Genomic DNA, 60948 nt, shown 5'->3' on the forward strand with positions numbered 1-60948 from the left:
GATGAGCGTTTTTTTGTTTGCTTATGGCAATGTACAGCTCATTGAATGTGGTCTTAGTGCCAGCATCGGTTTGTGGTGGTAAATAGACAGCTTCGAAGAATATAGATGAAAACTCAATTGGTAAATAGTGTTGTCTACAGCTTATCATGAGATACTCTACCTCAGGCGAGCAAAATCCTGAGACTTCTCTACTATTAGATTTCTTGCACCAGCTGCTGTTTAGAAATATACACAGACCGCCATCCCTTGTGTTAAATAAAAAATATTTTTGCAGTACGGGTGAGTAATCGCTGTCCTGATTTCAAGGAGCTCTTTTCGGTTATAAGTATGAATAGTTCTCACTTTAGAGGTTTATAAGGACATGTATTAAACATCTTATTAATTATCTTATAAATCATTATTAAATACTATATAATATAATACTACTATAATATTAAACAACAATAGTTGTTTATATATGTTTAAAAGACTAGCTTTAAAAAATTAATCTGGGAGTAATGAAAAATGAATGATGAATGAACTATTTACTAATCCATTATAAATTGTTTATTACAAAGTGTTATTATAAAGTGTTACCAATCTCTATTTTCATTTAGAGAAAACAGCATCTGAGAGCTGCTCTGGTGTGACCCCTGGCCTGGCAGCAGTGATGTAGTGAGATTAGTGGTAGTGTTCATAACCAGTATGTTGAGGTTGAAGTGTCTACTGTGTCTGCAACGGTCTGGGTTGTACCACAGTGAATTGCTCCAAGAAGTACAGCCTGTCTTTGCTGTTCTCAGTCCTGCCTTCAATAGCATGTTCAAAGGCAATTACAAATAACATGTAGTCTAGTGGGTCCCCCTTAATCACTGGAACACTAAGAGGTAGTAATGGGGGCAACTTTTTCTGCCTTACCAGAATTTCAGTAATATTATTTTGGTGTTGCATGATGTTGACAATACTGTCCATGTTTTCAGCTTCACCATGTATGTCTGGGTGGATAGGCCTTCCTCCCCCAGTATTAGTTGCAGCAGACTATCTTTCGGTCTTAAAACAGGCTCTGCCCATGTGTTAGTTGACCTTCGATGAACAGAGTGGTATGTCGTGGTAGCACTTTGTTGTAATATATTCCTTTGACCCTGTCCCTGTGCAGTATGAGCAGATATCGTGAACAATAGGGATCCAAGTTCAGCCATGGTGTGTGGTTGTGTGCTATGGATTCATTGGACAGTCTGCATATTCGTCGCGGACGAACTGGCTCCAGGTCATCTATAAGTCTTTGCTAGGTAAAGCTCTGCCTTATCTCAGCTCACTGGTCACCATAAAAACACCCACCCATAGCACGTGCTCCAGCAGTTATATCTCTCTGGTCACCCCCTAAGCCAACACCTTTGGCCACCTTTCCTTACAGTTCTCTGCTGCCAATGACTGGAACGAATTGCAAAAATTGCTGAAGTTAGAGACTTAAATATCCCTCACTAACTTCAAATAAAGGTGAAATAAAAAATAAAACATTTTAAAATTAAAAAGGACACACTCGTTGATGCTTATTTATAAAACCCTCTTAGGGCTCACTCCCCCCTATCTGAGATATTTGCTGCAGCCCTCATCCTCCATATACAACACCCATTCTGCCAGTCACATTCTGTTAAAGGTCCCCAAAGCACACACATCCCTAGGTCGCTCGTCTTTTCAGTTCGCTGCAGCTAGCGACTGGAACGAGCTGTAATAAACACTCAAACTGGACTGTTTTATCTCTTCATTCAAAGACTCAATCACGGACACTCTTTCTGACATTTGTGGCTGCTTCGCGTGAAGTATTGTTTTCTCTACCTTCTTGCCGTTTGTGCTGTTGCCTGTGCCCAATAATGTTTGTACCATGTTTTGTGCTGCTACTATGTTGTGCTGCTGCCATGTTGTGTTGCCGCCATGTTGTGTAGCTACCATGTTGTTGTCATGTTGTGTTTCTACCATGCTGTGTTGTCATGTGTTGCTGTCAAGCTATGCTGTTGTCTTAGGTCTCTCTTTATGTAGTGTTGTCTCTCTTGTCGTGATGTGTTTTGTTCTATATACAGTGGGGAGAACAAGTATTTGATACACTGCCAATTTTGCAGGTTTTCCTACTTACCAAGCATGTAGATGCCTGTATTTTTTTAATCATAGGTACACTTCAACTTTGAGAGATGGAATCTAAAACAAAATTCCAAAAATTATTGCATGACATAAGTAGTTGACATGACATAAGTAGTTGATACATCAGAAAAGCAGAACTTAATATTTGGTACAGAAACCTTTGTTTGCAATTACAGAGATCATACGTTTCCTGTAGTTCTTGACCAGGTTTTCACACACTGCAGCAGGGATTTTGGCCCACTCCTCCATGCAGACCTTCTCCAGATCCTTCAGGTTTCGGGGCTGTCACTGGGCAATACGGACATTCAGCTCCCTCCAAAGATTTTCTATTTTTGTTCAGGTCTGGAGACTGGCTAGGCCACTCCAGGACCTTGACATGCTTCTTACGGAGCCACTCCTTAGTTGCCCTGGCTGTGTGTTTCGGGTTGTTGTCATGCTGGAAGACCCAGCCACGACCCATCTTCAATGCTCTTACTGAGGGAAGGAGGTTGTTGGCCAATATCTCGCGATACATGGCCCCATCCATCCTCCCCTCAATACGATGCAGTCATCCTGTCCCCTTTGCATCCCCAAAGAATGATGTTTCCACCTCCATGCTTCACGGTTGGGATGGTGTTCTTGGGATTGTACTCATCCTTCTTCTTCCTCCAAACATGGTGAGTGGAGTTTAGACCAAAAAGCTCTACTTTTGTCTCATCAGACCACATGACCTTCTCCCATTCCTCCTCTGGATCATCCAGATGGTCATTGGCAAAATTCAGACGGGCCTGGACATGCGCTGGCTTGAGCAGGGGGACCTTGCGTGCGCTGCAGGATTTTAATCCATGACGGCGTAGTGTGTTACTAATGGTTTTCTTTGAGACTGTGGTCCCAGCTCTCTTCAGGTCGTTGACCAGGTCCTGCCGTGTAGTTCTGGGCTGATCCCTCACCTTCCTCATGATCATTGATGCCCCACGAGGTGAGATCTTGCATGGAGCCCCAGACCGAGGGTGATTGACCGTCATCTTGAACTTCTTCCATTTTCTAACTATTGCGCCAACAGTTGTTGCCTTCTCACCAAGCTGCTTGCCTATTGTCCTGTAGCCCATCCCAGCCTTGGGCAGGTCTACAATTTTATCCCTTACACCCTCTCTGGTCTTGGCCATTGTGGAGAGGTTGTAGTCTGTTTGATTGAGTGTGTGAACAGGTGTCTTTTATACAGGTAACGAGTTCAAACAGGTGCAGTTAATACAGGTAATGAGTGGAGAACATGAGGGCTTCTTAAAGAAAAACTAACAGGTCTGTGAGAGCCGGAATTCTAACTGGTTGTTAGGTGATCAAATACTTATGTCATGCAATAAAATGCAAATTAATTACTTAAAAATCATACAATGTGATTTTCTGGATTTTTGTTTTAGATTCCATCTCTCACAGTTGAAGTATACCTATGATACAAATGACAGACCTCTACATGCTTTGTAAGTAGGAAAACCTGCAAAATCGGCAGTGTGTCAAATACTTGTTCTCCCCACTGTATTTATATATACATATATATTTATATTATTATTATTTTTATTCCAACCCTTGTACCCGCAGGAGGCCTTTGACCTTTTGGTAGGCCGTCATTGTAAATAAGAATTTGGTCTTATTAACACAGTGTCCAAGGAAGGGCCAGATGTATACAGAGTAGTGTCGTCTGTGTCACGTTCTGACCTCTATTTCCTTTTGTTTTGTATTTATTTAGTATGGTCAGGGCGTGAGTTGGGTGGGCAGTCTATGTTTGTTTTTCTATGTTTTGGGGCAGTTCTATGTTTTCGGCCTAGTATGGTTCTCAATCAGAGGCAGGTGTCATTAGTTGTCTCTGATTGAGAATCATACTTAGGTAGCCTGGGTTTCACTATGTGTTTGTGGGTGATTGTTCCTGTCTTTGTGTAGTGTTCACCAGATAGGCTGTATTAGGTTTTGAGTTCTCACGTTTCTTGTTTTTTCGTTAGTTTGTTCATGTATAGTGTCGTAAATAAAATACAATGAACAACCACCACGCTGCGCTTTGGTCCGCCTCTACTTCACAAGAGGAGAATCGTTACAGAATCACCCACCACAACAGGACCAAGCGGTGTGGTAATGGGCAAAGGAAAAAGCAGCAGCAGGAGCAGCGCGAGGAGGTATGGACATGGGAGGACGAATTAGACGGTAAAGGACCTTGGGCTCAGCCAGGAGAATATCGCCGCCCCAAGGAAGAACGGGAGGCGGCGAAAGCGGAGAGGCGCTGGTATGAGGAGGCAGCGCGGCGTCGTGGATGGAAGCTCGGGAGTCAGCCCCAAAAATTTCTTGGGGGGGGGCTAACAGGGAGTATGGCTACGCCAGGTAGGAGACCTGAGCCAACTTCCTGTGGTTACCGGGGGGCTAGAGAGACCGGGCAGGCACCGTGTTATGCTGTGGAGCGCACGGTCCCCAGTGCGGGTGCACAGCCCGGTGCGGTACATTCCAGCTCCGCGTATCGGCCGGGCTAGAGTGGGCATCGAGCCAAGTGCCATGAAGCCGGCTCTACGCATCTGGTCTCCAGTGCGTCTCCTTGGGCCGGCTTACATGGCACCAGCCTTGCGCACGGTGTCCCCGGTTCGCCTGCATAGCCCAGTGCGGGCTATTCCACCTCGCCGCACTGGCAGGGCGACCGGGACCATTCAACCGGGTAAGGTTGGGCAGGCTCGGTGCTCAAGAGCTCCAGTGCGCCTGCACGGCCCGGTCTATCCGTCACCACCTCCACACCCCAGCCCTCCGGTGGCAGCTCCCCGTACCAGGCTGTCTCTCCGGCCCATCCGTCCAGAGCCTTCCTCCTCTCCAGCGCTGCCGGAGTCTCCCGCCTCTCCGGCGCTACCAGAGCCTTCCTCCTCTCCAGCGCTGCCGGAGTCTCCCGTCTGTCCGGCGCCTCTGCCGGAGCCTCCCGCCTGTCCGGCGCCGCTGCCGGAGCCTCCCGCCTGTCCGGCGCCTCCATCGGAGCTTCCCGTCTGCCCAACGCCGCCAGGGCCGCCCGTCAGCCAGGAGCCGCCAGTGCCGCCCGTCAGCCAGGGGCCGCCAGTGCCGCCAGTCAGCCAGGGGCCGCCAGTGCCGCCAGTCAGCCAGGGGCCGCCAGTGCCGCCAGTCAACCAGGGGCCGCCAGTGCCGCCAGTCAGCCCAGCGCCAGCGCCGCCAGTCAACCAGGGGCCGCCAGTGCCGCCAGTCAGCCAGGGGCCGCCAGTCAGCCAGGGGCCGCCAGTGCCGCCAGTCAGCCAGGGGCCGCCAGTGCCGCCAGTCAGCCAGGGGCCGCCAGTGCCGCCAGTCAACCAGGGGCCGCCAGTGCCGCCAGTCAGCCCAGCGCCAGCGCCGCCAGTCAACCAGGGGCCGCCAGCGCCGCCAGTCAGCCAGGGGCCGCCAGTCAGCCAGGGGCCGCCGGGGCCGCCAGTCAGCCAGGGGCCGCCAGTGCCGCCAGTCAGCCAGGGGCCGCTAGAGCCCCTCCGCCCGGAGCAGCTGTCCCTCTGTCCCGAGCAGCTGTCCCTCTGTCCCGAGCAGCTGTCCCTCGGTCCCAAGCAGCTGTCCCTCTGTCCCGAGCAGCTGTCCCTCTGTCCCGAGCAGCTGTCCCTCTGTCCCGAGAAGCTGCCCCTCTGTCCCAAGCAGCCCCTCTGTCCAGTGGGGTCATTGAGAGGGGTGGGCATGGTGAGTAAGCCACGGAGGCGGACAATAAGGCGGACTGAGACAATGGCGAAGTGGGGTCCGCGTCCCGCGCCAGAGCCGCCACCGCGGACAGACGCCCACCCAGACCCTCCCCTATAGGTCAAGGTTTTGCGGCCGGAGTCCGCACCTTTGGGGGGGGGGTACTGTCACGTTCTGACCTCTATTTCCTTTTGTTTTGTATTCATTTAGTATGGTCAGGGCGTGAGTTGGGTGGGCAGTCTATGTTTGTTTTTCTATGTTTTGGGGCAGTTCTATGTTTTCGGCCTAGTATGGTTCTCAATCAGAGGCAGGTGTCATTAGTTGTCTCTGATTGAGAATCATACTTAGGTAGCCTGGGTTTCACTATGTGTTTGTGGGTGATTTTTCCTGTCTTTGTGTAGTGTTCACCAGATAGGCTGTATTAGGTTTTGAGTTCTCACGTTTCTTGTTTTTTCGTTAGTTTGTTCATGTATAGTGTCGTAAATAAAATACAATGAACAACCACCACGCTGCGCTTTGGTCCGCCTCTACTTCACAAGAGGAGAATCGTTACAGTCTGCGTAGAGGTGGATCAGGGAATCACCCGCAGCAAGAGCGACATCGTTGATATGTATAGAGAAAAGGGTCGGCCCGAGAATTGAAACCTATATATCTAAACATATAACTTAACTGAACATTATATTTAAAGGGTTACCACCTCTAATACACTACAAGTGAAGTTGTCCAAATACTTATGACTTCTTCAGATGGGGGGGCTAGATACATAAGGTGTTTTCATTTCTAAACGGTAAAACAGATACGTATGAATGTAACAAACTTGTCAATCTATAAATCTGTAACATCTATAAATCTGAGTTTGTTTAGCATGGTCCGGTGCCCAGTGTGAACAGAGTATTTGGATTTTAGACCAATGGTCCTTAAGTGAAATATCCACCCACCCGGGGACTCTAGGCCATGCAAAAAGAACTCCCCCATTTATTAAGGCCATGCAAAAGGAACTCTGTTGTGATGATGTCATGTGTTGGGCTCATTCATTAAGCCATTTGAAAATGTAATCATAGTTGCAATTCACTGGAATTTAATGGGATTTGATGTTCAGTGTTGTTACCAGCATTTACAGTGGATCCAATGGAAAGTTTGCAAAAATTGAAAGGACCTAGAAGTGCTAAGTTGGTCATCCCTAGCGTCTCTCATCTGACGGACTGTCTAAACACACATGGTTCGTTTGTAAAGGATGTCTGAGTGTTGGAATCTGCCCCTGGCTGTCCATAAATAATAATTAAAAAAGGTTCCTTATGTTTAATATAAAGAATTTGAAATGATTTATACTTTTAATTTTCATACTTAAATATATTTTAGCAATTACATTTACTTTTGATACATAACTATATTTAAAACCAAATACTTCTACTGAAGAAGTATTTTACTGAGTAACCGTTTATTTTACTTTTACTCAAGTATAACAATTGGGTTCTATCTTACTATCCAGGTCTGTACCAAAACAATTTGAGCTTCTACTTCTAAAAATTCACCTTTCCAGAAACAAGTCTCTCACAGTTACCACTTTCTATAGACCACCCTCTGTCCCCAGCTGTGCCCTGGACACCATATGTGAATTGATTCCCCCCCATCTATCTTCTGAGCTCGTGCTGTTAGGTGACCTAAACTGGGACATGCTTAATTAATAACAACCTGGCAATCGTACAGTCTAAGAAGGATGCCCTAAATCTCAAACAAATTATCATTGAACTTACCAGGTACCACCCCAAATCCGTAAACACGGGCACCCTCATAGATATCATCCTAACTAATTCGCCCTCCAAATACACCTCTGCTGTTTTCAATCAAGATCTCATCGATCACCGCCTCATTGCCTGCATCCGTAATGGTTCTGCAATCAAACGACCACCCCTCATCACTGTCAAAAGCTCCCTAAAACACTTCAGCGAGCAGGCCTTTCTAATTGACCTGGCCGGGGTATCCTGGAAGGACATTGACCTCATCCTGTCAGTAGAGGATGCCTGGTTAGTCTTTTAAAGTGCCTTCCTCACCATCTTAAATAAGCATGCTCTGTTCAAAAAATGTAGAACTAGGAATAGATATTGCCCTTGGTTCACTCCAGACCTGTCTACCATTGACCAGCACAAAAACATCCTGTGGCGTTCTGCATTAGCATCAAATAGCCCCCGTGATGTGCAACTTTTCAGGGAAGTTAGGAACAAATATACACAGGCAGTTAGGAAAGCTAATGTTAGCTTTTTCAAACAGAAATGTGCATCCTGTAGTACTAACTCGAAAAAGTTATGGGACACTGTAAAGTCCATGGAGGCTAGGAAACAATAATTGAGATATTCAATAAGCATTTTTCTATGGCTGGCCATGCTTTCCACCTGGCTACCCCTACCCCTCCTACAAATCAGCCGGGCGAGATCTTCGTAGGGGAGATCTTCGTAGGCTATACTCGGCCTTGTCTCAGAGTAGTTACACCCTCTACAACCACTGTGATTATTATTATTTGACCCTGCTGGTCATCTATAAATGTTTGAACATCTTGGCCATGTACTGTTATAATCTCCACTCGGCACAGCCAGAAGAGGACTGGCCACTCCTCAGAGCCTGGTTCCTCTATAGGTTTCTTCCTAGGTTCCTTCCTTTCTAGGGAGTTTTTTCTAGCCACTGTGCTCCTACACCTGCATTGTTTGCTGTTTGGGGTTTTAGGGAGGGTTTCTGTATAGCACTTTGTGACATTGGCTGATGTAAAAAGGGCTTTATAAATATATTTGATTGATTGTACATAACATTTCTCTCAAAACCTGCCTGAAAACTAGCCTAATATAACTTTCTTTTTTTAACCTTTATTTAACTAGGTGTCACACCCTGAGCAGAGAGATCCATTGTTTCTCTCTGGTGTAGTAGGTCAGGGCGTGACTAGGGGGTGATCTAGTATGCCTATGTTGTGTTCTAGTTTCTTTTTCTAATTTGGTGTTTTGTATGATTCCCAATTAGAGGCAGCTGGTAATCGTTGTCTCTAATTGGGGATCATATTTAAGTAGTTATTTTTCCCGCCTGGGGTTTGTGGGATCTTGTTTATGTGTACTTGCCTGTGAGCTTGCCATTGTCTTCACCTTTAATTCATTCTTTATTGTTTTTGTGTGTTTCAGTTAATAAACATGTGGAAACCATATCCATGAACATCTTGGCCATGTTCTGTTATAATCTCCACCCGGCATAGCCAGAAGAGGACTGGCCACCCCTCATAGCCTGGTTGCTCTCTAGGTTTCTTCCTAGGTTTTGGCCTTTCTAGGGAGTTTTTCCTAGCCACCGTGCTTAAACACCTGCATTGCTTGCTGTTTTGGTTTTTAGGCTGGGTTTCTGTACATCACTTTGAGATATCAGCTGATGGACGAAGGGCTATGTAAATACTTTTGATTTGATTTGATATTTTCTCTTCATACATTTTGCTTCTTAGTGTACATCGATATTCCTTCCTAATTCTCTCAATAACTTTTTGGAAAAATGGATTGGAAATAGGTGTCTCCATAATGACAATCTAAATAGCCTACCTACAACTGGTAAAAAGATGACACCACGTGTGTGCATGATGCTCTGTCACCATGACTCAGCTTCAGTGTGCTCTCAACACACACACCCCCCCCCCATGCTGTGTTGTCATGTGTTGCTGTCAAGCTATGCTGTTGTCTTAGGTCTCTCTTTATGTAGTGTTGTCTCTCTTGTCGTGATGTGTTTTGTTCTATATACAGTGGGGAGAACAAGTATTTGATACACTGCCAATTTTGCAGGTTTTCCTACTTACCAAGCATGTAGATGCCTGTATTTTTTTAATCATAGGTACACTTCAACTTTGAGAGATGGAATCTAAAACAAAATTCCAAAAATTATTGCATGACATAAGTAGTTGACATGACATAAGTAGTTGATACATCAGAAAAGCAGAACTTAATATTTGGTACAGAAACCTTTGTTTGCAATTACAGAGATCATACGTTTCCTGTAGTTCTTGACCAGGTTTTCACACACTGCAGCAGGGATTTTGGCCCACTCCTCCATGCAGACCTTCTCCAGATCCTTCAGGTTTCGGGGCTGTCACTGGGCAATACGGACATTCAGCTCCCTCCAAAGATTTTCTATTTTTGTTCAGGTCTGGAGACTGGCTAGGCCACTCCAGGACCTTGACATGCTTCTTACGGAGCCACTCCTTAGTTGCCCTGGCTGTGTGTTTCGGGTTGTTGTCATGCTGGAAGACCCAGCCACGACCCATCTTCAATGCTCTTACTGAGGGAAGGAGGTTGTTGGCCAATATCTCGCGATACATGGCCCCATCCATCCTCCCCTCAATACGATGCAGTCATCCTGTCCCCTTTGCATCCCCAAAGAATGATGTTTCCACCTCCATGCTTCACGGTTGGGATGGTGTTCTTGGGATTGTACTCATCCTTCTTCTTCCTCCAAACATGGTGAGTGGAGTTTAGACCAAAAAGCTCTACTTTTGTCTCATCAGACCACATGACCTTCTCCCATTCCTCCTCTGGATCATCCAGATGGTCATTGGCAAAATTCAGACGGGCCTGGACATGCGCTGGCTTGAGCAGGGGGACCTTGCGTGCGCTGCAGGATTTTAATCCATGACGGCGTAGTGTGTTACTAATGGTTTTCTTTGAGACTGTGGTCCCAGCTCTCTTCAGGTCGTTGACCAGGTCCTGCCGTGTAGTTCTGGGCTGATCCCTCACCTTCCTCATGATCATTGATGCCCCACGAGGTGAGATCTTGCATGGAGCCCCAGACCGAGGGTGATTGACCGTCATCTTGAACTTCTTCCATTTTCTAACTATTGCGCCAACAGTTGTTGCCTTCTCACCAAGCTGCTTGCCTATTGTCCTGTAGCCCATCCCAGCCTTGGGCAGGTCTACAATTTTATCCCTTACACCCTCTCTGGTCTTGGCCATTGTGGAGAGGTTGTAGTCTGTTTGATTGAGTGTGTGAACAGGTGTCTTTTATACAGGTAACGAGTTCAAACAGGTGCAGTTAATACAGGTAATGAGTGGAGAACATGAGGGCTTCTTAAAGAAAAACTAACAGGTCTGTGAGAGCCGGAATTCTAACTGGTTGTTAGGTGATCAAATACTTATGTCATGCAATAAAATGCAAATTAATTACTTAAAAATCATACAATGTGATTTTCTGGATTTTTGTTTTAGATTCCATCTCTCACAGTTGAAGTATACCTATGATACAAATGACAGACCTCTACATGCTTTGTAAGTAGGAAAACCTGCAAAATCGGCAGTGTGTCAAATACTTGTTCTCCCCACTGTATTTATATATACATATATATTTATATTATTATTATTTTTATTCCAACCCTTGTACCCGCAGGAGGCCTTTGACCTTTTGGTAGGCCGTCATTGTAAATAAGAATTTGGTCTTATTAACACGTTGTTCTGTCACGTTCTGACCTCTATTTCCTTTTGTTTTGTATTTATTTAGTATGGTCAGGGCGTGAGTTGGGTGGGCAGTCTATGTTTGTTTTTCTATGTTTTGGGGCAGTTCTATGTTTTCGGCCTAGTATGGTTCTCAATCAGAGGCAGGTGTCATTAGTTGTCTCTGATTGAGAATCATACTTAGGTAGCCTGGGTTTCACTATGTGTTTGTGGGTGATTGTTCCTGTCTTTGTGTAGTGTTCACCAGATAGGCTGTATTAGGTTTTGAGTTCTCACGTTTCTTGTTTTTTCGTTAGTTTGTTCATGTATAGTGTCGTAAATAAAATACAATGAACAACCACCACGCTGCGCTTTGGTCCGCCTCTACTTCACAAGAGGAGAATCGTTACAGAATCACCCACCACAACAGGACCAAGCGGTGTGGTAATGGGCAAAGGAAAAAGCAGCAGCAGGAGCAGCGCGAGGAGGTATGGACATGGGAGGACGAATTAGACGGTAAAGGACCTTGGGCTCAGCCAGGAGAATATCGCCGCCCCAAGGAAGAACGGGAGGCGGCGAAAGCGGAGAGGCGCTGGTATGAGGAGGCAGCGCGGCGTCGTGGATGGAAGCTCGGGAGTCAGCCCCAAAAATTTCTTGGGGGGGGGCTAACAGGGAGTATGGCTACGCCAGGTAGGAGACCTGAGCCAACTTCCTGTGGTTACCGGGGGGCTAGAGAGACCGGGCAGGCACCGTGTTATGCTGTGGAGCGCACGGTCCCCAGTGCGGGTGCACAGCCCGGTGCGGTACATTCCAGCTCCGCGTATCGGCCGGGCTAGAGTGGGCATCGAGCCAAGTGCCATGAAGCCGGCTCTACGCATCTGGTCTCCAGTGCGTCTCCTTGGGCCGGCTTACATGGCACCAGCCTTGCGCACGGTGTCCCCGGTTCGCCTGCATAGCCCAGTGCGGGCTATTCCACCTCGCCGCACTGGCAGGGCGACCGGGACCATTCAACCGGGTAAGGTTGGGCAGGCTCGGTGCTCAAGAGCTCCAGTGCGCCTGCACGGCCCGGTCTATCCGTCACCACCTCCACACCCCAGCCCTCCGGTGGCAGCTCCCCGTACCAGGCTGTCTCTCCGGCCCATCCGTCCAGAGCCTTCCTCCTCTCCAGCGCTGCCGGAGTCTCCCGCCTCTCCGGCGCTACCAGAGCCTTCCTCCTCTCCAGCGCTGCCGGAGTCTCCCGTCTGTCCGGCGCCTCTGCCGGAGCCTCCCGCCTGTCCGGCGCCGCTGCCGGAGCCTCCCGCCTGTCCGGCGCCTCCATCGGAGCTTCCCGTCTGCCCAACGCCGCCAGGGCCGCCCGTCAGCCAGGAGCCGCCAGTGCCGCCCGTCAGCCAGGGGCCGCCAGTGCCGCCAGTCAGCCAGGGGCCGCCAGTGCCGCCAGTCAGCCAGGGGCCGCCAGTGCCGCCAGTCAACCAGGGGCCGCCAGTGCCGCCAGTCAGCCCAGCGCCAGCGCCGCCAGTCAACCAGGGGCCGCCAGTGCCGCCAGTCAGCCAGGGGCCGCCAGTCAGCCAGGGGCCGCCAGTGCCGCCAGTCAGCCAGGGGCCGCCAGTGCCGCCAGTCAGCCAGGGGCCGCCAGTGCCGCCAGTCAACCAGGGGCCGCCAGTGCCGCCAGTCAGCCCAGCGCCAGCGCCGCCAGTCAACCAGGGGCCGCCAGCGCCGCCAGTCAGCCAGGGGCCGCCAGTCAGCCAGGGGCCGCCGGGGCCGCCAGTCAGCCAGGGGCCGCCAGTGCCGCCAGTCAGCCAGGGGCCGCTAGAGCCCCTCCGCCCGGAGCAGCTGTCCCTCTGTCCCGAGCAGCTGTCCCTCTGTCCCGAGCAGCTGTCCCTCGGTCCCAAGCAGCTGTCCCTCTGTCCCGAGCAGCTGTCCCTCTGTCCCGAGCAGCTGTCCCTCTGTCCCGAGAAGCTGCCCCTCTGTCCCAAGCAGCCCCTCTGTCCAGTGGGGTCATTGAGAGGGGTGGGCATGGTGAGTAAGCCACGGAGGCGGACAATAAGGCGGACTGAGACAATGGCGAAGTGGGGTCCGCGTCCCGCGCCAGAGCCGCCACCGCGGACAGACGCCCACCCAGACCCTCCCCTATAGGTCAAGGTTTTGCGGCCGGAGTCCGCACCTTTGGGGGGGGGGTACTGTCACGTTCTGACCTCTATTTCCTTTTGTTTTGTATTCATTTAGTATGGTCAGGGCGTGAGTTGGGTGGGCAGTCTATGTTTGTTTTTCTATGTTTTGGGGCAGTTCTATGTTTTCGGCCTAGTATGGTTCTCAATCAGAGGCAGGTGTCATTAGTTGTCTCTGATTGAGAATCATACTTAGGTAGCCTGGGTTTCACTATGTGTTTGTGGGTGATTTTTCCTGTCTTTGTGTAGTGTTCACCAGATAGGCTGTATTAGGTTTTGAGTTCTCACGTTTCTTGTTTTTTCGTTAGTTTGTTCATGTATAGTGTCGTAAATAAAATACAATGAACAACCACCACGCTGCGCTTTGGTCCGCCTCTACTTCACAAGAGGAGAATCGTTACAGTCTGCGTAGAGGTGGATCAGGGAATCACCCGCAGCAAGAGCGACATCGTTGATATGTATAGAGAAAAGGGTCGGCCCGAGAATTGAAACCTATATATCTAAACATATAACTTAACTGAACATTATATTTAAAGGGTTACCACCTCTAATACACTACAAGTGAAGTTGTCCAAATACTTATGACTTCTTCAGATGGGGGGGCTAGATACATAAGGTGTTTTCATTTCTAAACGGTAAAACAGATACGTATGAATGTAACAAACTTGTCAATCTATAAATCTGTAACATCTATAAATCTGAGTTTGTTTAGCATGGTCCGGTGCCCAGTGTGAACAGAGTATTTGGATTTTAGACCAATGGTCCTTAAGTGAAATATCCACCCACCCGGGGACTCTAGGCCATGCAAAAAGAACTCCCCCATTTATTAAGGCCATGCAAAAGGAACTCTGTTGTGATGATGTCATGTGTTGGGCTCATTCATTAAGCCATTTGAAAATGTAATCATAGTTGCAATTCACTGGAATTTAATGGGATTTGATGTTCAGTGTTGTTACCAGCATTTACAGTGGATCCAATGGAAAGTTTGCAAAAATTGAAAGGACCTAGAAGTGCTAAGTTGGTCATCCCTAGCGTCTCTCATCTGACGGACTGTCTAAACACACATGGTTCGTTTGTAAAGGATGTCTGAGTGTTGGAATCTGCCCCTGGCTGTCCATAAATAATAATTAAAAAAGGTTCCTTATGTTTAATATAAAGAATTTGAAATGATTTATACTTTTAATTTTCATACTTAAATATATTTTAGCAATTACATTTACTTTTGATACATAACTATATTTAAAACCAAATACTTCTACTGAAGAAGTATTTTACTGAGTAACCGTTTATTTTACTTTTACTCAAGTATAACAATTGGGTTCTATCTTACTATCCAGGTCTGTACCAAAACAATTTGAGCTTCTACTTCTAAAAATTCACCTTTCCAGAAACAAGTCTCTCACAGTTACCACTTTCTATAGACCACCCTCTGTCCCCAGCTGTGCCCTGGACACCATATGTGAATTGATTCCCCCCCATCTATCTTCTGAGCTCGTGCTGTTAGGTGACCTAAACTGGGACATGCTTAATTAATAACAACCTGGCAATCGTACAGTCTAAGAAGGATGCCCTAAATCTCAAACAAATTATCATTGAACTTACCAGGTACCACCCCAAATCCGTAAACACGGGCACCCTCATAGATATCATCCTAACTAATTCGCCCTCCAAATACACCTCTGCTGTTTTCAATCAAGATCTCATCGATCACCGCCTCATTGCCTGCATCCGTAATGGTTCTGCAATCAAACGACCACCCCTCATCACTGTCAAAAGCTCCCTAAAACACTTCAGCGAGCAGGCCTTTCTAATTGACCTGGCCGGGGTATCCTGGAAGGACATTGACCTCATCCTGTCAGTAGAGGATGCCTGGTTAGTCTTTTAAAGTGCCTTCCTCACCATCTTAAATAAGCATGCTCTGTTCAAAAAATGTAGAACTAGGAATAGATATTGCCCTTGGTTCACTCCAGACCTGTCTACCATTGACCAGCACAAAAACATCCTGTGGCGTTCTGCATTAGCATCAAATAGCCCCCGTGATGTGCAACTTTTCAGGGAAGTTAGGAACAAATATACACAGGCAGTTAGGAAAGCTAATGTTAGCTTTTTCAAACAGAAATGTGCATCCTGTAGTACTAACTCGAAAAAGTTATGGGACACTGTAAAGTCCATGGAGGCTAGGAAACAATAATTGAGATATTCAATAAGCATTTTTCTATGGCTGGCCATGCTTTCCACCTGGCTACCCCTACCCCTCCTACAAATCAGCCGGGCGAGATCTTCGTAGGGGAGATCTTCGTAGGCTATACTCGGCCTTGTCTCAGAGTAGTTACACCCTCTACAACCACTGTGATTATTATTATTTGACCCTGCTGGTCATCTATAAATGTTTGAACATCTTGGCCATGTACTGTTATAATCTCCACTCGGCACAGCCAGAAGAGGACTGGCCACTCCTCAGAGCCTGGTTCCTCTATAGGTTTCTTCCTAGGTTCCTTCCTTTCTAGGGAGTTTTTTCTAGCCACTGTGCTCCTACACCTGCATTGTTTGCTGTTTGGGGTTTTAGGGAGGGTTTCTGTATAGCACTTTGTGACATTGGCTGATGTAAAAAGGGCTTTATAAATATATTTGATTGATTGTACATAACATTTCTCTCAAAACCTGCCTGAAAACTAGCCTAATATAACTTTCTTTTTTTAACCTTTATTTAACTAGGTGTCACACCCTGAGCAGAGAGATCCATTGTTTCTCTCTGGTGTAGTAGGTCAGGGCGTGACTAGGGGGTGATCTAGTATGCCTATGTTGTGTTCTAGTTTCTTTTTCTAATTTGGTGTTTTGTATGATTCCCAATTAGAGGCAGCTGGTAATCGTTGTCTCTAATTGGGGATCATATTTAAGTAGTTATTTTTCCCGCCTGGGGTTTGTGGGATCTTGTTTATGTGTACTTGCCTGTGAGCTTGCCATTGTCTTCACCTTTAATTCATTCTTTATTGTTTTTGTGTGTTTCAGTTAATAAACATGTGGAAACCATATCCATGAACATCTTGGCCATGTTCTGTTATAATCTCCACCCGGCATAGCCAGAAGAGGACTGGCCACCCCTCATAGCCTGGTTGCTCTCTAGGTTTCTTCCTAGGTTTTGGCCTTTCTAGGGAGTTTTTCCTAGCCACCGTGCTTAAACACCTGCATTGCTTGCTGTTTTGGTTTTTAGGCTGGGTTTCTGTACATCACTTTGAGATATCAGCTGATGGACGAAGGGCTATGTAAATACTTTTGATTTGATTTGATATTTTCTCTTCATACATTTTGCTTCTTAGTGTACATCGATATTCCTTCCTAATTCTCTCAATAACTTTTTGGAAAAATGGATTGGAAATAGGTGTCTCCATAATGACAATCTAAATAGCCTACCTACAACTGGTAAAAAGATGACACCACGTGTGTGCATGATGCTCTGTCACCATGACTCAGCTTCAGTGTGCTCTCAACACACACACCCCCCCCCCCCCTCCGGCCCTCCCCACTCAGTAACACCCTGCACACTGCTTGATAGTCAAAAGCTACAGGTCACAGTGAAATATATATTTTTTTAAACATATAAAAAATATGTATAAAGACAAATGTCATGGCGGCCGCAATATTTATTTAAATTGACAATTCTCAAAATGATCTAGAACATATCAATGGTTAAAGCATAAACACAAAACAACACAGATGAGGTTAAATTAAAAAATGTATTCTGAAACAGTCACACTGTAGTGTGCTGAAGGAAGTCATGTGTTTATGGTCTGCAAAATGACTTTAATAATGATTAGTCAATGGTTTATAATTACATTTATTAAACATCTTATGAACGTATGAATCATTACTACAAACTATAACAGTTGTTTGTAAATGTGTGAATAACTAGCTCACTAAAACACATCTGGGAGTAATGAAAAATGAATGATGAATGAACTATTTACTAATCCATTATAAATTGTTTATTACAAAGTGTTATTATGAAGTGTTACTAATCTCTAAATTCATTCAGAGTAAACAGCATCTGAGAGCTGCTCTGGTGTGACCCCTGGCCTGGAAACATTTATGTAGTGAGAGTAGTGGTAGTGAGAGGAGCGGTATTGAGAGTAGTGGTAGTGAGAGTAGTGTTAGTAAGAGTAGTGGTACTGTTCATACCCAGTATGTTGAAATTGAAGTGTCTGCTGTGGTCTCCTGTACTGTTGTGTTTAATAATTAATACAAATAGTAGTCATTTATAAACATGAGAAAAACCTAGCTGGCTAACATTTAACACATGTGGGAGTAATGAGTAATTTGGTGAACAAACTGTAAATGCCTGATTACTGAATGTCGTTAAAAATTGCATTTTGACCGTGAACTATTACAATACACCATTGAGTGAGACCTGGAAGTTATGTGATATCATCTAGGATCATGCAACTTTTCTACACTTGTTAAAGGCATTGTGTCCCAATTATGCCACAAGAGGGTGATGTTAAACAACATACATCCTCAAAATGTACTTTTAGAATTATTACGTACAGTTTATCCTTAAATAACATTGAACAACCACAGACGTTGGTATTTGGAATATACAACACAAAATGACTACAATGTCTTTTATAAAACAAGTTTAATCCTTCTAATGCCTTCTCCAAGTCACTCCAAACCAATCCAGCCAAATCATTCTGTATCAACACCACATGTATCTATGACGAGAACGTGCAGCGAAGTAAGGTCAATATATTGTTACATGAAAGAAGCAATAACAACAACAAATAGTATAACATAACTATGTCAAACTAGGGAATAAAAACATAGGAACTATGAACACCTTAACTTCACCCTAGTTAAAATACGCTTAGCTGTCACTTTGAACCATGGATAAAATAAAGCATAAATTATTGGATTAATTGCGGAATTAACAAGTGGAAAAAGCTGATAATGAATGATGAAACATTAACTATTTAAATAAAATTAAATAACATTTAATTGGAATCCAACAAATGAGATAGTTGGGGACAACAATTGCTACAGTTTTTGGTGCTTTTCTCTCAGACTCATTTGCCTGTAGAGTTTGAGACACATTGGCAGCCTCTTTTGAAAACACCTTTCTAGCCTGTGATCTGGCCACCACAAAGATGTTCATATAAAGTTGTATAATAACAGAGCACGGGACAACCATTGTAATTACAAGGTCAATTATATTCAAACAGGTCCTGGGTACCTGTACAGTTACAAATATGTTTTATAATAGCAGCATCATTATGCCACAAGAGGTCACAAGATGTCTCTTCACAGTCCCCAAGTCCAGAACAGACTATGGGAGGCACACAGTACTACATAGAGCCATGACCACATGGAACTCTATTCCACATCAAGTAACTGATGCAAAGCAGTAGAATTACATTTAAAAAAAACAGATTAACAAAAGCACCTTATGGAACAGCAACACAAACATTGGCACAGACACATGCATACACACACACACATACGATAACATACGCACTATACATACACATGGATTTAGTACTGTAGATATGTGGTGGTGGTGGAGTAGGGGCCTGAGGGGGCACAGTGCGTTATGAAATCTGTGAATGTATTGTTATGTTTGAAATTGGATAAACTGTCTTAATTTTGCTGGACCCCGGAAAGAGTGCAGCATCTAATGGGGATCCATAATAAACACAAATACAAACATATGGTACAATAACACCAGGTAATGGATATACAACACATCATTCTTGTTATTGTTATTTTAGAGTGGTACAATAACACCAGGTAATGGATATACAACACATCATTCTTGTTATTGTTATTTTAGAGTGGTACAATAACACCAGGTAATGGATATACAACACATCATTCTTGTTATTGTTATTTTAGAGTGGTACAATAAACACCAGGTAATGGATATACAACACGTCATTCTTGTTATTGTTATTTTAGAGTGGTACAATAACACCAGGTAATGGATATACAACACATCATTCTTGTTATTGTTATTTTAGAGTGGTACAATAACACCAGGTAATGGATATACAACACATCATTCTTGTTATTGTTATTTTAGAGTGGTACAATAACACCAGGTAATGGATATACAACACATCATTCTTGTTATTGTTATTTTAGAGTGGTACAATAAGGGATCACACACAGCAACATAGCGGTCAATAGATATCAAGACCAAACTGCCCAGAGATAAAGAAGTACACAAACTAGTGATGTAGAAATAAAATATATTTCCCAAAATCTCCAGCATGATTCCATTAATGCTATAGTCGTTACTGGTATCACAATCAGTCCCACCAGGAGATCTGACACAACCAGAGAGAGGATGAGCAGGTTGGTTTGAGTGTGGAGCTGCTTGAAGTGAGAAATGGAGATGATCACCAGTATGTTAAAAAATACTACTGAAATCAATAAGAAGAAGATGTAAAGCCATATCAATTAAGCACATGTTATAACAATGTGGCACACAACGATTGGTTGATGCATGCAACGTCTGAGAAATGGAACGTGACCTATCTCTCCAGTCACCAAGTGTTGGTTGACCAATGCATATGAGAAGTATAGAGAGCAGACCAGACTGTGAATACGTCTATGAGTTTGGCTATCACAGAAGCGATAAATGGCAAATATCAGACGTGCGCCTTCTAACCATTTCTATGGACAGCAACTGACATTACATTCTCCAAATAGCCTTTCTCCGCTCGCTTGAGAACTAAATACTGAAACAAGTCGAGATCGGATCATGGAAACACTGCGCCCGTTGGGGAAATATTTTCAGAAAAGTAGTGCATATTTTACTTGAAAGATAACTTTAAAACACTGCCTTGCAAAAGTATTCATCCACCGTGGCGTTTTTCCTATTTTGGTGCATTACAACCTGTAATTTACATTTATTTTAATTTGGATTTCATGTAATAGACATACACAAAATAGTCCAAATTGGTGAAGTGAAATTTAGAAAATAACTTGTTTCAAAAAATTCCCCTAAATAAGATCTGGTGCAACCATTTACCTTTAGAAGTCCACTTGTGTGCAATTTCTAAGTGTCACATGATCTCAGTATATATACACACCTGTTCTGAAATGTCCCAGAGTCTGCAACACCGCTAAGCAAGAGGCGCCATGAAGACCAAGGAGCTCTCCAAACAGGTCAGGGACAAAGTTGTGGAGAAGTACAGATCAGGGTTGGGTTATAAAAAAAATATACAAAACTTTGAACATCCCACGGAGCACCATTAAATCCATTATTAAAAAAATGTAAAGAACATGGCACCACAACAAACCTGCCAAAAGAGGGCCGCCCACCAAAACTCAAGGACCAGGCAAGGAAGGCATTAATCAGGAGGGCAACAAGAAGACCAAAGAACCCTGGAGAAGCTGCAAAGCTCCACAGTGGAGATTGGAGAATCTGTCCATAGGACCATTTTAAGTCGTACACTCCACAGAGCTGGGCTTTACGGAAGAGGGACCAGAAAAGGCCATGTCTTAAAGACAAAAATAAGCAAACACGTTTGGTGTTCGCCTAACGGCATGTGGGAGACTCCCCAAACACGTTTGGTGTTCGCCTAACGGCATGTGGGAGACTCCCCAAACACATTTGATGTTCACCTAACGGCATGTGGGAGACTCCCCAAACACGTTTGGAGTTCGGCTAACGGCATGTGGGAGACTCCCCAAACACATTTGGTGTTCGGCTAACGGCATGTGGGAGACTCCCCAAACACGTTTGGTGTTCGCCTAACGGCATGTGGGAGACTCCCCAAACACGTGGAGGGAGGTACTCTGGCGCAAAAGCAACACCTCTCATCACCCAGAGCACTGTGGTGGCAGCATCATGCTGTGGGGATGTTTTTAATCGGCACGGACTGGTTAACTTGTCAGAATTGAGGGAATTATGGATGGCACTAAATACAGGGAAATTCTTGAAGGAAACCTGTTTCAGACTTCCAGAGATTGAAGCTGGGACGGAGGTTCACTCTCAAGTTTTCTGTTTTTTGTCTTATTTCTTGTTTGTTTCACAATAAAAAATGTTTTGCATCTTCAAAGTAGTAGGCATGTTGTGTAAATCAAATTATACAAACCCCCCAAGAATCTATTTTAATTCCAGGTTGTAAGGTAACAAAATAGGAAAAATGCCAAGGGGGTTGAATACTTTCGCAAGCCACTGTATAAAGAGCACATAGTGAAAGGCTGGTAATGGCTCACATCAACACCATTATCACAGAAACCCTATTCCCACTCCAATTTGCATACTGCCCAAACAGATCCACAGATGATGCAATCTCTATTGCACTCCACACTGCCCTTACCAACCTGGACAAAAGGAATATCTACTTGAGAATGCTGTTCATTGACTACAGCTCAGCGTTCAACACCATAGTACCCTCAAAGCTCATCACTAAGCTAAGGATCCTGGGACTAAACACCTCCCTCTGCAACTGGATCCTGGACTTCCGGATGGGCCGCCACCAGGTGGTGAGGGTAGGAAGCAACACATCTGCCACGCTGATCATCAACACTGAAGCCCCTCAGGGGTGCGTGATCCTGATCACCGACAGCGACGAGACAGCCTATAGAGAGGAGGACAGAGACCTGGCAGTGTGGTGCCAGAATAACAACCTATCCCTAAACGTAACCAAGACTAGGGAGATGATTGTGGACCACAGGAAAAGGAGGACCGAGCACCCCCATTCTCCTCGACAGGGCTGTAGTGGAGCCGGTTGGAGGACGTTGAGGACGTGTGGTAGGCTATACGACCAAAATACCACAGCTAAGGGCTGTTCTTTGGACACACACCCCTGAGGTGCCTTATTGCTATTATAAACTGGTTGCCAATGTAATTAGAACAGCAAAACATATTTTTTTTGTCACACCTGATATGGTCTGATATATCACTGCTTTCAACCAATCAGCTTTCAGGGCTCAAACCACCAAGTTTATAATTGTAATTATTAAATCCTGTTTGAGAAAGTTTGAGTGATGAAAGTTGGACGCAGGATATCTAATTCTCTATGAAAAAAACACTTGAACAAACTTTTTTACCACCCTAAAAAATGTATAATAATAATAATAATTAAAATCATTGGACAAATTTCAAAAGATGGTAGTTAGGGTATTTTCTGGCAATTGTGCAGGCAATTGTGCAGTTATTATGTGTCAGATGTCAAGATTACAGACCATTATAAATGGCCTATTTGTGAGATTGACTTGTTATTCCAATAGGCATAGGCTACAGACTAAAATCTGGGTTAATAATTGCAATTCCACTTGGTTTGCTGAGCTAGTAACCTATAGCCCCTCATAGGCCAACATCACATTTCAGGGAAAAGTCCAGAATGAAACTGACATTAAATGTGGAGCAGAAGATGTCTGAATTAATAACTTCCAATTGAATTAATTGAACAAGGCCATTAATAACAGCCTAATAACGCAAGGCTACAACAATAAACTGAAGTTATGGGCTATTCATTAAATCGGTTTTAACAAGTGGCACAAATCCATTTGCAATGACTCCAGCACCGGGGTGGAAAAAGTACCCAATTGTCATACTTGAGTAAAAGTAATAGAAAATAACCCAGTAAAATACTACATAAGTAAAAGTATAAAAGTATTTGGTTTTAAACTCAAGTATCAAAAGTAAATGTAATTGATAAATATATACTTAGTATCATTTACAAACGAAGCATGTGTGTTCAGTGAGTCTGCCAGATCAGAGACAGTAGGGATGACCAGGAATGTTCTCTTGATAAGTGCATGAATTGGACCATTTTCCTCTTCTGCTAAGCATTACAAATGTAATGACCACTTGTGGGTGACAGGGAAAATGTATGGAGTGAAATCTACATTCTTTTGTTTAGGAATGCAGTGAAGTAAAAGTAAAAGTAGTCCAAAATATAAATAGTAAAGTACAGATACCCCCAAAAATGACTTAAGTATTTTTACTAAAGTACTTTACACAACTGCTCCAGCGATATCATCATTTCAACATATTTATTGTATCAAATGGAAGGATACAGTAGCCTACAATGGCATATAAATGAATTGCCTATTTGATGGCCAACAGATTCAATTATACAACATGTGGGTCTAATCATGGATGCTGAGTGATTAAACCCGCATCCTAGCCAGTGTTAATTCCAAGTTTCTACCAGCTAAGCTATGACATTGAAATGCCTATTTACCCTGTTCTATCTCGCTGCACAATCCACTCTCATCAGCCCAGCCAGGCAATTTATAAACTGAATCTCCACTCTAAAAAGTATGTATCTCACATGTATTTTAGGCATTTGGTTTTAAACAGAGGAGATTTGTATCAACCTTGCTGTCTGTCTCCCCGACATTTGCAACATTGTTTAGGTATTCAAATTCGATCGGCAGTTGTCCCACAGTAATGAACGTGTCAGGAGTTGGGACAAGACAGACAGGCAGACTCAGCCAGTCGAAATCATGAATCAGCTGACGTCATTTGTATGGATATATACAAAGAAATGTAAAACTAAACGAAATGCAGCTAGTTTGTGTTTCCAGCTTGAATTTGAAGTTATTGTGTTAGCTGTGTTGTTGGCTAGCTCCTCTGAACAACAGTTTCCTGATGAGAGAGAGCACGTTTTCTACGGCAGGTGAAATCGCGCATTATTAGCTCATTATTATGGTTGTATACAAATAAATGTAACTAGAAAAATCATATCCAAGATGGCGTAGCAGTAGGACGTGTTGTCGTGTCGTGTCCCTTGTATATATCGTATATATCGTTTGTTTATCTTTTAAAACATTTTGCTAAACCTCAACTTCTTCTAAATACTCTCCTGCAACCCGCCTCACCCAACGTAGCTATTTTTCCTAAAGTATTTATATTTACTTCAGATCTGGAACCCCTCAACTGAAGCTAGCCAACTAACTACCAGCTATTCAGTCAGCAAAACATTGCTAGCGGTCTTCAGCCAACCGGTCATCAGCTAACCTTTAGCCCGGAAAGCGCTCGCCAGTTCGAACAACGCGACTCTAACCAGAGCATTACGGGCCTATTTTCTTATTTTTATTTTTTATCGCCGGATTCCCACCGCAAACGGAACATTTTGAGCTGGTTCCTCACAACTAGCTATCTAGCTAACCGCAACCCCGAATGATTACTCCTGGCTAGTGTTTCCACCCACTTAGCTTGAAGCTAGCCCGGCCAGAGCTCCTGTGCTACCACCGTAGCATACTCCTGGGCTACAATATCCGGACCCACGACCGGTCCATCGATGTCACCGCATGAAGAGGAATAAACAGACTCACCCCATCGCGACGTCCCCCAAAAGCTAACTCTCTAGCCCTTGCTATCTCCTTGCTTGCAAATTCGGCCTGCTAACTGCTAGCTTGTTTAGCCCGGTCCGCTAACTGATACCGTGTTTAGCACCGGCCTACTAACTGTTAGCTTGTTAACACAGGCCTGCTAACCGTCTGAATCTCCGCGTCCCAAACACTCACTGGACCCATATTTACTTTCTATCCCTTTTCGATTTTTAATTTGTTTATACCTTCCGGTAACCTGCCTCACCCAATGTGATACGGAACCGCTATTATTTTTTAATTTTTAGAACACACTCAAGAACCTCCTGAAGCTAACCAGCTAACTGGCTACAAGCTATTTAGTCATTGTTAGTTTTCTAACCTGGATAACACTCGCCAGTCCAGCTTCCCTGCCCCATCCACCGCTGCCCCCTGGACACTGATCACTTGGCTACATAGCTGATGCATGCTGGACTGTCCATTAATCACGGTAATCCATTCTGCTTGTTTATGTTTTATCTGTCGGCCCCAGCCGCACTCAGGCTCTGTGTGTAGTTAATCCGACCCCCCCTCTGCCTAGTCAATCGCCATTCTACCTGCTGTTGTTGTGCTAGCTGATTAGCTGTTGTTGTCTCACCTACTGTTTTAGCTAGCTCTCCCAATTCAACACCTGTGATTACTGTATGCCTCGCTGTATGTCTCTCTCAAATGTCAATATGCCTTGTATACTGTTGTGCAGGTTAGTTATCATTGTTTTAGTTTACAATGGAGCCCCTAGTTCCACTCTTTATACCCCTGATACCTCCTTTGTCCCACCCCCCACACATGCGGTGACCTCACCCATTACAACCAGCATGTCCAGAGATACAACCTCTCTCATCATCACCCAGTGCCTGGGCTTACCTCCGCTGTACCCGCACCCCACCATACCCCTGCCTGCGCATTATGCCCTGAATATATTCTACCATGCCCAGAATCCTGCTCCTCTTATTCTCTGTCCCCAACGCTCTAGGCGACCAGTTTTGATAGCCTTCAGCCGCACCCTCATACTACTCCTTCTCTGTTCCGCGGGTGATGTGGAGGTAAACCCAGGCCCTGCATGTCCCCAGGCACCCTCATTTGTTGACTTCTGTGATCGAAAAAGCCTTGGTTTCATGCATGTCAACATCAGAAGCCTCCTCCCTGCTCTAGCACACTCTGCTAACCCTGATGTCCTTGCCGTGTCTGAATCCTGGCTCAGGAAGGCCACCAAAAATTCTGAGATTTCCATACCCAACTATAACATCTTCCGTCAAGATAGAACTGCCAAAGGGGGAGGAGTTGCAGTCTACTGCAGAGATAGCCTGCAAAGTAATGTCATACTTTCCAGGTCCATACCCAAACAGTTCGAACAACTAATTTTGAAAATTACTCTCTCCAGAAATAAGTCTCTCACTGTTGCCGCCTGCTACCGACCCCCTCAGCTCCCAGCTGTGCCCTGGACACCATTTGTGAATTGGTCGCCCCCCATCTAGCTTCAGAGTTTGTTCTGTTAGGTGACCTAAACTGGGATATGCTTAACACCCCGGCAGTCCTACAATCTAAGCTAGATGCCCTCAATCTCACTCAAATCATCAAGGAACCCACCAGGTACAACCCTAACTCTGCAAACAAGGGCACCCTCATAGACGTCATCCTGACCAACTGGCCCTCCAAATACACCTCCGCTGTCTTCAACCAGGATCTCAGAGATCACTGCCTCATTGCCTGTATCCGCTACGGAGCCGCAGTCAAACGACCACCCCTCATCACTGTCAAACGCTCCCTAAAACACTTCTGTGAGCAGGCCTTTCTAATCGACCTGGCCCGGGTATCCTGGAAGGACATTGACCTCATCCCGTCAGTTGAGGATGCCTGGTCTTTCTTTAAAAGTAACTTCCTCACCATTTTAGATAAGCATGCTCCGTTCAAAAAATGCAGAACTAAGAACAGATATAGCCCCTGGTTCACTCCAGACCTGACTGCCCTCGACCAGCACAAAAAAATCCTGTGGCGGACTGCAATAACATCGAATAGTCCCCGCGATATGCAACTGTTCAGGGAAGTCAGGAACCAATACACGCAGTCAGTCAGGAAAGCTAAGGCCAGCTTCTTCAGGCAGAAGTTTGCATCCTGTAGCTCCAACTCCAAAAAGTTCTGGGACACTGTGAAGTCCATGGAGAACAAGATCACCTCCTCCCAGCTGCCCACTGCACTGAGGCTAGGTAACACGGTCAACACCGATAAATCCATGATTATCGAAAACTTCAACAAGCATTTCTCAACGGCTGGCCATGCCTTCCACCTGGCTACTCCAACCTCGGCCAACAGCCCCCCCCCCCCCCCCCCCCCCCCCCCCCCCCCCCGCAGCTACTCGCCCAAGCCTCTCCAGGTTCTCCTTTACCCAAATCCAGATAGCAGATGTTCTGAAAGAGCTGCAAAACCTGGACCCGTACAAATCAGCTGGGCTTGACAGTCTGGACCCTCTATTCCTGAAACTATCCGCCGCCATTGTCGCAACCCCTATTACCAGCCTGTTCAACCTCTCTTTCATATCGTCTGAGATCCCCAAGAATTGGAAAGCTGCCGCAGTCATCCCCCTCTTCAAAGGGGGCGACACCCTGAACCCAAACTGTTACAGACCTATATCCATCCTGCCCTGCCTATCTAAGGTCTTCGAAAGCCAAGTCAACAAACAGGTCACTGACCATCTCGAATCCCACCGTACCTTCTCCGCTGTGCAATCTGGTTTCCGAGCCGGTCACGGGTGTACCTCAGCCACGCTCAAGGTACTAAACGATATCATAACCGCCATCAATAAAAGACAGTACTGTGCAGCCTTCTTCATAGACCTTGCCAAGGCTTTCGACTCTGTCAATCACCGTATTCTTATCGGCAGACTCAGTAGCCTCGTTTTTTCAGATGACTGCCTTGCCTGGTTCACCAATTACTTTGCAGACATAGTTCAGTGTGTCAAATCGGAGGGCATGCTGTCCGGTCCTCTGGCAGTCTCTATGGGGGTGCCACAGGGTTCAATTCTCGGGCCGACTCTTTTCTCTGTATATATCAATGATGTTGCTCATGCTGCGGGCGATTCCCTGATCCACCTCTACGCAGACGACACCATTCTATATACTTCCGGCGCGTCCTTGGACACTGTGCTATCTAACCTCCAAACGAGCTTCAATGCCATACAACACTCCTTCCGTGGCCTCCAACTGCTCTTAAACGCTAGTAAAACCAAATGCATGCTTTTCAACCGTTCGCTGCCTGCACCCGCACGCCTGACCAGCATCACCACCCTGGATTGTTTCGACCTTGAATATGTGGACATCTATAAGTACCTAGGTGTCTGGCTAGACTGCAAACTCTCCTTCCAGACCCATATCAAACATTTCCAATCGAAAATCAAATCAAGAGTCGGCTTTCTATTCCGCAACAAAGCCTCCTTCACTCACGCCGCCAAACTTACCCTAGTAAAACTGACTATCCTACCGATTCTCGACTTCGGCGATGTCATCTACAAAATTGCTTCCAACACTCAACTCAGCAAACTGGATGCAGTTTATCACAGTGCCATCCGTTTTGTCACTAAAACACCTTATACCACCCACCACTGCGACTTGTATGCTCTAGTCGGCTGGCCCTCGCTACATATTCGTCGCCAGACCCACTGGCTCCAGGTCATCTACAAGTCCATGCTAGGTAAAGCTCCGCCTTATCTCAGTTCACTGGTCACGATGGCAACACCCATCCGTAGCACGCGCTCCAGCAGGTGTATCTCACTGATCATCCCTAAAGCCAACACCTCATTTGGCCGCCTTTCCTTCCAGTTCTCTGCTGCCTGTGACTGGAACGAATTGCAAAAATCGCTGAAGTTGGAGACTTTTATCTCCCTCACCAACTTCAAACATCTGCTATCTGAGCAGCTAACCGATCGCTGCAGCTGTACATAGTCTATTGGTAAATAGCCCACCCATTTTCACCTACCTCATCCCCATACTGTTTTTATTTATTTACTTTTCTGCTCTTTTGCACACCAATATCTCTACCTGTACATAACAATCTGATCATTTATCACTCCAGTGTTAATCTGCATAATTGTAATTATTCGCCTACCTTCTCATGCCTTTTGCACACAATGTATATAGACTCCCCTTTTTTCTACTGTGTTATTGACTTGTTAATTGTTTACTCCATGTGTAACTCTGTGTTGTCTGTTCACACTGCTATGCTTTATCTTGGCCAGGTCGCAGTTGCAAATGAGAACTTGTTCTCAACTAGCCTACCTGGTTAAATAAAGGTGAAATAAAAAATAAAAAATAAAAAATAAAAAGACTTAAACAAACACAAATGGAGCTACTTTGCTGTTATTCTGGCTGCACTGGATGACGTGCCTGTAAATCAATCAAATTAAATTGTATTAGTCACATGCGCACAATACAACAGGTGTAGACGTAGACCTTACACTGAAATGCTTACTTATGAGCCTCTAACCAACAATGCAGTTTAAAAAATACATGTAAGAATAAGAAATAAAAGTAACAAGTAATTAAAGAGCAGCAGTAATGTAACAATAGCGAGACTATATACAGGGGGGTACCGGCACAGAATCAATATGCAGGGGCACCGGTTAGTTGAGGTAATTGAGGTAATATGTACATGTAGGTAGAGTTATTAAAGTGAATATGCTCAGATGATAGCAACAGAGAGTAGCAGCGGTGTGAAAGAGGGGTGGGGGCAATGCAAATAGTATTGGTAGCCATTTGATTAGGTGTTCAGGAGTCTTATGGTTTGGGGGTAGAAGCTATTTAGAAGCCTCTTGGACCTAGACCTGGCACTCCAAAACCACTTGCCGTGCTGTAGCAGAGAGAACAGTCTATGACTAGGGTGGCTGGAGTCTTTGGCAATTTTTAGGGCCTTTCTCTGACACCGCCTTGTGTAGAGGTCCTGGATGGCAGGAAGCTTGGCCTCAGTGATGTACTGGGCCGTTCGCATTACCCTCTGTAGCGCCTTGCGGTCGGAGGCTGAGCAGTTGCCATACCAGGCAGTGATGCAACCAGTCAGGATGCTCTCGATGGTGCAGCTGTAGATCCTTTTGAGGATCTGAGGACCCATGCTAAATCTTGTGGGGGAATAGGTTTTGTGGAGCCCTCTTCAAACTGTGCTTGGACCATGTTAGTTTGTTGGTGATGTGGACACCAAGGAACTTGAAGCTCTCAACCTGCTCCACTACAGCCCTGTTGATGAGAATGGGGGCGTGCTCGGTCCTCCTTTTCCGTAGTCCAAAATCATCTTCTTTGTCTGTGCAGTCAAAAAAGTAAAGGTTCCTGGAGGATCCTTTAGGGTTCTTCAAATAACTCTTTAAAATGGTTATTCAAATAACCCCTTTTAATGGATCCTTGAAGAACCTTTTGATGAACATTTTGTGGTTCATTTTTTAACTACTCCCCCCTCCCCTATTATTATTAGTAGTAGTAATATGCTTAACAATAAAAACAATAAAACAATATTTTATTTGTCAGTGTTTATTGGGATTTTAGAGTTAAAGCAGAATTAAAAAATCTAAATGAGGTAAACTCCCACCAGAACCCCAAGTACAATGGATATACCCTCTGGCATGTTGATGTTAATGTGTTGATGTTCTCCGTTTCCATAGACAGAATGAATTTGATAGAACAGGTTTCCTGTTATGAAGTCTGTGAATTCAACAAATAGAAATTATACAGATGATTAACATAAAACAGCTCAGAGCTAATTTATCTAAAGCATCCAGTACTTTGTTGCTGCTATATCAGTTCTAGCGTGTTAATATGTTTTATGGATAAAGGGTTGGAAATAGGTGTCTCCATAATGACCATCTAAATAGCCTGCCTACAGCTGGTAAAAAGTTGACACCACATTCGTGCATACTGCTCTGTCGCCATAACTCAGCAGCAGTGCTCTCTCACCCAGTGCTCTCAACACACACACAGCCCTCAGGCCTTCCCCCTCCATACTCCTAAACACTCACTCACTCACTCACTCACTCACTCACTCACTCACTCACTCACTCACTCACAGCCTGCACACTGCCTGATAGTCAGCAGCAGCAGGTCACAGGGACATATATACAAAATATAAAAAATAAACACAAATGCCATGGCATTGACCAATACATTTTCACCCGTGACATTGTTTTCAAAGTAGCCTAATTTTACAGGAAACCCAAGGACATGGCAACCCTGATAGATGAGTCACAATACCCATAAAAACTAATGGTCAAACAAGGAAATTGTTCTAATCCTTTTTCCACAATTCATTTTTCCCATACAGGATTTTAGAAACACTTAAAATAACTTAAAATAACACTTAAAATAAGGGTGGTGTTTCGTGCAGGCCACCCTGGCATCCGTTTTGATAACCATGTACATCTCTCTAGGACAAGGTGACTTTAATCAATATATTCACCTGTATTTACCCAACAAAAAGGAAATGCTAATTAGCTGCTAATGTGGCTATCATTATGAACTACAAATGTCATAATGATCTGGACAAGATTGCTGAATCGAGGCAAAGGTAAAAATCTCTAGATTAACTATCTAATGTTAGCTACATTTTGTAATTAATAAATTGGGAAGATTTCTGTAAATTGATAATAAACACACAACAACACAGAGGACGTTAAAGGAAATATTCTGAACATTTTATTCCGAAACAGTCACACTGTTTTAGTAGTGTGCTGAAGAAAGTAATGAGTTTAGGGTGTGCAAATAGACTTTACTAATGATTAGAAAATGGTTTACAATTATATTTATTCAACATTTTGTGAATCATCATTACATACTATAAAAGTTGTTTATAAATGTGAAAATAACTGGCTTACGAAACCAATGAGGGAGTAATGATACATTATGAACAAACGATTTACTAATCCATTACAAATGCTTTATTACAAGGCGATATTATGAAGTGTTATCCAATCTTTTTATTAATTCAGAGATCTGCTCTGGCGTGACCCCCGACCTGGCAGCACACTGACAGTGATGTAGTGAGAGTAGTGGTAGTGTTCATACTCAGTATGTTGAAGTTGATGTGTCTGCTGCGCTGTTGTGTTTAGGGTCATTCTACGAAAATGGAGGCTTTTCTGTCCCGGCCTTATTCACCAGGAAAACACTTAAAAGTGTGAGCTAATGACATAATTTGTATTTGTTTTAATTTAAGTGTTTTATTATTAATAAAACATATGTAAGACACTTACTATATTGCAAACATTTGTGTATTTATATATATATATATATATATATATATATATATATATATATATATATAGTAGAGCACGGTCAGTACCATGAAATTGGCTTGTCCCTCTGGTCAGTAGTCATGGTTTAATGTCATATTTTGAGTTTAAAAAAATATTTTTCTCCCTCTTTAAATGTCATAATACAAAGGAAAGTATTATAGTTATTTAGTGGACTACTCAAAAATCTAAAATATCCCGAAAATATTACAAATACTTTACAAATAATAGCTGTAATAATTGTCTCAATTTCATGTCACTGGTGTTAAAATGTATAAAAACCACCACTTTGAAAAAATGCAACATCCTTGCCAAATTCTTCCTTGGTCAAAGGTTCATCGGAGACGAGACTGTTTTGAAAAGCACATGGGGAGTGTGCACTCTTTCTTCATATGTTAACAATTTGATGATTAACTTGGTAATTTCATGCGAGGACTTAAGATGTGTCACTGGTGTTATACAGTTCATAGTAAGGGGAAAGGTAATTGGATGAAAAGTCTTGATAAAATTGGATGATTAACCTCTTGTTTTAGGTATATGTACTTTACTATTTATATTTTGGACTCCTTTTACTTCACTACCTTTCTAAAGAAAATGATGTACTTTTTACCCCATACATTTTCCCTGACACCCAAAAGTACTTGTTACATTTTGAATGTTTAGCAAGAAAGGACAATTTTATAATTCACACACTTATCAAGAGAACATCCCTGGTCATCCCACTCTCTCATTTCACTAAACACATGTTTGTTTGTGAATGATGTCTGAGTGTTGGAGTGTGCCCCTTGCTATCCGTAAATAAATCAAAAACATGGAAATGATGCCGTCTGGTTTGCTTAATACAAGGAATTTGAAATGATTTATACTTTAACTTTTGATACTTAAGTATATTTTAGGAATAACATTTACATTTGATAATTAAGAATATTTAAAACCAAATACTCAAGTAGGATTTTTACTCATGTAGGATTTTACTGGGTGATTTTCACTTTTACTGGAGTCATTTTCTATTAAGGTATCTTTACTTTTACTCAAGTAAGACAATTGTGTACGTTTTCCACCACTGCCCAGATATGTGGCTCGACCCAATCCTGTCTCTGAGTTCTACGGACAATTCCTTCGACGTCATGGCTTGGTTTTTGCTCTGTCATAAACTGTCAACTGTGGAACGTTATATAGACAGGTGTGCCATTCCAAAGGCAGGTGGACTCCAATCAAGTTGTAGGAACATCTCAATGATGATCAATAGAAACAGGATGCACCTGAGCTCAATTTCGAGTCTCATAGCAAAGGGTCTGAATACTTATGTAAATAAGGTATTTCTGTTTTTTATTTCATTTAATCAATTTTAGATTGAGGCTGTAACATAACAAAATGTGTAAAATATTAAGGTGTCTGAATACTTTCCAAATGCACTGTAGTAGTTATTTATAAATGTGAGAATGCCTAGTTTACCTAGTTAACATTTAACAAATGTGGGAATAATGATTAATAAATGGTGAGAACTGTAAATGCCTTACAAATTTGTTTGTTACTAAAGATTATTATAAAGTGTTACCCATATTTGCATAATCTTACATTTTTACCATCAACTATTTCCACAATACACCATTGAGTTAGACTTGGACTTTATCTGATATCATGCATATTGTTGGAGGTATTGTGTCCCAATTAAGCCAGTAGAGGGTGATGTTAAACAACATGCAGTAAGATCCATGACATCCTCAAAATGGACTTTCATTAAATAACATGGAACAACCACAGACTTTGGTATTTGTAATATACAACCCAAAATTACTTCAATCTCTTTTATAATTTTTGTAAAAAAATTATCATTTCACTTAACTAGGCAAGTCAGTTAAGAACAAATTAGTATACAATAAGCTTATGCTTTCTCCAAGTCACTCCATTCCAATCCAGCTAAATCATTCTGTATCAACACCACATGAATATATGACGAGAACACTGAGATAACTAATGTCAGTGTAGTGTTACATGAAAGAAGCAAATACAACAATTGTATAACATCACTATATCAAACCTGTTAGTCAAATTTAGGAATAAAAACATAGGAACTATGAACGCTTTAACTTCAGAGTTAAAATATGATTTGCTGTCACTTTGAACCATGGATAAAAGAAAGCATAAATTATTGGATTAATTAAGGAATTAACAAGTGGCAGAAAACTGATGAACAATGACAATAAATTGTCAATAAAAATTTGTACAAAAAATAAAATAAATAGAGATGGAATCCAACAAATGAGATAGTTGAAAACAACAATAGACAGAGTTTTTGCTGCTTTCCTCTCAGACTTATTTGCCTGTACAGTTTTAACACCAGACACACTGGCAGCCTCTTTTGAAAATACCTTTCTGGCCTGTGATGTGGCCACCACAAAGATTTTCATATAAAGTGTTATAATAATAGAGCACGGGACAACCATTGTAATTACAATATCAATTATATTACCCCAGATTGACCCATCTACAGTAAAACATTCTTTCAAACACCTACTGGGTACCTGTACATTTATACATATTTTTATAACAACAGCCTGGTATATGATACAACAAAACCAGGTAATGGATATACAACACATTATTCTTGTTATTGTTATTTTAGAGTGGTACAATAAGGGATCACACACAGCAACATAGCGGTCAATAGATATCAAGACCAAATTGCCCAGAGATAAAGAGGTACATAAAAAAGCCATATAGAAATGAAAAGCACAGAAATATTTCCCAAATCCCCAGCATGATTCCAATATTGCTACAGTCGTTACTGGTATCACAATCGCTCCCACCAGGAGATCTGACACAGCCAGAGAGAGGATGAGCAGGTTGGTTGGAGTGTGGAGCTGCTTGAAGTGAGAGATGGATATGATCACCAGTACGTTCAAAAATACTGTAACTGCTGAAAACAATGAGCAGAAGATGTACAGTGCTGTGTAGATAGATGTCGATAGCAAAGCCTTTCTGCAAGAAGAGTTTCTGTCTTGAAAACAGTATTGAACATCTTCATGTTCCTCCATTTTTTAATAAAGGGTAAAAATGCTGAGGTCCTGCTCCTGCTTGGTCCTGTGTGTGTCCCTGTCAGCTCAGCCTTCTGACAAACTCTGAGCTCTGCCTCTCTATTTATCTCTGAGTTACTGACAGCCACTCCCCTCCCCAGAGTCTCTCTACTACACACACACACACACACACACACACACACACACACACACACACACACACACACACACACACACACACACACACACACACACACACACACACACACACGCAAATAAGGTGAGTGCACACTCACGTGAGCACACAAATGAACAATCGGTTGGTTTAACAAATCATTAATGAAAGCATGATGTAATGTATGACAGGATATGATGCTGCTGTAGCCACCTAGCCTGTCCTTCAGCCTTACTGACAGTTAGAGATGAGAGGAAAGGTACATTTTATCAGTTGAGCACTTTAATGGGGAAAATATAGTATGCGTGATTTATTGGTCACTGAAAGGCTATTTTACATGGGAAATAGGATAACTGTTAAGACTAATTGGTTTGGGTGATGTCAGTGCTCAGTTTGGAACATATTCCACAACCTCAGGAGACATGATTGCACACCACATGTCAGCTAGTCAGTGTGTAAAAAAGTTGACAGTAAGAAAGGTGATGAGATGGCATAAAGTTATGCTGACCTACAAAGGCAAAACGCAGTAACTACGAATTTGATCTGTTGTAATGGCCAAGTATATTATCTGATTAATGTGGGATTTATTTTCCTATTTTTCCAAGATGGCGTAGCAGTCAGACGTCTTTGTCTTTTGTCTTGTCGTGTCAAGTGTATATATATTTTTTTATCTTTACACAGCGTGATTCAAACCAGAGCAAATCTGACTTATTTTCTCTCCATACCCCCAGATTCCTACCGTAAGCTCTGAACCTTTTCACCTGGATCATCGCAGATAGCTAGCTTTAAATGTATTTTTTTGCTAGGCCCATCTCCCGGCTAGCCGAAGAGGTCTACCAGCCACTCCTTGGGCCACAATACCTATTTTTCCAATTGGCCTGGACCCCTTTTACTGCCGACACGGAGCCTCGCCGATCCATCATGACACGATCCATCATTTGTTGACTTCTGTAACCGTAAAAGCCTTGGTTTCATGCATGTTAACATTAGAAGCCTCCTCCCTAACTGTGTTTTATTCACTGCTTTAGCACACTCTGCCAACCCGAATGTCCTAGCCGTGTCTGAATCCTGGCTTAGGATGACCACCAAAAAAATTTCTTCCCTAACTATAACATTTTCCGACAAGATATAATTGCCAAAGGGGGCGGAGTTGCAATCTACTGCAGAGATAGCCTGCAGAGCTCTGTCTTACTATCCAGGTCTGTGCCCAAATAATTTAAGCTTCTACTTTCAAAAATCCACTTTTCCAGAAACAAGTCTCTCACCGTTGAGCTTGCTATAGACCACCTTCTGCCCACAGCTGTGCCCTGGACACCATATGTGAATTGATTGGACCCCATCTATCTTCAGAGCTCGTGCTGTTAGGTGACCTAAACTGGGACATGCTTAACATCCTGGCCATCCTACAATCTAAACCCTCAATCTCACACAAATGATCAATGAACCTACCAGGTACAACCCCAAATCCGTAAACACGGGCACCCTCATAGAAATCATCCTAACCAACCTGCCCTCCAAATACACCTCTGCTGTCTTCAACCAGGATCTCAGCGATCACTGCCTCATTGCCTTCGTCCGTAATGGGTCTGCGGTCAAACGACCACCCCTCATCACAGTCAAACGCTCCCTAAAACACTTCAGCGAGCTGGCCTTTCTAATCCACCTGGCCCAGGAATCCTGGAAGGATATTGACATCATTCCGTCAGTAGAGGATGCCTGGTTATTCTTTACAAGTGCTTTCCTCACCATCTTAAATAAGCATGCCCCATTCAAAAATTTAGAACCAGGAAAGAGATAAAGCTCTTGGTTCACTCCAGACCTGACTGCCCTTGACCAGCACAAAAACATCCTGTGGCGTACTGCATTGGCATCGAATCGCCCCCGCGATATTTAACTTTTCAGGGAAGTTAGGAACCAATATACACACGCAGTTAGGAAAGCAAAGGCTAACTTTTTCAAACAGAAATTTGCGTCCTGTAGCACAAACTCCCCAAAAATTCTGGGACACTGTAAAGTTCATGGAGAATAAGAGCACCTCCTCCCAGCTGCCCACTGCACTGAGGCTAGGAAACACTGTCACTATTTATAAATCGCCAAAAAACTTCCATTTACTCAATAGACTGAATTTACACATCACACTATTACAACAGTGTGACTGTTTTGGAATAAAATATGACATGTATTTATTTTAACATCCTCTGTGTTGTGTGATTATTGTTTAACCATTGATATGTTCTTGGTCATTTTGAGACCATTAAAGGCAGCTCAACTCAAAAACCAACTTCTCTAGTTGAAAAAGGCCGATGTTGCATAGATATTAGACAGAAACATTGATTCTAGTATATAAATGTTGTACAAGGTGTAAATAGCATAATAGAGGTCATATCTTCCAAAACAGATATTTGTGAGATTTAACCTGTTGAGTGTAAGGGGCAGTATTTTGATGTTTGGATGATAAACGTACCCAAATTAAACTGCCTACTTCTCAGGCCCAGAAGCTAGAATATGCATATAATTGTCAGATTAGGATAGAAAACACTCTAAAGTTTCCAAAACTGTCCAAATGTTGTCTGTTAGTATAACAGAACTGATATTGCAGGCAGAAACCTGAGGAAAATCCAACTAGGAAGTGCCTCTTATTTTGAAAGCTCCCTGTTCCATTGCATGGCTTCCCTCCATTTAAAGGGATATCAACCAGATTCATTTTCATATGGCTTCCACATGGTGTGAACCGTCTTTAGGCATAGTTTCAGCCTTTTAATCTGAAAAATGAGCGAGAACGATCACTTCGCGTCAGTGGATGGCTGGGTGCCAGTAGAGTTTTGCATGCGCAACAGCTTGGAGCAGACATTTTCTCTCTCTCTCCTATTGAAAAAGCTACGGTCCGGTTGAAATATTATCTATTATTTATTGTAAAAACAACCTGAGGAATGATTATAAAAAAAACGTTTGACATGTTTCTACGAAGTCTACGGATACTATTTGGAATTTTCGTCTGCCCCGTCGTGACCGCTCGAGCCTGTGAATTACTCAACAAAATGCGCCATCCAAATGGAGGTATTTTGGATGTAAATATAATCTTTATGGAACAAAAGGAACATGTATTGTGTAGATGGGAGACTTGTGAGTGCAAACATCCGAAGATCATCAAAGGTAAGCAATTCATTTTATTGCTTTTCTGACTTTCGTGACCAATCTACTTTGCTGCTAGCTGTTTGTAATGTTTTGTGCGCTAGAGAGATGTCCTTACATAAACGCTTGGTTTGCTTTAGCTGTAAAGCTTTTTTGAAATCTGACACGCCAGGTGGATTAACAACAAGCTAAACTGTGTTTTGCTATATTGCTCTTGTGATTTCATGAAAATTAAATATTTTTAGTAATTTAATTTGAATTTGGCGCTCTGCAATTCAGCGGATGTTGACGAAATGGGATAACGGGATGGGTGCGTCAAGAAGTTTTTAAGGAAGCTGGTATTTTCCTAGATCACTTGGATATTTGAGGGTTGAGTTTTGATTTCCATCCTGAACACTAACAGCGGATGGTAACGTCAGAATTGTCATGCGTGGAGAAACAGCTGCACAGATTGCGCTCTAACCAATCCTACAATAGAACCAGTGAGACAGAACAGTGAGACAGGCCTGCAGCAACTCAGACATGTTAACATATGACAACACGCACTTGTTTACATAAGACAACACATCACCAATATTATGTTGAAAGAACACTTGACCCCTAGCCCTTTATGGAGTGGCCACTTGTTTATGTGTTTGATTAGTGATCACTCCAGTCTGCCACTGATTTGGTCAAAATGACAATTGAGACGATGTGCACTTGCATCCCAACTGCCACTTGTCAATATTTACAAATTCAAAACCCATTTGTGAGCATCTTGTGTTACGCCGCAACCTGTTTTGTAACATGAAACACTGCCAGACAGACGCATACAGTAATGGAAAATGAGAACGTTGTCAAAACGGAGCGGTCGCCATCCGGCAGAGACTTTATAAGTTGATTTAGCTAACGGGGCCTGCCTGTTCAATGTGCTACTACTGTAGCTAGCTTCATTGACAAACAAAGAGATGGAACTTAGCTAGCAAGCTAGTAATTTTCCTCACTGATAAACAGCATATACCTTGTGATGTATTTACTAAAGTTTGACTGATGAAGTTGTAGACATGTTCTCAGAAATCAGTCAGTGCACTAACTATAATTTTCATGCACATTGAGAAATACTGCACCAAACACCTTAGCTAGATGTAAAATTCAAAATGAATAACAGATTCCTCGATTTATCTTAATTCTGACAATTTTGAGGGTGAAAGGTTGCTACCGTTACTCAAGATGGACAGTCAACAATAACTGGTCCTCTGTAGCTCAGTTGGTAGATCATGGCACTTGCAAAACCAGGGTAGTGGGTTCAATACATTGAATGTATACATACTGTAAGTCACTTTGGATAAAAGTGTCTGGTAAATGGCATATGGGTACGATGTTAAGCCGTCATTTGTCTTTATGTACCACTTACTTAAGGAGATATGCGAATCCTACCAATTAGAGCTGGTTGGGGCCATTTTGGGAAACTGGTTAAATTATCGCCGGGATCCCCGGACCGTAGATTGTCGCTGCAAGCTCTTGACTGGGGACCGTCGCTGCAGACTCCGGACTGGGGACAGTCGCTGGAGGCTCCGGACTGGGTACCGTCACTGGAGGCTCCGGACTGGGGACCGTCGCTGTAGGCTCCGGACTGGGTACCGTCACTGGAGGCTCCGGACTGGGTACCGTCACTGGAGGCTCCTTTCCCTGGATCATCACTGGAGGCTTCGGGCCATGGATCATCACTGGAGGCTTCGTGCCATGGATTACTTACCTCTGCTACACATTTTCCATTTCAGTTATTCAGCAGATGTGTGTGTGGGGGAGGGGGGGGGGGAATAAAGATACTCATGAAGAAGTAGGGTTTCAGACTAAACCTCCCCCTATCCTCACTCAAGTCTCAATCCTACACCCTCTCTATTGTGTTTTTTGACCAATAACAATACATTTTCACATGTACAGACCTGAATTAAAACATTATTATTTGGCCTTCCTGAGTTGGCACATCCTGATTTCATGGGGCATAATCCAGTACACCTACACTTGGGTCTCGACCCCGCCCTGTGCAACTGAGTACTGGACATCCTGACGGGCCTCCCCCAGGTGGTGAGGGTGGGCAACAACATCTCCACCCCGCTCGGCCCCACAAGGGTGCGTTCTGAGCCCTCTCCTGTACTCCTTGTTCACCCACGACTGCGTGGCCATGCACACCTCCAACTCAATCATCAAGTTTGCGGACGACACTACAGTGGTAGGCTTGATTGCCACCAACGACGAGACGGCCTACAGGGAGGAGGTGAGGGCCCTCGGAGTGTGGTGTCAGGAAAATAACCTCACACTCAACGTCAACAAAACTACGCCTGTCCACTGTCACAATGCTCTACTACGACTTCATTAAACAGCAGAGGGAGCACCCCCCTATCCACATCGATGGGACAGTAGTGGAGAGGGTAGTAAGTTTTAAGTTCCTCAGCGTACACATCACAGACAAACTGAATTGGTCCACCCACACAGACAGCCTCGTGAAGAAGGCGCAGCAGCGCCTCTTCAACCTCAGGAGGCTGAAGAAATTCAGCTTTTCACCAAAAGCACTCACAAACTTCTACAGATGCACAATCGAGAGCATCCTGTCGGGCTGTATCACCGCCTGGTACGGCAACTGCTCCACCCACAACCGTAAGGCTCTCCAGAGGGTAGTGGGGTCTGCACAACGCATCACCGGGGGCAAACTACCTGCCCTCCAGGACACCTACACCACCTGATGTCACAGGAAGGCCATAAAGATCATCAAGAACAACAACCACCCGAGCCGCTGCCTGTTCACCCTACATTACTCATCTCATATATACTGTACTCCATACCATCTACTGCATCTTGCCTATGCCGTTCTGTACCATCACTCATTCATATATCTTTATGTACATATTCTTTATCCCTTTACACTTGTGTGTATAAGTTAGTAGTTTTGGAATTGTTAGGTTAGATTACTCATTGGTTATTACTGCATTGTTGAAACTAGAAGCACAAGCATTTCGCTACACTCGCATTATCATCTGCTAACCATGTGTATGTGACAAATACATTTGATTTGATTTTGATTAATAGATTAATAGATTAATAGATTAATAGAATTTAATTTTGATTAATAGATAATGTGATCCAGGGTCAATATCTTACATGCCAAAAGACACTGGTGTGACCCCTGACCTGGCAGCAGTGATATAGTGATCGCAGTGTTTACAACCACTATGTTGATGTTGAAGTGTCTGCTGCGGTCTCCTGGTCTGTCGTGTTTCCATCGTTCAGGCAGGTGATAGCAGGAAGAGGGATGTCAAAGGTTAGAGACACAGGGTTGCTGTGTCCACCATACATATTTGAATTATTTTATTTAACCTTTATTTAACTAGGCAAGTTAAGAACAAATTCTATTTTTCAATGACAGCCTATGAACAGTGGGTTAACTGCCTTGTTCAGGGGCAGAACGACAGATTTTCTGGTAGCTCGGGATTCGATCTTGCAACCTTTCGGTCACTTGTCCAAAGCTCTAACCACTAGGCTTCCTGCCGCTACCTACCAGACAAAAATTTGGACACCCCTACTCATATATAACACATATGGAATTATGCAGTAACCAAAAAAGTGTTTAAAAAATCAAAATATTTGAGATTCTTCAAAGTAGCCACCCTTTGCCTTCATGACGACGGCTCATAATAATGGCAGGAATGGAGTTCATTGAATGGTATCAAACACATCAAAACCATGCACCTATTATATAGGTCCTGGATTGCAGGAAGCTTGGCCCCAGTGATGTACTGTGCCGTATGCATGACCCTCTGTAGCGCCTTAAGGTCCGATGCCAATCAGTTGCCATGCCAGGCAGTGATGCAAATGGTCAAGATGCTCTCGATAGTGCAGCTGTAGAACTCCTTGAGGATCTTGGGACCCATGCCAAATCTTTTCAGTCTCATGAGGCAGAAAAGGTTTTGTCCTGCTCTCTTCACGACTGTCTTGGTATGTTTGGACCATGATAGATGGTTGGTGATGTTGAAACCAAGGAACTTGAAACTCTCGACCCGCTCCACTACAGTCCCATTGATGTTAATGGGGGCCTGTTCGGCCCGCTTTTTCCTGTATTCCACGATCAGCTCCTTTGTCTTGCTCACATTGAGGCAAATGTTGTTGTCCTGGCACCACACTGCCAGGTCTCTGACCTCATCCCTATAGGCTGTCTAATCGTTGTTTGCGATCAGGACTAACACTGTTGTGTCGTCAGCAAACGTAATGATGGTGTTGGAGTCATGTTTGGCCATGCAGTCATTAGTGAACAGGGAGTACAGGAGTGGACTAAGTATACACCCCTGAGGGTCCCCAGTGTTGAGGATCAGCGTGGCAGGTGTGTTGTTGCCTACCCTTACCATTTGGGGGTGGCCCGTCAGGAAGTCCAGGAACCAGCTGCAGAGGGAGGTGTTTAGTCCCAGGGTCCTTGGGAGCTTTGTGGGCACTATGGTGTTGAAGCCGATGACTGAGGTGGTGTACTCCTCAATGCCTTTGGATGAATCCCAGAACATATTCCAGTCAGTGCTAGCAAAACAGTCCTGTAGCGTAGCATCCGCATCATCTGACAAATTCTATATTGAGCGAGTCACTGGTACTTCCTGCTGTAGTTATTGTTTGAAAGCAGGAATCAGGAGGATAGAATTATGGTCAGATTTGACAAATTTTGTTTGTTTATTGCAGATAAAGGCCTATATTGACTGTTACATTCCAAATACTGTCAATTGAAATCTAGGTCCTACTAGAGTGTGAACCTAATATGTCTTGTTTTGTCTGTCCCCTGCAGGTAGACTGGTGTCAGACTGAAGCGGCAGCTGCCACGGATGTGTGGAGAAACATCTGTTCCTCAACATGTCTGTCTTCCGCACACCAAGGTTCCTCCTGGTGCCACAGGCACTCAGTGTGTCACTGTACAAGGGAGAGGATCAAGCTACAAGGCCAAATGAAGGCTAGTGCTGTCCCAGTGCTGTCCCAGTTGGTTAAGCTAGAACCAGAGCCAAGATACCTCACAGCGCTGGCAGAGAACTGACTTAAACCGGGTCATAACTATGGACTGGTGCTGGAGCTGCAGCCACATCCAGGCCACGCACTGACCACAGACACCTTCATATCCCACCACCCGGGGGAAGGCTGTCCCGTTCCAGTTGAGGGCTACCTGCCCACTGCCATTATTATATAAAATTATCCAGCAAACCTGTTCAGCTCAGCTGCTGGTAATCATGAGGTAGCAATTGGCAAAATGGAAGAGTTTCACTGGTCGCTGTATCCCTGAACCTTCTTCAGTCCCGGTTACACCCAGCAGCATGTGTAAGCCCCTCTGCCTCTAATCGACCTCAAGGATGTGGGCTGGTAGGAGTGGATCCTTGCTCCGCAGCGCTACCTGGCCAACTACTGTCAGTGCCCGTTCCCGTTCCCACTGAGCAAGAGCCTGAACGGCCCCAACCATGCTATCCTGCAGACACTGGTACACTCTTTGGACCCCCACGGCACACCCCAGCCCTGCTGCGTACCCATCCGCCTGTCACCTGTCTCAATGCTCTACTACGACAACAACGTATTCCTACGCACCAACCAGGACATGGTGATGGATGACTGTGGCTGCAGATGAATTACATGGCTGGTTGGTGTAGTGGACTTCAGAACAGTCTTTTTACCCATAATAACAACGTTATATTCATTGAGTCTCCTGTGATGAAAAGGCTTTGGTATTATTCAGACAGATGGTCTCTTCTCAGTTTGGCACAGGCACACATTTCACTTAACACATGGAGTTCAGATTTAAATTGACTTCATATACAGATCTAGTGTGTCCTTGTGCCTGGTGCCGCAAGCTGGACGGTGTTTCTTCCGACACATTGGTGCGGTGCGGTTCCTGGTTAAGTGAGCAGTGTGTCAAGAAGCAGTGTGTCAAGAAGCAGTGTGTCAAGAAGCAGTGCGGCTTGGCAGGGTCGTGTTTCGCAGGACGCATGGCTCTTGACCGTCGCCTCCCCGAATCCTTAAAGGAGTTGCAGCGATGGGACAAGACTATAACTACGAATTGGATATCACGAAAAAGGGGTAAAAGTACAATAAAATAAACTTTGGCTCTTTAAACAATCTAGCATTTTGGATTTGAGCTCAACATTTTCATGCGAGGCAACAGTATAAAATCTCACCTCTTATTTGAGGGTATTTTCATACATATTGTATCTGTTTTACCATTTAAAAATGAATGCACCTTATAAATCAAGTCCCCCCCCCCATTTGAAGAGGTCATAAGTATTTGGAACAAATCACTTGTATTGTATTAAAGGTGGTAACCCTTTAAACGTAATGTTAAGTTAAATTATGTATTTAGATATTGGATCCCTTACCCTGTAAGCAGTCTATGAACTTCTCTTATGGGTGACTGCAGTCCACACTTTGATCTTGGTAGTCACTGCCAACAAACAAGAGTGTTGTCATGTTCAGACAAAACACGTTACTTCCTTCAGCACACTACTACAACAGTGTGACTGTTGTGGAATAAAATGTTCAATATATTCAACATTTCCTTTAACATCCTCTGTGTTGTGTGCTTATTGTTTAACCATTGATATGTTCTAGGTCATTTTGAAACCTCAAGGAGCATCAGGTACTGCTGAAATGTCTACCAATAGCATGTCCAACTTCTTGTGATACATTTCACTGGTCACTGTTCAAACATTTATAAAGTATTAATCGAGTATGAATAGTCCTCACTTTAGATTAGAGACTGCAAAACGACTTTACTAATGATCAGTAAATGGTTTATAAGGATATTTATTAAACATCTTATGAATCATTATTACATACTAAAGAAGTTGTTTATAAATGTGGGAATAACTAGCTTGTAAAACAAATGTGGGCGTAATGATACATGAATGATGAATAAACTATATACTTATCCATTATTAATTATTTAGTGTGTTACCCAATCACTATTTTCATTCACACTAAACAGCTTCTGAGAGAGCTGCTCTGGTGTGACCCCTGACCTGGCAGCAGTGATGTAGTGAGAGTAGTGGTAGTGAGAGTAGTGGTAGTGTTCTTAACCAGTATATTGAGGTTGAAGTGTCTGCTGTGGTCTCCTGCACTGTTGTGTTTAATGATTCATGCATATAGTAGTAATTTAAAAATGTCATAATACCCAGGTGAGTAACATTTAACAAATGTGGGCGTAATAATAAATGGTGAGCAAACTGTAAATACAAATGGCTTATTACTGAACATTATAAAGTGTTACACATAACTGCATATTCTTGCATTTTACCATCAACTGCTTACACAATACACAATTGAGATAGACTTGGACGTCATCGAACATGCAGTATTGAACATTTCAGATCCACTACACTTGCTAATGGCATTGAGTCCCAATTGAGCCACTAGAGGGTAATGTTAGACAATATACAGAATGATTCATGACTTCCTCAAAATGTACTTTAAGAATAATTACATACTATTTACTGTATCATTAAATAACACGGAACAACCACAGACTTTGGTATTTGGAATATACAACCCAAAATGACTTCTTATGCCTTCTCCAAGCCATTCCAATCCAGCCTAATCATTTTGTATCAACAACACATCTATCTATAATGACAACACAGAGAAGTATTGGTAAGTGAGAGTAATGGCAGTGTTCACAACCAGTATGTTGAGGTTGAAGTGTCTGCTGTGGTCTCCTGCACTGTTGTGTTTAATCATTAATGCATATAGTAGTTATTTATAAATGTTAGAATACCTAGCTGACTAATATTTAGCAAATGTGGAACTAATAATAAATAGTGATCAAACTGTAAATGATTACAAATGGTTTATAACTGAATGTTATTATAAAGTGTTACCCATAATTGCATATTCTGACATTTTACCATCTAATACTTACACAATACACAATTTAGTTAGATCTGGATGTTATCTGATATCATGAAGTACTGTACATTTCAACTTTAATGTACTTGTAGAAGGTGTTGTGTCCCAATTGCGCCACTAGGGGGGAATATTAGAAAGTAAATTGAATTACTCATGACATCCTTAAAATGTACATTTGGTATTTGGTATAAATTAGGATCCCCACTAGCCAATGCAAAAGCATCAGCTAATCTTCCTGGGTCCACATTAAATAACATGCAACAACCACAGACTTTGGTATTTGGAAAATACAACCAAAAATTACTACAAAGTCTTTTATAAAACAAGATTATCTATTCATATGCCTTGTCTGATTAATTCCAATCCAATTCAGACAAACATTCTGTATCAACAGAATGTTATCTATGATTACAACAATAACATAAGTAATGTCAGTGTATTGACACGTGAAATAAGCAATTACAACAATTGCATAACAACACAACATCAAACATGTTTGTCAAAGTTAGGCATAAAAACATAGGAACTATGAACGCCTTAACTTCAGAGTTAAAATATGTTTAGCTGTAACTTTGAACCATGGATAAAAGAAAGCATAAATGATTGGATTGATAAAAGAGTTAAAAAGTGGTAGAAAGCTAAAGAAAAGTGATGATGAATCTAAATTGACTAAATAATAAAATAAAAAAGGAATCCAACAACTTAGATAGGTGAAAACAACAATAGACAGAGTTTTTGCTGCTTTTGTCTCAGACTTATTTGCTTGTACAGTTTTAACACCAGACACACTGGCAGCCTCTTTTGAAAATACCTTTCTGGCCTGTGATCTGGCCACCACAAAGATTTTCATATAAAGTGTTATAATAATAGAGCACGGGACAACCATTGTAAATAGAAGGTCAATGATATTAACCCAGATTAACCCTTCTACAATAAAACATTCTTTCAAACACCTACTTGGTGCTTGTACTTTCACAGAGATTTTTATAATAGCAGCACGGTATATGATACAACAACACCAGGTAATGGATATACAACACATCATTCTTGTTATTGTTATTTTAGAGTGGTACAATAAGGGATCACACACAGCAACATAGCGGTCAATAGATATCAAGACCAAATTGCCCAGAGATAAAGAAGTACACAAACAAGAGATGTAGAATTGAAACACACAGAAATATTCCCCAAATCCCCAGCATGGTTCCATAATTGCTACAGTCACTACTGGTATCACAATCAGTCCCACCAGGAGATCTGACACAGCCAGAGAGAGGATGAGCAGGTTGGTTGGAGTGTGGAGCTGCTTGAAGTGAGAGATGGAGATGATCACCAGTATGTTCAAAAAAGCTGTAACTGCTGAAATCAATGAGAAGAAGATGTACAGTGTTATATAGATAGATGTCGACAGCAAAGCCTTTCTGCAAGAAGAGTTTCTGTCTTGAAAACAGTATTGAATATCTTCATGCTTCTCCATTTGTAATAAAGGGTCAAAATGTCCCGCTCCTGCTTGGTCCTGTGTGTGACCCTGTCAGGTGAGTCTTCTGACAAACTCTGAGCTCTGCAAAACATGATGTAATGTATGACAGGATTGAATGTTGCTGTGCCCACCTAGCCTGACCTTCAGCCTTACTGAGAGTTAGAGATGAGAGAAAAGGTATATTTACTCAACTGTACAGACTAACTGGTTTGGGGGATGTCAGTGATGTCACAACCTCAGGTCACATGATGACACGTCACATGTCAGCTGGCCAGCGTGTAGGAAAGTTGACAGTAGGGAAGTTTATGGTGTATACGCTTTTAGAAAATGCAATACACCTGCCTTCCCTTGTCACGCCCATCAGCAATTTATTGGACTCATCTGGACTCAAACACCTGTTTATTACCTCCCCTTTATTTGTCTGGTCTCCAGCTCTGTTCCCCACTGCTGCATTGATTGTTGTCTGTCTTTTTGTTACCCAGTTCTTGACGCTGTTCCTGTCCTGTTGCATGTCCGTTACAAATTGAATTTCAACTCCCTGTACCTGCTTCTCTTCTCCAGCATCCTTCCTTACAGAGGTAGTATTGCCATCTGTAGGAACACTATGAGGATCTGATCCCCCCCCCCCTTGTCACTGGAGGACAAGGTGGAGTTGGCTTACACACTACAGGAAGGTGCCTAATCGGGTCATCTTCATCAGGAGCCAGGATGAACTCAGGTGAGAGAGTGAGATGACTCTGTTTGGACACAGTTGTGGCCTTGGGAGTCCTGGGTACAGAGATAAGCTACAGCCAAATTGGCTCGCTCTGAGTCACAGAAAGTGCGCAGTTCCCTTTCTGCCATCTGGTTGTCTGCCTTTGAGGGCACATAGCATCTGGGCATGGTTATGGTGGAGAGGTCTGAGAACAGACTTGCACACGTCTTCCATCTGCCCATCAGGTAGTACGTGGTCATCACAGCCCCTCCTACTGATCCAGAGTTTCTGTACAAGAACCTTTTGCTGAGTCATGAAAGGGAGGATGTAGCCTAAGGGATCATATTGGCTGGCCAGCACTCTGTAAATTATCCTCAAGGCTTCTCTCTGGACAGGTCCTTGTTCGTAGCCGAGGGTGACTGGCTAACAGCTCAGGTCCATAATTAGTTATTGTGGATCGATGGAGGTCTGGGAGAGCCATATCCCACTGCTCTTTGACCTACCTTCTAGGGGAAGGTGTTCCACAGAGGTATGTTATTGGCCCATTGCCTAACCTCGTACCCCCCGGAAAAGAGGCAGCAGCCTGTCCACCAACAACTTTGCTTCAGTCCTCGTGGGTAGACTTGTGAGACCGTTGTCAACATAAAAGGCTCGACTGACTCCTGATTTTATTTAATTTGGATCTCTTTTAGTTGGGACTAATCTTCCAAGAGTCCTTAAACATTAAAATACAATTTATAATATGAACACATTTCCACACATAACACACTATTACAAACATACATAATATACTAACATAATGACCCAATAAATACTCAATCTAAAAAATGTATATTCTTCATCTACTATAGTCCCACAACATTTCTACGTATTGTGTTTTAAAATAATGTTTACATTTATATATTGAAAGGTTTCTGGTTTTCTCAGTTAATTTATTCAATTTCTTTATTGCTCTAAATCAAAATGTTATTTTGCCTATTTCTCTTTTCTGTCTGGACAAGGCATAGATGGTGGACATTCTATTCCTAGTATTTACGGAATGTCTGTCTCTTACCAACTGAATACCGTTGTGAATAGAACTTGGCCGTTTTAAATTATGTATATTATGAAATAAAATAAGCATGTTTTTTAAAATTATCTTATCGATTGATGACCAACCAAGAACATTGCGCATGACTGCAAAAGAAGAACCATATCTCCACCTTAAAACAATCCTTGCTGCTTTGTTCTGTGCATTCTGCAGCCTCCTAACTTCACTTGATGATGCATTTCCCCAGACCACAGAACAGTAGTTCACCTGACTCTCAATTAATGCTTGTGTTATTTGCTGAAGATTTTTTTCTGGTAAATATTTATCTATCTTTCTGATTATGCATGCTGTTTTAATATATTTTTTTTACATAAATTATTTATTTGACTATGATAAGTAGTTGTCTAGCTGCACTCCCAATAGTTTGGTTTATGCCACTTCTTCAATTTGTACTCTTTCCATACTTAATTGTATCCCATGCTGTTTTGGCCTTTTCCTAGTGGAACAGACCAACTTTGGTTTTCTTGGTGTTTAAAACAAGTTTGTTTTGGCAAACCCACTCCCTAATATTCTCCAAATCTCCTTGTGAAGCTTGCTGTACCTGTTGAACCGATTGTCTTGCTGTCACTCCCTGACCTTAGAGCTTTTTATGTCTCTATTTTGGTTTGTTCAGGGTGTGATTTGGGTGGGCATTCTATGTTCCTTTTTCTATTTCTTTGTTTTGGCCGGGTATGGTTCTTAATCAGGGATAGCAGTCTATCGTTGTCTCTGATTGGGAACCATACTTAGGTAACTTTTTCCCACTGGGTTTTTGTGGGTAGTTATTTTCTGTTTTGTGTTTCTGCACCTGGACAGGACTGTTTCGGTTTTCGTTCATTCTCTGTGTTGTTTTTTGTTATTTAGTGTTCAGTCGTAATAAAAATATGAACACTTACCAATTGTAGTATCATCTGCAAATATATTAGCTTGAGTTTCAGCTAAGGCATAGGGAAGGTCGTTGGTATATATTAAATAAAGAAGTGGCCTGTGGTATTCCACAGTTTAACACATTAGGGGAAGAAAATGAACCATTGATATAGGTGGACTGTTTCCTGTCAGTTAGATATGACTGTACCCAATTCAATGCTACCTCTTTAAAACCATAATGCATTCATTTTTGTCAAAATTATTTCATGATCCACTAAATCAAATGCTGCACTGAAATCTACAAATAATACACCCACAAACTTGCCATTATCCATAGCATTGAGCCACTGGTCAGTCATGTCAACCAATGCAGTCGTAGTGGAATGGTTTTTGCGATAAGCATGCTGATTGGCTGTAATCAGATCATTATTTTCCATATACTCCCACATTACTCACAATACCCTCCAATATCTTACTGAGTGTAGGGAGTAGACTAATTGGTCGACTATTGGCAGGAGTAATGGGTTCTTTGCTGTCTTTCGGAATAGGACACAGTTTCGCATGCTTCCATACATTTGCAAACATTCCCTTTACCAGTGACCAATTAAATATGTATATCAGTGGAACTGCAATCTGGAGAGCAGCACAGTGAAGCAATTTTTTTCCATTAGACCATAACCGGCAGATTTACCTGTCATGATCGACGTAGTGAGGAGACCAAAGCGCAGCGTGATGTGAATACATATTTTAATGTAAGACGAAAGAACACGAAAACAAACTTACAAAAAACAACAAAACTAACGTGACCGCTATAAACACTGAGTGCAAACAGGCAACATCCCATAGACAATAACCCACGAAATAACCGAAGGAATATGGCTGACTAAATATGGTTCCCAATCAGAGACAACGATAAACACCTGCCTCTAATTGAGAACCAATCTAGGCAACCATAGACCTACAAACACCTAGAACGTAAACAACCCCATAAACCTACAAAACCCCTAGATGAGACTAAAACACACATACTACCCTCGTCACACCCTGACCTAACCAAAATATATAAAGAAAACAAAGAATACTCAGGTCAGTGCGTGACAGTACCCCCCCACAATGGTGCGGACTCCGGCCTTTTTCACGGCGACGGCTCGGGTGATGGACGTGGACGCCAATCCACCATAGTCTTAGTCCGCTTCTGTGGCCTCCTAGGAACGGCGACCCTCGCCGCCAACCTAGGACTGGCAACCCTACTAAAGGGCCCCACTGTACTGAGGGGCAACTCCGGACTGAGGGGCAGCTCCGGACTGAGGGGTAGCTCAGGACTGAAGGGTAGCTCAGGACTGAAGGGTAGCTCAGGACTGAGGGGCAGCTCCGGACTGAGGGGCAGCTCCGGACTGGCTGACGGCTCTGGCAGCTCCTGGCTGGATGACGGCTCTGGCAGCTCCTGGCTGGCTGACGGCTCTGGCAGGTCCTGGCTGACTGACGGCTCTGGCGGCTGCTGGCTGGCTGACGGCTCTGGCAGGTCCTGGTGACTGACGGCTCTGGCAGCTCCTGGCTGACTGACGGCTCTGACAGCTCCTGGCTGACTTACGGCTCAGGACAGACTGGCGGCTCTGACGGCTCAGGACCGACTGGCAGCTCTGGCAGCTCAGGACAGACTGGTGGCTCTGGCAGCTCAGGACAGAGGGGAGACTCTAGCGGCTCAGGACAGACGGGAGACTCTAGCAGCTCAGGACAGACGGGAGTCTCAAGCAGCTCAGGACAGACGGGAGACTCTAGCAGCTCAGGACAGACGGGAGACTCTAGCAGCTCAGGACAGACGGGTGACTCTAGCAGCTCAGGACAGACGGGAGACTCTGGCGGCTCAGGACAGGCGGGAGACTCTAGCAGCTCAGGACAGACGGGAGACTCTGGCGGCTCAGGACAGACGAGGCGCACTGTAGGCCTGGTGCGTGGTGCCGGCACTGGAGGTACTGGGCTGGGGACACGCACCTCAAGGCGAGTGCGAGGAGCAGGAACAGGGAGTGCTGGACCCTGAAGGCGCACGGGTGGCCTGGTGCGTGATGCCAGCACTGGTGGTACTGGGCCGAGGACACACACCTCAGGGAGAGTGCGGGGAGGAGGAACAGGGCGTACTGGACTGCCGAGTCGCACTATAGGCCTGGTGCGTGGTGCCAGCACTGGTGGTACCGGGCTGGGAACACGCACCTCATGGCGAGTGCGAGAAGCAGGGAGTACTGGGCTCTGGAGACGCACAGGAAGCCTGGTGCGGGGGGCTGCCACCGGAGGGCTGGTGCGTGGAGATGGCACCGGATAGAACGGACCGAGAAGGAAGCACTGGAGCTCTTGTGCACCGAGCCTGACCAACCTTACCTGGTTGAATGCTCCCCGTAGCCCGACCAGTGCGGCGAGGTGGTATAGGCCGCACTGGGCTGTGCTGGTGAACCGGGGACACTATGCGTAAGGCTGGTGCCATGTACGTCGGCCCGAGGAGACACACTGGAGACCAGATGCGTAAAGCTGACTTCATGGCATCTGGCTCGATGCTCACTCTAGCCCGGCCGATACGAGGAGCTGGAATGTACCGCACCGGGCTATGCACACGCACCGGGGACACCGTGCACTCCATAGCATAACACAGTGCCTGCCCGGTACAACGCCCTCTCTCTCCACGGTAAGCACAGGAAGTTGGCGCAGGTCTCCTACCTGGCTTCGCCATACTCCCTGTCTGCCACCCCCCAATACATTTTTAAGGTTGCCTCTCGGGCTTCCAGCCACGCTGTCGTGCTGCCTCCTCATACCTTCGCCGTTCCTCCTGTGCTCTCTCCACCTGCTTCCATGGCTTTTTTCTTGTCCCCTGCCATTACCTCCTCCCAGGTCCAGGAGGTTTTACCGACAAGTATTTCGTCCCGAGTCCTATATCCCACAAAGCGCTGTTCCTCCTTATCACGCTGCATGGTCCTTTTATGGTGGGTTATTCTGTCATGATCGTTGTAGTGAGGAGACCAAAGCGCAGCGTGATGTGAATACATATTTTAATGTAAGACGAAAGAACACGAAAACAAACTTACAAAAAACAACAAAACTAATGTGACCGCTATAAACACTGAGTGCAAACAGGCAACATCACATAGACAATAACCCACAAAATAACCCAAGGATTATGGCTGCCTAAATATGGTTCCCAATCAGAGACAACTATAAACACCTGCCTCTAATTGAGAACCTATCTAGGCAACCATTGACCTACATAAACACCTAGAATGTAAACAACCCCATAAACCTACAAATCCCCTAGATGAGACTAAAACACACATACTACCCTCGTCACACCCTGACCTAACCAAAATATATAAAGAAAACAAAGAATACTCAGGTCAGGGCGTGACATTACCATCAGGTAATGACTTCAATAGGTTTAACACCTCCTCCACTGACACCATTTGCAGACTAAAAGAGCAGATCTTGTTGCTCATAATATGATCATCAATCCATTGAACAATAGCTTGTTTGGAAGAATGTATGTTTACATTGTTGCTCAGTAAATAAATGTTCTTTGTAAAAAAAATCTGCAAAATGATTGGCAATATCAACTGGTTTTGTTATTATTCTCCCATCAACCTCCACACTAGATGGGCATGATGAGATAGATGTACCAAGTAAGCCCTTAACTGTGTTCCATACCTTATTAGAATCATTTTCCCAATCAATAAAAGCATTGTTGTAAAATAACGTTTTTTCTTCTTTTGATTCAATTTAACTGCATAAATACGTAATATTCTGTTCATTCATTTCTAATTTGACTTGGCTGCTAAGACTTTTTCCATATTTCTTTGAGAAAAAGCCTCACCGAGTTCATCAATCCATGGAGATGGACAAGCACCAACTGTACTCTTTCTTAGGGGCATGATGGTCCATCACCTCCATGAGCAAATCATGATTTAAATCATCCTCTAAATAAATCAGCTCCCAGAGTACAGCAGCCAAATCATTTAGAAATAGCTCATGCTCGTGCTCGGCTCTGCTTTTCAGTCCAAACGAACCTGAGTGACTTGTCGGAGGGGAGAAGTTGCACCTGGTGAAGAATGATTTTGATATCGCCACCTAAAGCCACTGTGTCATGTTTAAACCAGAGGAGCATGCAGAGCAGGAAAGGGCCACGGGTTGGTCATGGTAGTAGGCAATTATTCAAGATCTGACCTTTGTGCTGATAGGAGCAGTTGAACACTAGGGTGTGACCTGCACAGCACGACCTTGCACAGCCCAACCAAGCACGATGTGGACAGCGACATGGCCTCACAGAGGGCCAGTACTGACTGGCTTGATGGGGACCAACAGGGTGGATGGTCAGACCCTAATAGAGGCTGTGCCCTGTAGATCTGTGGCAGCAGCAATTCCTTCAGGTGTGGGTACCTACTCTGAAGCAAGTCAAAGGGGAAGTGTGCTCGGTGAAGCAGAGACTGTCCGCTGTGAAAGCATTGTGGACTTGATACCGGTGCCACTGTCTACTTCAGGGGATATGATGAGTGACAGAAGCTCTGCTTACTTGTAGTACTGTATATTGTGACATATAATGCAAAGGCTCATTACCTATGGTTCACCCTCTAACCCAAGGCAATAGGCAACAGCAGTAAGACTGATGGAACTTTCAGAGCAATCATCAAGAACGGTATGTCTCCATTGCCTCCTCACCATGATGTAAGATGACTCTTACATCATGACTCTTACAAGATGACCACTTTCAACATCTCTCATGGTGAGTGCTCAAGGTATCTCAGCTTTGTTGGTTGTGATCATAAGGACTCTCCTGTGCTCCTGCGGTATGATTCCATGTGGAACTATGAGGTGTAACTGGTTTGATTGTTGCTGCTTGCCACGAGGAGAGCTGTAATTGGCTTGTTTGTGGTCAAGTTCACTGGTCAGGAACATGCTGGTGGTACCCAGGCACTATGGTTCTTTCTGGTTAACCTCCCTCTTGTCCTGGTAGAGAACAGAAGCTGTCTGGGAGAGACTTTTGGCTCCTGCTCTTATCGGCAACCAGTCAGACATGTTCTGGAGGATAAAGGGTTGGCCTATGTCATCATAACAATGCTTACCTACTGTAAATAAGCCATTGAAGCAGACCTAAATTAATGTTTGTCTTATTGTTGAGATTAGTCAAAATTACCCTCTTTTGGCTTCTCAACTGCCTGGTAGAGTTTGGATATTTCCAAAAAAAACATCAACTTGAAGAAAAAAACTATTTGAAATTCCTATTTGAGTTGTTAGTGATAGGAATATAAGATACATGTTTTCAACATGTTTCTCAAGAAGAGACCGTTAAAGGGATAAAGAACCATGAACGTAAGGTTTTAATTGAACCTTTATGGCGCAATGAATGACCTTTTCCTTAGGTTCTATAAAGGTGCTTGGAACTGGTGACAACTTACCACTTATCAAAGCAATCAAATATTTAGATGGAGCTCCAACAGGGGTTGTGTTTTTGAAAAATGTAGAGCATCATGTTAGCTTTAGAAGCCAGCGCTTCCATTCAAACGCAAAATCTCATACTGAAGCTCGTTAGACTTCCAATAGTCAAGACATGTAAGGGTCTATGTGTACCTGGTGCAGAGGAGTCAGGCACAGGACAGCAGAGATGAGTAAATAAAAGTAACATTACTCAAAATCATCAAAATAAAAGATAAATCCAAGCCCACAATCCAGACCACAAATACAACAAACAATCACTCACAACAAAACATGGGGAACAGAGGGTTAAATACTAAACAGGTAATTGGGTGAGTGAAACCAGGTGTGTAAGACATAGACAAAACAAATGAAAAGTGGATAGGCGGTGGCTAGAAGGCCGGTGACGTCGACCGCCGAACGCTGCCCGAACAAGGAGAGGGACCGACTTCGGGCGGAAGTCGTGACAAGACAACAAAATAACATTTGGAAGGATGGCCTTGCTGAACTACAGAACACATCATGGCATATGGCATTTTGCCAGTGCACATGAAAATTGACAGTTGGGCACTTTGTAATATGGCATCTCTTTATGCTGTATGCACTAATGGCATGCCATAGGAACATTCCATTTGACAAAATGTCCTGAATCATGAAATAATTATTCAAGTTGAGGGAGACAGTTACATCATTGGGATACACAATATTTATCAGGCATCATCCTGCAGTATTCTGACGCAATCATATTTCCTGTATAGTTTGTTATTGTCTGTTAGCACTAACATGCAAGGCTCTGAAATAATGACATATCACTCTACCAATTAAAGGTGTCAAACAAGAACACACAAACATAAACACACACACACACACACACACACACACACACACACACACACACACACACACACACACACACATTCATCTAGAACATTGTTATTTCATATTACATCAGCAAAACTCAACCTGTGCTCTGACTGACGTACAAAACTCTAAGGAATTCTACCAATTAAAGGTGTTCGAGGCACAACTGCTTTACTCCAGGGGCCTAATAAAGCCCCAATACAGCATAAACATTCAAAGTGAACCTGAACACACCTCTATTGTCATTTGAGTGAGTACAACTTCCATTAGGTATCAGCTTCAGTACAGCCCTCCCCTAAACAAGTCCACCCTGAACAGGTCAAGAATCGTGACTGTGGGATCTGAACCCCGACATTCTGAGTGAAAAAATCTTACCCAATAGTCCATAAGGAAAGTCCCTCTTGGACCGAGGGTGAGACTGATTTTAAAGTAGCAGACAGGACTACCTCATCACAAGAGCATGAGTCAACTCATTGTTACACATTTTAGTAATTTAGTGACGGGGGGGTTGTGTCATTCATTATTACAAATCTAAGTCTTTGTGCGGGTGTGGGGGGGATTGTTTGAAGATAAACAATTCCAATTCAATTTCATCATTTTATTGTGAATTTGGCTTTTACTACCATAGCCCATAGAAACACATTGAATAACACATTCTGTCACACACTGATCAGTTGCACCTGTTTTGTAATTGTCCCTGACGCTGAGCATGGCTGCCGTCCACGTTATCTAGGAGAGAAGCTGCCCTGAAGCTAATCCAGCTCCGGGTGGCCGACTGCACGTTGGCAGCGGAGAGTGCATGGACCAGTAAGCACTGTTCGACGTGTTCCTGCACGACGTCTCGGAGGAGGTTAAGAACGAGCTTGCTGCTCGGGAGTTACCCACGGATCTTGACTCCCTTTTCTCTTTGACTATCCGCATCGATGGGCGATTGCGGGAATGACGGAAAGAGAGGAAATTCGAACGTCCATTGATTCCACCTCATCCCGGAAATCCCCAACGGCACTCGAGTGTTCCCAACCTTCCTCAAGAGTCGTCGGAAACGGACGAGGCACTATTTCCCGAGCCTCTGCAACAAGGCAGAGCTGGGCTATCGCCAGTGGAATGGCAACACAGAATTAACACAAGGAGTTGTCTGTATTGTGGGACATTTGGTCATTTTGAGACTAGGCTCACCGGTAGGAGCGAGTACTCTGGTGGGCCATATGGAGAACGTTTCTGCTCCCTTACTCGCACCCCTTTTCGTGTCATTCTGCTGTGTGGAAAACAGTCCAATCTCTCTGGGTCCTCATTCACTCTTTGGCCGATGAGAGCTTTTTGGACGCCACACTGGCTTTCAAGCTGAACATCCCCACTCAGCCCCATGGATGTCAGAGCACTGGACGGGCGCTCTATATGTCGGGTCACCCATAACACCACTCCCATCAACCTACCCGTGTCAGGGAATCATAGCGAGACCATTCAATTCCTGCTCATCAAGTCTCCCCGGATTCCCAAGGTTTTGGGATTCTCCAGGCTCCAGCAACATAATCCCCTCATCAACTGGTGTACGGGTACTATCATGGAGTCTGTTCTGCCACACCCATTGTCTGAAGTCGGCGCAATCTGCCTCGGGACGTCTTCCTGGGGGCTTAGAAGTTGCTCCGGGCCGCTCCGCCATTCCCACAGTGTACCAGGACCATCTGGAGGTGTTCAGCATGTCCCGGGCCACCTCCCTTCTGCCGCACCACCCCTATGACTGCGGAATTTACCTTCTCCCTAGCACCACACCGCACAGGGATGGCTGTACTCTCTGTCGGGACCAGAGACCACGGCTATGGAGACCTCAAGCCGGATGCCCTGTCTCGCCGCTTTAACACCACAGTTACCACCCAGGAGCCCGAGGCCATCCTTCCCACCTCGTGCCTGGCGACGGCACTAAGCTGTAGTATAGGGAAACAGGTCCGGGAGGCGCAACGGTCCCAGCCGAACCCAGGAGGGGGCCCAGTAACCAGATGTTAGTGCCTGATGCTGTCCACTCCGCGGTCCCGGTTTGCCTGTCACCCGGGCTCCTGTCGGACCCTGGCCTTTGTGCGACAACGCTTTTGATGGCCTACTTTGGTTCCAGATGTTGCCCTTTTTTGTCACCATTTGCAAGGTCAGCTCCCAGAACAAGACTCCTCGGCAAGCTCCTTCTGATCTTCTCCAACCACTGCCTGTCCCTCACCATCCCTGGTCCCATATATCCCTGGATTTGTTCACAGGTCTCCCCCTGTCTGAGGGCAACACTGCCATCCTGACTGTGGTCGACCGGTTTTCCAAAGCCGCCCACTTCATTCCTCTCCACAAACTACCCTCGGCGGAATCCAGGCGGACATGATCTTCGACCTGGGTCCTCAGTTCTCATCCCGGTTCTGGAAGTAGTTCTGCATGCTCATTGTGTGGTCGGCCAGTCTGTCCTCCGGATTCCAGCGGCAGTCCAACGACCGGTCGGAGCAAGCCAATCAGGAATTAGAGATGACTCTTCACTGCCTAGTCTCTGCCAACCCTGCAACCTGGAGTCAATAACTGGTATGGGTTGAGTACACCCGCAACACCCTTCCTTGCTCTGCCACGGGTCTCTCGCCCTTCGAGTGCTCCTTGGGATATCAGCCTCTGCTCTTCCCCGAGCAAGAGGAGGAAGTCAGCAATCCCTCTGCCCAGATGTTCATCCGTCGCTGTCGCTGTACCTGGAAGAGAGCCCGGGCCGCTCTGCTGAAGACCACTTCCATGTATAGGCGACAAGTGGATTGCCACCGGACCCCTGCTGTACGCTATCGGCTTGTGCAGAGGGTATGGCTCTTCCCTCAGGACCTGCCCCTCCGGGTGGAGTCCCGTAAACTTTCCCCCCGTTTCATCGGCCTGTTTCCCATCTCTAGTCATTAGCCCCACTCTGTTCGTCTTTTGTAACCCTGTACCCTCCGTATTCCCCCCACTTTCCATGTGTCTATTATTAAACTATTTTTCTTCTGTTTTCAGGCCCACCCTTCCTCCCTGTGTCATCGATGGCCATCCGGTGTACACGGTGAGATGCCTCCTGAGAGTTCTAACATGGGGAAGTGGTTTCCAGTACCTGGTTGACTGGGAGGGTTATGGCCCAGAGGAGAGGTGCTGGGTCCCCGCTATCCTGGATCAAGCCCTCATTTTCGACTTCTACTGCCGGCACCCCTGTCAACAAAGTATTTGCCCAGGTAGGACGCCAGGTGGCGCCCCTAATCTGTTTCACCTGTTTTTGTAATTGTCGCCACCCCCGTCCAGGTGTTACCCAACTTCCCCATTATCCCCCGTGTATTTATACGTGTGTTCTCTGTTTGTCTGTTGCCAGTTCGTCTTGTTTGTCAAGTCAACCAGCATTTTTGTCTCAGCTCCTGCTTTTCCCAGTGTTTTGACCCCTGCCTGTCCTGACTCTGAGCCTGGCTGCCTGACCACTCTGCCTGCTCTGACCCTGAGCATGCCTGCTGACATGTACCTTTGCCCCACACCTGGATTATTGACCTCTGCCTACCCTGACGCTGAGCCTGCCTGCCGTCCAGTACCGTTGCCCCACCTCTTGTTTACTGACCCCAGCCTGCCTTGACCTGTCTTTTGCCTGCCCCTGTTAGATTATTAAAACATTGTTAATTCGACGTCTGCATCTGGGTCTTGCCTTCATACCTGATACATTCATAAATGGCAAAAAAAGACAGTCAAATAATAAATCATAAGGAATAAGGTTTTGAAGTGTCTGTCCTATATCCATGAGATATTAAAAGTAACATTCCACCTCGCCTTGATTGTCTGAGAAATTGGATGGGCTGGAGATGGTTAGAGATGAGTTTGGATTGGTCTGCCATGTAGCATGCGTCTGTCTATAACATGAGCTGTTCAGTATGTGTAGATAATCCTTTCTACCTCTGCTTTTTTGAAAGATATCACGAAGAACTGCAAATGTGTTGCTACTGCTCTCCAGTATCTGGAAGATGATTGTGCCATGTTGACTGCTCTGATTCTAAAAATGAATCAGACGATGAGGAAATCCCTGATTTCGGTAAAAGAAAATCATTGAACCAGACATTGTGGAGTTTTCTGATGAAAAGGATGGCGAAGAAATGACAATCAACAGTGTTCTTGTCATGGAAGAAGTTGACAGAGATGCCCGGTGGAAGCAGAGTATGATAGCTAAGGAGAAATATTCTAGCGTTTGATTGCAAATATGCAGAGGGGTTTAAAAAGAGAACACAGAAGGCTGTTGTATAAAACACCTGTCTACGGATTACATCTTCAAACTAATGGCAACCATGGCATCCATGACAGAGAGGGAGAAGAACTCATCCATGTACATTATATGGGT

At 44.1% G+C, this 60948-nt stretch overlaps 2 protein-coding genes, 1 long non-coding RNA gene and 2 pseudogenes across 3 annotated transcripts; 2 read left to right on the top strand and 3 right to left on the bottom strand.

The window, feature by feature from the left end:
- Nucleotides 1–18347: 18347 nt before the first annotated feature.
- Nucleotides 18348–20881, bottom strand: LOC139380132 (trace amine-associated receptor 5-like; annotated as a pseudogene).
- Nucleotides 20882–33094: 12213 nt separating this feature from the next.
- On the bottom strand, nucleotides 33095–35046 carry LOC139380449 (trace amine-associated receptor 13c-like). The gene has a single exon (XM_071123129.1). It carries the CDS (start codon nucleotides 35003–35005, stop codon nucleotides 34043–34045), a length of 963 nt encoding a protein of 320 aa, XP_070979230.1. The 5' UTR covers nucleotides 35006–35046; the 3' UTR covers nucleotides 33095–34042.
- A 6383-nt stretch (nucleotides 35047–41429) lies between these two features.
- On the top strand, nucleotides 41430–43914 carry LOC139380133 (protein DVR-1-like; annotated as a pseudogene).
- Nucleotides 43915–46710: 2796 nt separating this feature from the next.
- On the bottom strand, nucleotides 46711–47661 carry LOC139380419 (trace amine-associated receptor 13c-like). Its single transcript, XM_071123079.1, has one exon. The coding sequence runs from the start codon at nucleotides 47659–47661 to the stop codon at nucleotides 46711–46713; it is 951 nt and encodes a 316-aa protein (XP_070979180.1).
- Nucleotides 47662–48263: 602 nt separating this feature from the next.
- LOC139380065 (uncharacterized) lies at nucleotides 48264–60195 on the top strand. The gene is made up of 3 exons (XR_011628428.1): nucleotides 48264–48382; nucleotides 59598–59809; nucleotides 59944–60195. It is a non-coding gene; the product is annotated as an uncharacterized lncRNA (long non-coding RNA).
- Nucleotides 60196–60948: the final 753 nt, after the last annotated feature.

The sequence above is a fragment of the Oncorhynchus clarkii genome, chromosome 22 (assembly GCF_045791955.1).
Source record: "Oncorhynchus clarkii lewisi isolate Uvic-CL-2024 chromosome 22, UVic_Ocla_1.0, whole genome shotgun sequence".
In the NCBI taxonomy this organism is placed as follows: domain Eukaryota; kingdom Metazoa; phylum Chordata; class Actinopteri; order Salmoniformes; family Salmonidae; genus Oncorhynchus; species Oncorhynchus clarkii.

Excerpts from the sequence above, each read along its gene's own strand:
- LOC139380449 (XM_071123129.1), bottom strand. The coding sequence starts at position 35,005 with ATGGAGGAACATGAAGATGTTCAATACTGTTTTCAAGACAGAAACTCT.
- LOC139380419 (XM_071123079.1), bottom strand. The coding sequence starts at position 47,661 with ATGGAGAAGCATGAAGATATTCAATACTGTTTTCAAGACAGAAACTCT.